Source organism: Crassostrea angulata, chromosome 8 (assembly GCF_025612915.1).
Source record: "Crassostrea angulata isolate pt1a10 chromosome 8, ASM2561291v2, whole genome shotgun sequence".
In the NCBI taxonomy this organism is placed as follows: domain Eukaryota; kingdom Metazoa; phylum Mollusca; class Bivalvia; order Ostreida; family Ostreidae; genus Magallana; species Magallana angulata.
In genome coordinates, this window is record NC_069118.1 from 51,011,463 (window position 1) to 51,083,551 (window position 72,089).

Below are 72,089 nucleotides of genomic sequence, written 5' to 3' on the forward strand. Positions count from 1 at the left end.
GAATAACGTGAAGGTAATGATTTCATGTAAATTAAAACAAATATGTCAATATTTTCTTTTTGATACTGAGTTTATGTTAGGGTTAAATACCTTCTTGCGCTGGATAAACATAGTTTACTCTGCCATCATTGTAGGTTTTCAGCCTATGGAAAGGAAGCTGCAGTATCCCTAATGCATAATGAACAAGATATTCCTGCCACTTCTGCTGAATCCATGTTCTCTCTTCTTTCAATGAAAATGAGCGGAAGTGATGCAGCTGCGGTCCCTCTGGTCTGTCATTGTCATTGCCTGGACCATCATTTAAAGTCAAACCTTCAGCATCCACCGACCACCAGACATTTCTACCAGGAAGAAGGAAATCTGGAATTCGTTCCAAGTGTCTTTGAACCAACAAAGGAAATTTCTTCAGCAATGTTGAATTCAGCAATGTCCGCTTTTGAGGAGGAAGTAGTTTAGCCTGCTTGCTAATTTTTGAATTCTGTTTGGCAATTGTTTGTGTATGGTCGCTACGAGAGGCTTGAACTTGAATTCTAAGCATAGCCTTGTCCACAACATATTTTGGTTGCCTGTTTGTAGTGTTTTCAGACAATCTTCTCAGAGTTCCAAAAGTGCGTTCTTCCTGCTCTGGCACTGTAGACTTTAAACTGAAAAGTCTGGCAGTTTCAGGGACATGGACAGTAATACTGTGGAAATGGTTTCCATAAAATTTTCGTGCTATCAATTTTTGTGGAATCCCCATTACTGTTTTGCAAAGAAGGCCAAATAAAAAGCATTGGTTGTATAATCGAAGAAGTTGTTTCTGAGAACGAGTGGAAAAATCAGAGAAGCAGATAGTGATAATTTCAACAAGAAAATTTGCAAGATTTGGAGTGGTTTCTTCAACCTTGCCCTCTTCAAATTTCTGAAGTGTGAATTTTGCGAGCTTGACGGCATAAAGCCTAGCATCGGACCCTTTAAGCTGATTTTTGTTGCCTATTGTTGTGTCGCTGAAAGAAAGGAACTCCTGTTTATTGTTGTCTCCAACATGATGAGGTTGCTCTTGAATCAGATTCTGGATAACATTTGTAAGGTCATGTAAGGGCTCACATGCTAGAACTTCATAGCTGTCAATGTTAAGGTTACATGTAGAGGTTGTCTTCGTTGGATCAAGACAGCACAATGCTGGTGGTCGAGCTATTCCATGAAGCACTTTAATTAGTTATTCTTGAACAGCGCATTTTCTTTCATCACTTGACCATATACCTCTGGTTTCCAGTTCTAACAAAATGTCATCCTTCTTTAAACACTGGAATGGATTAACAACTCCCGTACTCATCTTCCGCCATGCCTCTCCAGCTACAACAAGCCTTCTTCTTTCTTCCAACGTTGGTGGTTCAGTGGTGTAGCAGGTGATGAAGTTGTTATGTTCACTTGTTGGAACACCACATACAATGCTAAACTTTCCTCCCCTTTGCTGTCCGCTTTCAAATTGCTTTGCTGGAGTGTCACCAGTAAACACTCTGAGGATCGGGTTGATGTTTTTAACCTCCTTAACATTCTCTAGATCTCGTAACCTTGTCTCTGTGTAAGTCAACTGTTCTTTGTCGCTACTTCCTGCAAAATATTTATCATACGTTAAGCTTACAATAATATTTTTTTGGTTTTTGGCCTCAAACAGATAAAAAAACTGTAATCGTATACTGTAGAAGCACATAATTTTATTGGGTTAAAATTTTGTTGTTTTTAACCAAATACAATTTTTTTACCATTTTGTCTTATTGTAGTCTCTAAAATGTATCGCCAATCGAAAATGAATTTATTAATGCTTGGGTTGAAAAATCGCCATGGTTTTAATTTCATTGATTACACTACCAACAAAAATAACGAAATTAAATTGTCAACAAATATTTTTGCTTCTACAGTATATAGATTTTAAGCAAGGTTATTTTTGCTATGTGTTTTTTTTTTCTATATCTTAGGTGGATTCTCTGTCTATCTCTGGTTTGTTTCTTTCTCATTATGACATAATGGATACATGCAGCTTCATGATTGAGTGCAAGAATAGCTAATACTAGATATTGTCATGAATTTCGTATTTGCCTTAGAACGTATGTGTTGTAAAAAAAATGTTATAAAATATTTAACATTTTTAATGTCATGAAAGACAACGATTTTCTCATGTTTGTTTCATGTTTTTAGTTACGACATTTTTATAACACTGTACAAATGTATATGCATGTGTTTATAAAAGTTTATTGTTTATATAAAGGAGAAGTTACTCCTCGTTTTAGTGAAGATATACCAGGTACAGTGTAGTCCTTAAAATCATGTATAGACTGCACATTAACTGGATTATTTTTCTGGATGCTGTTCCCTGAATTCTCGATCTGTCAAGAAGTTTATTAGGTCATACAAGAAACATGTCATGAAGCTAACGTAGGAGTGGTTTAAGTTGTCAGAGTGATCGTACCACATCTTCAGTTTCCATATTTTCTGCAGCTTTTAAAGTCTCTCTCTCAGATCCTTTGAAGCAGTGATATGACTTGATGCTTCATGTATTCTGTTACAAAAGTCATGAACATTTGTATCCCTGAAAACCCCTGCTTTCTGGGGTCTGGCTGTTTCACTTGAAATGATTTTTGTAAGGGATATTTTTCTGCCATGTATTTGTGTAATTTTCTATTCGAGTTCCCCATCATAGCTAATGAAGTTTGTTTTGTAAGGTTTCGGGGTTATTTCCTCTCCTATGTCAAATTTTTTACTCGGAATGTTCTGTTTTACAATTGATTTGAAAATTTTAGCCGATCGCTGTGTTGGGATTGAGATTTTATAGTTTTTTTTTTCTCATTATGTCTTCTTATTCTCCGCAAGTAATCTTTTCCTGGAATTGTTATGATTTTGTTTGATGTTGCATACTGTTTTAATACTTTACCTGCATTTGCAGGGGTCTTTCCACGGATGCTCAAATTAATTTTTTTGGCGAGTCTCGTCCAGTTTATTGGCCTGGATTGGGACATTCTTGAGTTGATCATGGTCTTTTTCATATGAATGAAAAGGACCATGATGGAGTTTGGGCTTAACCTTTTTTTCTTTCTCCTTCAAAACTCGCATTTTGACCACATCTTCACAGTCTTCATATCACAGGAACCCTGCTGCAAACCTATCTCTATCATGTTGGTTAAATGATTTACCAGAAGCAAGAAAATATTTAAGATCTATATCGCGTTCCTTCTGTGTCATTTTTGTCTTTTCATGAAAATTTTTCAGTTTTTCTGAACTTGTTTTTCGTTTTTCTTCATAGGACAATTTTGGAGGAATTGTAATTTGGAATGATTTGAACATTTTATTTTTTTCCCACCATGCAAGTACAATCGAGTCTCTTGTTGATCTGGAGAGGATGACTTTGGCAAATTTGCAGAATTTTTTTTTTGGTTTTAGAGGAATTGGAATTTTCAAATAACTTACTACATGATATTTGTGAAATGACTGACGTGTCTTTTTTGATGTCCTTGAAATCAGCCATTAGAAGTCCTGGGCAAAATATTTGTAGTTTTGTAAGAACTAATATTTACCAATTTTGAAAAAAAAATATTTTATTAATTTGATTGAATGATTGATTTTTTTAAAGCAAATTAAACGTTTACGCTAAGAATTGTAACATTGTCAACATTTCAAAAATGTATTTTTTTTAAATGATTAAAATTGTGTGTAAAGAGAATTATTTTTTTGTATTTTCTTTCATTGTGTACTATAAATAGCAGAGGAATATAAACAAAGCAAAACTTGCAACAGATTAATATATCATACTTTGATTTTGGTAAAAATAAAATCATATTGCATCTGATCTTGATTATAATATTTCATAAGTTAGTTAAATGAATTTGTAAAGGCTGAAGTAAAATATAAACGTTAAAGCTGCTTGGTCGGATTTTACAATAAGCGACTGGCGTGGGTGATTGCTGGGGTTGTTTTAACTAAACAATACGATAAACGGTAAGCAATTTTGATAAGGAACATAGATCCTGCTGCGGAAAACTCGCTTCTTCAACATTTCTCTTAAAATTTACAATATTGGGAATATACCCCGATTTAACGCTGCATGTTTCCATTTTTTTTGGAAAACATAATATAAATACCACTTCTCGTTTTTTCCCAAGCAAGATTTAAAACAAAATCCAGAATCTGTTTAGAACACGGTTTTGATAGCATCCTTCACCTGAGCCGAGGCGATGTATGTGTCGATTTTTGTATTTTCTAAATAAAGCGTCACGTGACCTGTTGATAATGTGACTGGGTATAAAGCCATGGAGTTGACTCCGTTGATGTTGATTTTTTGTTAGAACAGTTAACCCCATGAATAAACGAAAGTTTATAAGTAATAACTTGAGATCATATTAACATACATATTTTTGCATTAAACTGTGTCGGGAAGCCTTAACTTTGCTGCGTTTTCCAGTTTACACCCTTAAGCTGTTTCTTATCTACTCATGAGTTAGCTTGTAGATACTTGTGATAAGAAAAAGGCATAATTTTTTTTGTTTTTGTTTTTTTTCTCTGCTTCTGACGAAATAATCACAGTCTTGATTTTTTCAAAACAACATTATTATTATACATCCCGCAATCGAAGTTTGAGGGTATATAGGAATCAACTTGTGTGTCGGTCCGTCTGTCTGTGCGAAATTTGTGTCCGGTCCATATCTTTCTTATGGAGAAACATTGGAAGTTCTTACTTCACACAAAGATTGCTTGGGTTTGTCATGACCTTGAGCTAAGGTCATTCGGGCAAGGTCAAGGTCACTGGCAGAAAAAGTGGAAAATTTGTGTCCGTTCCATATCTTTCCTAGAGAGAAACACTGGAAATAAGTACTTCACACAACGATAGCTTCTGACCTAAGAGTGTGTCATCGTCACTGGCAGAAAAAGTGCAAAATTAGTGTCCGGTCCATATCTTTTTTATGGAGAACCATTAATTGTTCTTACTTCGCACAAAGATTGCTTCTGACCTAAGGATGTGTCATAACCTTGACCCAAGGTCATTCGGTCAAGGGCAAAAAAGTGCAAACTTCATGTCTGGTCCATATCTTTCTTATGGATGAATTTTGGAAGTTCCTAATTCACATTAGGATTGCTTATAACCTGAAGGTGTGTCATGAGTTTGACCCAAGATCAATTGAGGAAGTTCAAGGTCCTTGTTCAAAAATGCTCAAATTTTGTCTGTGTTATGTTTTGTATTAATAATACAAGAAATAATTAAAAGCTAAAATGGCTTGCCCCGATGTATTTTTTTTAAATGTGTGGGAAAAAAAATCGGAAAAAATCGGCTCAGTGTACCAATAATTAAAAATGGTTATATTGATTTGCTGCTTGACATGAGGATTTTCGTTTGATTCAAGTCATGTTTGTTAACTTAAGGATGCAAAAGTCCGCATGGTTAAACAGTTAACCTGATATAAAATAAAATTTAAAGAATAGAAATTGGTTTGTGTACTCATATTAGCACACACATTTTTAAGAAAGAGAGTAGTTGTTATTTATAGAAAATGGACGGTGTAATAGATTCATCCAATATTTTTTTATTAGAAAAAATATATGAGTTATGATTTTTTCTTAGCCGGGGGGGGGGGGTATCAATTGTGAACTTGCTCACAGTACATCTAGTTATTTTTCATCTTGAACTTTTTGTAAAGATAAAAGAATGTTTAAGTTATAAAAGGAAGTAAAATATAGATGAACAGTTACAGTTCGATTCTGTCTATAGAGTGTTTTAAGTAAAATCGTTGTAATATAAAAACGCTTCCACCTAAATCGATGTATAAAAGTTTCATTTTACCACGTAAATATATTATAAGGACAAAAAAAGAATACAATTATTTTTATTGGGAACGCTTATGACTTGGGCCGGTGACAAACAATATGTAAATATAGGGATGATGTAATGTCAAACATAGTACGTATTGAGACTAAACAAATACTGTGAAATCATTATATTTCATGGTGTCTAAATTTTTGTAGAATTCATGGGTACCTCATATCTACCAATTAACATCTCCCATGAATTAATTTATTAGGGTTTCAAAGTTATATTTCCTTATGTGGGTATAAGTAAATACACGAAATTACGTCCCCCAAAACCTGTAAAATTTAAGTGATCAACAAAAAATGGCCCCATGAATTTAAATGATTAAACAATATCATAGAGAATATGGGCAATACATGTTTAGAAATCCAAAGGATTGATATACCTTCGTGTTTAAGACAACGTTGGTGCTAGCTTACATATTTATCATTGACAAATTAAAACATAAAACTTCTTTAAATATTTAATATCGATTTTTCTTATTATTTAAGATAAAGTTTTGATATTATTTGCTGTTTAGAAAGTTATCAGGCAATATCCAGTTTATTCTATTTTGTTTATAGCTACACCAAACTAAAATATTTAGTGAATATGTCCTACTATGTTGGTAACATCCTACTACAGTTTTACACTATATGGATTACGAGGTCGTACGTTTTTAAATGATTGGCTTAGCCTAGTAAAGCGACAATACTAGTATGACCTGACCGAATAATTTTATGAAAATAAGTAAATCTACAGAAAATGTCAGGAAATAAGGTTATTAAGTAAAAAACTGGCGCAATGCTAAGTGCGCCATTAATTGCAAGGCATAAGTGTTATTTTTATTAGCTTTAATTGGATCAGATTGTTTTTGATTTCTTTGATGTAGCTTCGATCGTTCTAAATTTGCGTTGATTGACATTTCAGTAATGAAAGTTTAGTAATTGAAATATTATAATTATCGAAAAGTATTGTTATCAAACCATTTCGAGAATTTCAATCGTACATTTCATTTTCTTGTCAGAACTATTCATCATCAATTGTCAGTAAAAATTTTCTATTTTGGGTGTTTATGCATAATAAATGTGAGACGTTTACTATGTTCCAAAAGTAAACGTATCCAATTTGTATTCATTCAGCAGTCAACATTGCTCGTCAGTTTCTTTCTAGCTTTATTCAGTATATCACGAAGAACTGTAAGCTTTTGGGGAAAAAAGTAAAAGAAAATCCCCCATAAACAAAACTACCCCCTAATGTTACAATACAAGTGACTCTGTATTCCTTACTGCTATCAGATCAGATATGAGAGGACGCATCGTATTATAACCTGATAAGGTTTGGATTGTGTAATTTGTCGGAAATTGATTTTGTTTGTGTAATAACCGAATTGGTAAAAAATTTATAGCTTTTTAATTTTTTTTTCTAATATAAAACGAACATCGATAAAACACATTTAATTTTTAATATTTCGTGGAAATTTACGATAAGATAAATTGATCACGATAATTTTGAAAAAAAGTAGAGCTTAAGTAGTTGTGAAGCAACGAGTATGTTTTCAGCTGCAGATGAGAGTCGAAAAAACAAGTTGTAATGAATAATTAACATATGTGTTTTTTACTTTTACAATAAATAAACCAAGCTTATATTAAATAGCAATATGCAACAGCGCACACTATTTAATTGACGTTTAATCTCTAACAATTGCAGAAGATGTAAAAAAGAAATGGGGACATAATTATCAAAGTAATTTCTAAAAAGATAATAAAAGGTAAATATAATGGTTAATTTGTTGCACACCAGTCCTCCTTAATTTGTCTTTTGATGAATTATAATAAGGCTTTGTACGATCTGTCTATGCTTTGCTTCCATGTGCGCTGTTACGATATGTTTCCACATTACAAAATCATAAATAACTGAGGACTTCAAAGAGTAGTTGTTTAAAAAATTCAGCTGCTTTTTTGCATTCACATGTAATGCTTTCATGAAATTCAAATATCAGGTTTTACTCAACTTTGACGAGGTCAAGTGTGATGCATGTACGTAATGATATATATATATATATATATATATATATATATATATATATATATATATATATATATATATATATATATATTCCCCTCTTGTCCAGTTTCCTGAGTTGTGATATAGCAAGTGCCGCACACAAGTCAGTTGACCTCATTAAAATAACTTGAAATCAGGGAGCTGATGTTTAATACCTTAACATATAGCTTCTTTGTTAAACTTCTTATAACAAATATGATGTTACATCACTAAGTATTACATATAATGAAGTAATATGTGAAAATAACTACAAAATATTCGATTATAGGTTATTTATTGTCCTTCAAGAGCCTTTCCTTTACACAAGCAAGGCTATATTGATTAAAATTATTGAAAATGTATCTCTTCCATTTTTGATAACATAATTTGCTTATCAAATATTCATTTTAATAATCCAATGGATATTGATTTCCCATTAAAAAATAAATTCAGAGTGTGAATTACAAGATCCGGTAAAAAACATACTAATACGGTTCAAATTATTATTTATGAGTGCACAATTCAAGGTAAAAAAAAAAAGGGTTTTGGTGAAATTTTCTTCTATAGAACAATATAATGATTCTTAATAAATATTAACATATTAAAAAATAATAAAAATACGATTTATATATTAGTCAACGTTTTAAAATATATGACTTATGTAAATATGGATACATGTAAGATTGATAAAAGACGTGAAAAATTATCTTTAATTTTTGACGTGTGGATTAAACGTACATCAAGTCTGATCACTTATGATATTAATATTCAAACTTTCGGTCTTTTCTTTTAAAGAAACACCAGTTACACAATCCTGACTGATAGAAAGCTAAATTGCACAAAACACACATTTTTTAAAAATTACTTTAAGAAAAAAAAAGAAAATTTACTGTACCTCGATTTTATTTATTATGCCGATATTTTGTGTATTTAAAAAAAATCCACAATTTAATAATAACAAAATATTTCGTACCTTATAATAATCACACCGTCACAATAAAATTATATATAACATATATATGATAAGGGCGAAATATAGCGTGTAAAGAGAGAGAGAGAGAGAGAGAGAGAGAGAGAGAGAGAGAGAGAGAGAGAAAATTAAATGTCATATGAACTGCAGTATATTTTATGAGGCAATTAATAGTTCTTCAAGATTTTATGTTTAACCTTAGCAATGGTAGATAGACTAGAACTGATCGACGCGACGAAATTGCATTCTTTCCAAAATTCTTGATTACGGATTAATTATTCATTTTAACATTTAAATGCTTATTGATTGCACATTAGTCAATAAATCGAAACTTTAAAATACAAACTCTATACAAAATACAAACTAAAACGGTATCAGAATTTATTACTCTGAAGTGCGCATTCGCAATGCTCAATGTAGAAATAAACTGTATCTTTCTACAGTACAATGTTGCTATTCCAAATCTTCCGATGTCCGTGGTTTTTAATTAGCGTCCTTGTACCGTGTTATGGCAGCTTACAACCGGGGTTCTCTAAACTTCAGCGCGGCCACAGACTGGACCGGAAACTGATCCAGTCATTCACAGAAGTCAGTTTCCTGGACTGTGTGATAGAATGTCTGGTTACACCACGGTGTAAATCTGTCAACTATTACAAAGGGGCTAATTTCTGTGAAATCAATTACGAAAATAAGACGACAGCAGAGACTAGGTACATGGAGAGTGCTGGATGGGTGTACAGTGAAAAGGAGCACTGGCCTCAGGTAAATGTGTTAGAATCTATATTAACTACAATCTATACTCTATCCCAAGACGATATATATATATAAATCACAATACTCACTTTATTTTTTTTAATTTAAAAATCAGGATAGTACTTTTAATTGTTTTTTCTTAAATCTGCAAAAAGTGTAAGTGTTTTAAAACAGTTATTCACTTTAAATGGTTGACAAACATGCTAAGATATATTTTTGCAAATCATATGATAAATATCAATCCCCTTTTTATTATCTTTCTTCTCAAAGAAGAATCAGTTTTTTGTTAGATTCAAGTGTTTTTGTAGTCCAAAAAAAACGTAGTAAGATTCCACAAGATGATAATATCTGCTATAATAAAAGGAGTTCGTTAATAAAAATTCTATGCTTTTGTAAATGCGTTTAAGGTTAAGCATTCTCAAATTTTATATAGTGAAAAACAACAGTGGTGTAAACATTTCAATTAACCTTAAGTATTTATAATATTTTTTAAAAACCTAACGGAATATTGATAAATGAATACATTGCTCTTTATTCATATCTTTTATAAACGACACAAGGCTAGGCAAGTGTTACGTTCTGAGTCTGTAATCACCATATTATATGTAAACTATATGTTGCTATTGTTTTCTATTGTTCTAGTTTTGTTTGTAAATTTTAATTCTTTGGACAAGTTTGGCGAGATCAATATAACTAAGGACTGCGAACGATAGCATTGTCTAGCCGCCTAACTAAAAGTCATTTTTTGAAAATTGTCTAATTAAAGTTTTTTTTAAATAATGTACACATTTTTGTATATTTTGGACATTTTTCCTGACTGTGATGTAAAGGAATGTAATTAAATGTTTATTGAACGTCCTCACTGCAACAAAGAAATAGAGGACCAAACAATTCAAATATTACGTTTTTATACCCCCCGTAAACAAAGTTTGGGGGGGGGGGGTATTTAGGAATCACATTGTCCGTCCGTCTGTCCGTCTGTCTGTGCAATCGTGTCCGGTCCATATCTTCCTTATGGAGAAACATTGGAAGTTCTTACTTCAAACAAATATTGCTTATGACCGAAGGGTGTGTCAAAATTGAGTTGGCAGCCATTTATTCAGCCACGAAGGTCGAAGCAGCTGGCAGAAAATTAGTCAAATCATCAAAGACTGAGAGCAGTCGATAAGAAAAAAGAACACTTTTGTAGTCTCTATAATTTTAACCGGGTTTTCCAACGGAAAAATCCGGTTATTAAAATGGTGAAAATGGCGGGCGGGCGGGCAGCTGCCAAAATGGTACTCTCATTGTACGGATAACTCCTCCTACAGTTTTCATGATGGGAAGTTGTTCTTTTGCAGATCAATTGTACATATATCAGAGGAATGCATATTGCTAGGATATTGATTTCCGATAATTTATCACAAAAATACCAGCTTTTGAACTTAGTCATTTTTTGGCAAATTATTGCATATAGGGTACCCTCATTGTACGGATAACTCCTCCTTCAGTTTTAAAGATAGGAAGTTGTTCTTTTGCAGATCAATTGTACTTATATTAGAGGTGTGCATATTGCTAGGATTTTGATTTCTAATTATTTATCGAAAAAATCCCAGCATTTGAACTTGGTCCTTTTTTGGCAAAATATTGCATATAGGGTACCCTCATTGTACGGATAATTTTTCCTACAGTTTTCAAGATAGGAAGTTGTTCTTTTGCAGATCACTTGTACTTATATTAGAGGTGTGCATATTGCTAGAAATTTGATTTCCGATAATTTATCAAAAAAATACAAGCTTTGGAACTTACTCATTTTTTGGCAAAATGTTGCATATAGGGTACTCAATTTCACTGGATGACATGGATTATGGATACAGTTCCCATAAAAGAAAACCCGGTTTACTAAGATGATAGATGCATAAATTAATTCGATGATTAAAAACTTTTGACGCAGTGAAGCATGTTTATCTAAAGCCAATATATATTATTGACCAGTTTAAGAAAAGTCAATAAATAAAGTCGACCAGTTTAAGAAAAGTCAATAAATTTTATCGACCAGTTTAACATAAGTCAATAAATTTTGTGGATTGGCTACGTGATATGAAACGTAAAACGTCTTTTATGCAAGGCAGTTTGCTTACATCGAAAATCAACACCAACCAGAAAATCAAGCCAGATTTGTTCATTTCCTGTGGCATCTAAAATCAACCATTTGATAGCCAAAAAAAGGGATTTTTTTAATGGTAGTCTCAACCAACTTGACCATGAAATAGGATATGTGAATTGGCTATTAAAATATTCTGTGAAAATGTAATAAAAATGGCATGTAATAAAACAATATTGTATATGTGTTCATAAAAAAAGCATCCCTCCATGTTATAAATACAAAGACTTATTAAATTGAATACGTGTCACCGATTATGTTATCTGTCACACACTGCGGAGATTCAGACTGAACAACATATCTTTTCGATTTTGGCAGAAATTGTCATCTGAGTGATCCAATTTGAAACCTTCAAAACTCTGTTGCATACAATTTTGAAATATTCACGCAATTATACATAAAAACAGTAAATTTAAATAAACATTTAACATTTGAGACTAGGTTAAATAAGTTAGATTTACGGTGAACTCTCGTGTTCATCAATGTTTTATTTGGTAGGAGCTGGCTGGAGCTTGTTCGAACTCAACCTGTGGAATCAACCAGACATGTAAACACAAGAGATATTCCCAGGATAAATTCTTTGAATGTGTTTTGTCAGGTAAAATCATCTGGTACATTGATTTAATGCAAATAGATACCATTAAAAATATGCATGTGTTACATGTAAATAATTGGTTTTCCTTATGCATATTGACAAAAACTCAAGTGTCAAAAAGAGCTATTTTTTTTAATAAAAATAACTCATCTAAACAAAATTTATAAAAGCCCGTTTGTCGACAAGTATTATGTTTAAATTTAACACAATATACTATAATACTTCCAGGAATTAAAATTGTTGGATATAAATATTTATTAAACTAACTGTCAGTTGAAGAAAATATCACAATAAACTAGAAAAATTGACAACTTTGTCATACATTTTTGTAAAAGTAAAATGTTGCCTCTTATCCTAGGTATTATGTGTAAGATTTCATTGTTTATTATGTGTCTTTATTCATAAGACTGTGGAATACCCGATCTAAAAGGAATAGATCTGAACACAACACGACGTGAGGACGCCATTGGTATACACAGGAGGATACACGCCTCGTGTGCTGACGGATACTCCCAGTCTGGTTCAGGGCGACTGAACTGTCAGTCAAACGGAGAGTGGAAATCCGACATTGTTTGTGAAGGTGAATATGCTAATTTGATATGTGAGAAAGTAATTTATTCATGATTTAGTTTTGAATGATAAATGGTATTTTAAATGCATGTTAATGAAACCAAGAACAATTTTTTTGTTTGGTTTCAATAACACAACATGTTAAATGAAACGGGTTTATCATTTTTTTTGTCGATACCACGAGTACTGAGCCACATTCACGGCACCAACAATGCCAACAGTTAAGAACAACGCAGTGAAAGTGTTATTTTGCATAATGATTGCAAATAGTTATATTTAGCAAATATAACGATTGGCAATTAAAATGTTCCCATAAACATGAAATAAAACACGTATTGCTAAGCAAACAAAAAAACGCGATTAAGCTTATGCAACGTTTTTAAAGGGCTAATCTCTTGAAATAATGATGGCGGAAACTATTGAAAAACCAAAAACTTCATATCTATTAAATATTTCGACATTTTTTTCTGTACTTTTTCCGATTTAATCTTTTCTTTTTTTCCCCTGATGTTCAGTTCTGCATTTAAACACTATCAGGTACAACCTTCTCCAATCTGCACTTATCTTGAAAACTTTATTAGAAAAAAAACCTAGCACACGTAAATCCATTCTAAACATTAAATCTCTGATTGTCGTCGGTGCTTAACAATTCATATTGTCGAGAGTACCTTATATTTTCTGTTAAAAACGGAAGATATATAGCCACTTCTGAAATTTGCTTATTACGGGCCGCCGGAAGGCGGTCCGTTATTTGATACACATTTAAATATTGTTACTGCGTTTCTGCGGGACAGTTCTTTTTTAATAGAATTAATACTATGCTTATTTTTATGAATTTAAAGTAAATTTGCAAGCATATGTTTTATGCCTTTTAGAAAATATCACATATTTTTTGTTTTACTCATAAATGAAAAGTAGGTCATACTTAACAGATTGTCGTATTTGGTGCGTTTTTATCGAGACTATAATCTATTCGGAAAATTTCGGAGTTTTTCATTCTTTTCAAAACAATGCATCAGGATCGGTATGCGTTACATACTAAAGACCTGAAATACTCAAGACCTGAATGTCATTAAATTTTATATAAATGATATATTTGAATTTCTATGTGCCGTGTCAAATAAAATGACTTTGCGTGTGTATTTTTTATATTTCCATGTAAAATGTGGTAGAAAATATCGTGAAATGACATTTATTTTTATATGAATTATTTACGCAAGAATATGACAGAAATGAAAATTTGAATTGACTGGAAAATTTGAACTTATCCAACTGGTGTAGTAGCTTGTTCTAGTGTTCTGTACATATCCTAAATGACCATAATTTGACTTATTTTAGATTTGTCAAACCAGCTGCGGAACGTTACCGTCACTGTTGGGCTGACAGAATCAGAAGTCAACAATGTCTGTGGTTTATTTGCTGGTCCCGGTACTACGTCACAGCTGGTCGTTATCATCTGTCCGACGTCACCACAGGGGAGATTCGTGAAGATCTCCCAGAGAACTGAGCCTCTCACTCTCTGTGAAGTTGACGTGTTTGGTGTTCCCGTCATATTATAAATTAGTTGGTGTCATAGATGAAAAGTTACCGTATAAAAATACATGCATTTGTTTAATTATTCCGGATAATTTATTATGTATCCCCTTTTTTCTAATTCAGCTGAACAAGTCTGACTTTTGCCTTCAGTCAGTTCAAGCATACATGAATCTTTTACGACATACACCATTGCATTCAATGTGACATAGCACTGAAATCTTGAAGCAGGCAGCTATTTTTTATTAGAACCTTTTTGTACATGTATTACTGTATTGAGCTATTGCCCTTGATTTATTGATTCATGATGATTTTGATTAATGTTTCCAATAATAACCAATTAGTGTGATGATTATTTGTTGTACAATAATAAATATTCTTTGTAAATAAGTTGTTTGGCATAAGTAGTTTTAGATTAAGTTGGATTAGTTTGTTTATTTTTGATTTTCCGTTTTAAGATACCACGAATTATTCTAGGCCGGCACATATATAGGAACAGTGTCAATTACTGTTTGGGGTTAAACTTGAACAGGTACGGCTAGATTGAGTGTGCGGACATCCCTGCTCTTTCTAATCTTCGTGTGATTTAACCTACGATACAAAGTGTGCGGTTATCCCTGCTTTGTATCGCATTAATACAAGTGTGCGGTCATCCCTGCTTGTATTGGTGGTGGTTGCGGCGGAGCACTTGTGTGTGGTCATCCCTGCTAGGTTCTGGCCTTTCTAGCGCAAGTGTGCGGCACTCCCTGCTTGCGTTAGGTTGCGTTGTTGGCGCAAGTGTGCGGTCATCCCTGCTTGCGTTAACGTTGGTACCTGTTCAGTTGCGTAGGTGTGCGGTCATCCCTGCCTGCGTAACGTCGAGTCCCTATATATGTGCAGGAGCGGTGATTAAAGTCTGCACTTGTAAATATTGGCAGCAATCAGGGCTATCCGATTCTATCTCGGGTACGGGCCCGCGGGGATCACAGGCAGTGACCCCCTTGCACGTTACAATCTTATACCACTGCTTTGGAATCCGATACCATAACATATAATCTCATGATTGCAATTCATCATATCATAACATAGCATACAACCTGAATTAACCCTCTTTTATATGATTTAATTTAAAAAAAGTTAATATTACAGATCAATGGTACATTTAAGCTTCTTATCATTTTAGTTGAAATGTTTTGAACACTTCTGTGCACTGCGGGTTTTTATACAGATGTCATTGCATACCATAACATATCGTATCATTAAGCCTTTCATTTTTAAATATTCATAGCACAGCATACAAATTTCATAGCATGTTATTTAAAAAGTATAACATATCATAAAAATGATAACCATAGCATAGCATAATTATAAAAGACATGCATGAAATGATTATGAACATGTATTTGTTAAAGTCTGTCCTAAGATATTTATTTGGGCGATTTTTTATAAAAATACACATACCTGTGAAATAAGTGCAGTTAAAATAGTTGAAAGAAATTTCCAAGATAATTTCATTGACACATTATCATCTTTCACTTGGAAAAAATTACAGGAACAAAAACAGATTCCTGACGGAAATTTAAAATGGGGAATGTGTACATCTTTTCTCCATTCGGAATACTCTCGGAATACATCGCGCAATTTTTCAACATTATCATCAGGGCTCGCTGCAATACAAAATCCCCGTAGACATCACATTTTTAAGCATTGTATTGGAACCTGATAAGCTAACAGGGCATTTTGAATGAGAACTTTTGAAAAAAAAATGTTACTTTTGAATGAACATCGTTTGAACCCTGAGGTATTTATAAATATCAAGCAATTAAGAAAAATATGTATTCAGGATATCTTTGGAAAGAATATAGTTATGTTGCGTAATTACTTTATCTTATTATCTCATTCATACCACATACACTGTATGTATTGACTGTGAATCTATCATGTACCTTTATATGTATCAACATTTACAAAATTCATTCGAATCAATTCTTGTTTGTTTTTGTTATGTGTTAGCAATGTTGTGTCAATAAAAACAACTGCGGTTTTTTTTTTCGTTTTTTTTTTAAATAGGACAGTGGAGACGACATGGGTATCATTCGCCCAGAAAAGAAATTCTATATAAATTTTTTGGATGGTGTCTTTAGATTAAAATTCTATAATATTCAGCCAAATGTATATCATTCATAAACGTGTCATTTCTTGATCACTTACTGTTTTTAAGATCTCGAGATCTTAAGATTTTCGTTGCTCTTGTAATAAAACGGACGGCGGGTGTAAAGAACAATAATGACCTACGTAGGAAACTGACCAGGGGTCATTTTTCGACGTCAATTAATGACCCCCCCCCCCTCCCCCTTGCTTTAGCATAATTGGATTTTTCTGAAGAAAAAAGAGCCACCGGTTATTTTTCTTCATGTTAAACATGAAGAGAAATAACCCCCGTAGAAAAAGGACCCCCGCTGTAAAAAAGAATAGAAATGGGTTACCCCGTACATGTATCCAAGATATCTGACTTTGAAATTGAATTTTCAATGTTTCGCTGATTTTCAAGTTATAAATACCGAACGTGTAAAGAAATCGCGGTATACAGTTCTTTCATATCCGTAGCAACACACACAAAAACACACTTTCATTGCCACAAATTGATTGATAACAGATACTTTCTTTCTCTCGTCGACATATGGAGGGAAATGACGTTGCTCTTGTGTAGAAATCTTATTTTATATAGATTTATCATGTAAAAACGATCATGAATAGACTTTACTCTTTAAGCAATAGTCCATTTTCGAGTTACCCTATTCCGGCAAGATTCTAACATTTACGTCGCACAAAAGTCACGTGATTTTTATTAAAATGCGGGGCGCATCACTTCCGGTAAAATTGTTAACATTAGAAACGACATCGTCTGCTACGACATGCCGCGGTATTACTGTGTCGCCGAAGGCTGTTCTTCCGATTCAAGGAAAAAGGGGATGTATGGGTTTATGGCAGACGTAGAATTCTTCCCTTTTCCCTCGTCAAAGCATCCCAAAGTACGCAGGAAGTGGCTTGAGTTGCTAAGACGCCGTGACTTCGAGCCTTCTCGATATGACAGGATATGCTCCATGCACTTTGTTGACGGTCAACCAACACAGGACCACCCATACCCCGAGCTTTTCCGATACAATAACTTTAAGTGCTCGTTGGGAAATCGAGGTACATCTTCCATTGAAAAGAGGTCCCTTCAACAAGCCGCAAATAATAACAAAGTTACGTCTGATCAGGAGAATGAGCATCGACCTACTCAGGCTACTGCAACGGATATTCATTTAGTGGTATGTACTCTGTTCGAATCACAGTATATCTTCTTTTTGAACAATGATTTATAATTGATTCTAAATAAATGACAAACCAATGCATACGTTTTCATTCTAAATTTGTATATAGGTCATACAAAAAAGAATGTACGTTGCACTATAATTATGTATTTGTAGGATGAAGATGATCCATATAGAGAACAGCTCTTTCCATACCCTGTCAATAAGGAAATCACCGTGCAATCCATACCAGCAGTAGAATCAACAGCAAGTATGTTGATTTGTTTTATTAAAGGTGAACCTAACATATTGAAGGAAAAGAGGAATGAGTATACAAATACAATGGACCGGGAATCGAGCCAATGACACATGCAACTCTAATCAGGAGCTCTACCACTGAGCTACCCAGGGCGATATCCACGGTCCATATATATAACCCCAAATACTAAACTATTACATGTAATGCCAAAAAAAAACCAACAACTTAATCATATTAAAAAATAGCAATAATGCAAAACTAATGCTAGTAAATAATAATTACATATGGTATATTTTCTTTTTAAATTTTAGCTCCCAGTGATCATGATTATTGTTCATATGGGAATGAAAAGGCCCATCCCCAGACTTGTAATGCAGAATGCCAGACGAACTTGACACTACAGGACATGGAAAAGTCTGAAGCTGAACTGCTGCAACTGAGGGAGACCTTTAGTGACAAGGATGATCTGAAGCGATACTTGCTTGTGGACAAGATGACAGACAGTGATAGTTCTGTCAAGAGATACTTCGGATTGCCATCGGTCGTTACTCTATTTGGAATCTTTGGTATGAATAATGCTTAATACACAATATAAGTACATGTAAAAAAATAAAATTTTGACTATATCTATATTTACAAACCAATAATGATGTGTATGAGACATAGTGCCTCAAATTATAATAAGAAAAATTTTATGGAGAAATTGGTGCTACAAGCTTAAGTATGATTAATATTTTTAACTTAGTTTTTTATTACTTTTGCAGCCATCCATGACAATCTTACACCAACGCTGGCATACTGGAAAGGTGGGTCAGGAGTATACAATGCAACACCAGAGAATCCCTCCAAGAAGACTGGACCAAACAGGAAGCTGACACGTTTTCACGAATTCCTTATAACACTGTTAAGACTTAGATTAACTTTACCAACTTTTGTCATAGCAAATATTTTTGGGATTTCATGCACTTTTTGTTACCTGGATTAATTATATGAATGTTGTGTCTTCACCTCTTTCGAAAAGACCATCTGCTAAATGTATGAAAAACTTTTTGCCAAAATGTTTTAAATCAGTTTTTCCCAAAACAACTTGCATAATTGATTGTACTGAATTTTTTATTGAACGACCTTCCACCCCAACAGCACAATCTAGAACATACAGTTCTTATAAGCAGAAAAATACCTTTAAAGCTTTAGTTGCTGTTACTTCTTCGGGAGCTTTCATGTTCATTTCAAGTCTTTGGGGTGGAAATGTATCAGACAGGTACATAACTGAACACTGTGGATTTTTAGATATTGTAAAACCTGGTGATGAAGTGATGGCAGATAGGGGCTTATTGATAAGAGATTTACTTTTAGAAAGAAGGGCTACATTGAATATACCACCGTTTACCAAAAGTGTTCATGGGGGAAAGGTAAACATCTCACTGCACATGATGTTTTGAAAACAAAAAAAAATGCTAAGCTTCGTATCCACGTGGAACGAGCAATAGGTAGATTAAAGAACTATAAAATTTTATCTCACACTATTCCACTGAAAATAAAACCTCTGTGTAACCAAACTGTAAAAGTGTGTGCTTTTTTAAGCAACTGTCAGGAACCTTTAGTGAAATGAAAAGTGAGAAAATGATTGTATCAGTTGAAACTATTGCTCAATGTGATTTTTAAAGCAATTATCAGGAACTTTTAGTGACATAACATGTAACAAGATACCGATAGTTCATTGTATACTTGATGAGTGCAAGTTGTATGCATCTTAAATGAAAATTTACTCATGTTACAGAATGTTACACATTGTTTTTATTTTTTCTAACGAAATCTCATTGGCCAGAAATTGATTGTATAGACAAATGAAAACAGCCAAACACCATAAAAATTTGCTTAAAAGAACAATAAATATATCATATTTGCAATAAACATGACCTTAGTGTTTTTATGGAAATTGGTACATTAAACATTATGAATTGAATTTGATGAGAGTTGATCAAAGGATTGACTACAATCAGGAAGTTACATTTAATGCAACAGTGAGTTTACAACGCATTTATCAAAAAATTTGTTGCATTTCTGAACAATGTCAAAAAACTTATCACCATCAAAATTTATTCTGTCAATAATAATTCCCCTTCTTGTAAAGAAATCAAAATCACACCATAAGGATTTGCAAATTCCCATTTGCCCCTGAATTTGAACATGCCATGGTGAAGTATGCTTTAACCGAACATCATTGTTTTCATCAATGTACAGATGGTAATGATCATCTTTACAGGCTCTAAGGGTTCCACATTTTGAGATGTAAAACTACATTTAACCTCAAGGAGCCCCACTCCACAACATTTGCAAGAAACTCTTCCATCTGGTGATGCTCCCATAAAAGGATATTGTTCACTAACAAACAAACCACATTGATCTACTTTTAAATTCTTGTGTGATTTTTTGTGTTTTTCAAAGTACTGTTGTCTGGCTACAGGTTCATACTTTTTACCAAATGCAAGGGAAGGTACAAGAGAATGAGAACTATCTACAGAAGAGCTAAGTATTTTCTTCAAGATATAATTTTCAGGATTGTCGGTAAATTGAAAATGCATGACAGAAGGAAAAAGTGATGCTGTAATCCTGCCATATCTATATTCGAACCAGGCAGTGTTGTCGGACTGACCTCTAGTAATCTTTTATATTTCTAGTACAACATCTGATGTGTAAATCATTTTTAAATGTTCTAAAATGGAACATTAAAGTGACAGTGTTTGTAAAGCAGTTTTTAGTGTAGGAACATCCATATCATCAGAAGAGCTGTCATCACTTGGAGGATCTAAAACTTGTAAAAGTAAAGAGTTGCTTGATTTAAACAGAGTAAATACATTTTTCTCAACCTCCCTTAAATTGATCTCACCACAAGGGGAGTAATTTTTGGGAGTTGGCATAACTTTTTTGTCAGTGGTTGTATTTTTCTGCAAATCAATGTTGTCTATCTCCATTGGCTCAGATGTCTTCTTCGGCTAGTCCCACATACACACAGTGTCGGTACATGCCTCCGAATAGCGATCCTTGTGCCTATCACTAAAACTCACCAGGGAGAACAATAGGGCAACACAGTGTTTACATGTCCCATTACCTCTGAAAAGGAAAATGCAAAATATTATCAAGTAAATCATTTATATTGTTCTTATCAAACAAATTCAAATGGATTGGATGACCGAATGATATGATAAAATGAAGATGATAAACCATACCAGATTCATACCAGATGAATGGCTGGTTACATTAAAATGGTTACCGCCAAGTTGCCAGCACTGGGGTAGATGATAGGTGATGTATGAATGTGAAGTCAACGATTAAAGTACAAAAATGACCCATTTAAATTAAGAGCCTCTTAAGTACTTCTCTCAGTTGCAACACAAAAATGAGAAATCTTTTTTCTGAAAATGCTATTAATGAAAGAAAATAAATGCACAATCTATAAATCTTACATGATTATCATAATATCGTGCACAAAATACAGATAAACAAAACTTGCTTACACAATACAAGAACAACCACCACCAAATATCTGTCCGTTAGTTCCCAAGAGTACCCAAGTGACATATGGGGCCTCAGTCTGCCTTGTTTCTGGTACACAGCATGCCTTCACATAAACGTATGGTGAAGAATCTGATACCTCCGCAATAGTTACATTATGATGTGGTTGTCTCTGTGTAACTTGTAACCACAAGAAAGCATATATTGACGCAAGCTTCGAATGGGCCGCAGAAAATAATTAATTATATGAATCATCATTGATTGTTTACATAAAAACACACCAAAGAAAAGAAAATAACGAGTTGGTTTACTAATTTTTATGGTAAATTTTAATATATTTTCAGCAACACGATTTGAAGTTTAACATTTTACTATGTTTATTAAGAATCGAGTTCGTTAGCATTTCTAACGGTAATTGTATATATATAACCATTGCCATAGTATGAAGTATATGAGAATACATTGATTTGTATGTATTCTTATACAAAGTTCAACTCATCATTATTCTCTTAGATTTTATGTATTTCAAATCATTTCTATTTTTTGTTGCATTGTATTGAATTAAAACTTAATGCAATAGTTTATATGATTTCATAATAAAATAGAAATGGATTATTTTAAAGGTACGTGTAAGATCATATGCTCATCCGGTAGAAACTGCACAATTTTAAGGGTAAAAATCAAGCCGGATAATTTTTTTTCCTAAATGGAATTATAAATCTTATCTACACTTCAGTTTATGAAGATAATCATGCGTAATTAATTGCATGAGGTTCTCAAAAGTATTTTAAAAATAAGGTCAGCTCAAATTTTCAGGTCTTTCATATTTTTGCGTAAATAATTGATATTTCATGAATCAAATATATCATTTATATAAAATTTCATGTCATTCAGGTATTCAGTATTTCAGGTCTTTAAGTATGTCTCGTATACCGATCCCGATACATTGTTTTGATAAGAATGAAAAAATCCGAAATTTTCCGAATAGATTATAGTCTCGATAAAAACGCACCTAACACGACAGAGTATGACCTACTATACATTTACAAGTAAAACAAAAAATGTGTAATATTTTTTAAAGGAATAAAACATAATTCTACATGCAAATTTACTTTAAATTCATTAAAAAATAAGCATCATATTAATTCTATAAAAAAAAAACTATCCCGCAGAAACGCAGTCACAATATCTAAATGTATATCAAATAACGGACCGCCTTCTGGCGCCCCGTAATTATCCTTTCTGTAGGATGTTAATCGTGAAGCTTCCCATCCGCAATCATTCAAGAGATACACCATGACGTCACATGACTCAACTGATGGTAATGTTGCCAAATTTACTGACCACTTTGTAACATCTCCTATTGGCAAAATATCCTTCTCAGTACTTCCACTTTGCAACTCGTCTAGGGATTTAAAGATAATCAAAATCCTGTCTAATGATAATGTTTGTGATAGCTTAGGTTTATTATGGCTCTTAAGAAAGGATTTATAAATAAGAAATAAACACTGAATTCAAAAACATACTAGTACTGTTTCAAATTCAAATTTCATTCACGTAACGCACAGGGGCTCGTCACAAAGTTTTTCAACCTTTTATATCTACCACCTCTATTCAATAAAATACATTGTATTTTATTGTATAGAGGTGGTAGATATAAATGGTTGAAAAACTTTGTGATGGGCCCTTGTGCGTAACGTGCATAAATTGGCTAGATATTGAACTTTTAATCATCAATAAATATGATGTAATGAAGTTCATTATAGACCTAACCATTTTACATTTGAAAGGTTTAAGGTTTATGTATTGTATTTAGTGTGACGATTTCAACATGTTCAAAGTAACTGCATTTTTAAAATTCCAATAATTACCTAATTCGTCGTTTAAAACTTCCAATTTTAATTCCTCAGCAAGTTTGCACATCCTTAAAAGGTGATCTCTTCTGTAAAAGTAACATGTAACTCCGCGATTCTGTAAAAAACACTTTAATTGTGGCACTTTGAAATTTTCGAAAGTCATTTTGGCGAAACCGGATGTTGATATGCCCGCATCGAGTACAAACTAAATGTAAGAATCTTGCCGGAATACGGTAACTCGAAAATGGACTATTGTGAGCCCTGTATCTTGCTTATCACTCTACGAATGACTCTCACATTTAATTTGATCATTAGAAATGCATTTCTAAAGCATTGTAAATAATAAAAACATAAAAATAAAATTTGACCAAAATCGTGACCATGCCCCTTTAACAAGAATTTTTGTTATTAACAATGAATTGATGTTATTACAAAAGCACTTTGTTCTTGCTTGTCGAAATATTACCATATATCGCAAAATTTTAAATTAAATTTACAAAACTGTCTGTGTAACTTTAAGGAAATGAAAATGATTTAAAACTCAGTGAAGTTTTGCTTGAAAAGTAGGGGTAATTTGAGTAAGATATACAAAAGTACTTTAATAATGATTTAATAATATTTTTTTCTGGTTGCAACACCTATTTGATCAACGTATTTTATTTGCCTATGTCACGATGTGACACTTGTATCAATGCAAGCAATTATTAATCCGCTTGAAGTTGTAAATTTTAAACAACCATCACATCTTCCATAAAAAATTCAGTTGTAAAATTATGAGGAATGAACTGAAAATCTACCTATGTTATAAACAAGTATCCATTAACATAACTTCATTTTAAATATAAATCTACTACCCAAATTGGCCCAAGTGTGTTACTGCTCCTATAAAATTTAAGAAATAATTAAATTTATTAACTCAATTTAATTTATTCTTTTGATAAAATGTAAATTTTGTACAATGTTTAGTTAAACTAAGAACACAACCCATTCTTTTCGAAAATGCTGCATGATCATGAATGTGTATAGTACACACAAACAATTTCTGCAAATCCATAAATAATTATGCCCCCCCCCCCTTTCACTTTGTTTCTTTAATAGATATATAAATTTGCCTATGTTTTAAGCAATTTGTGTATATTTTATTCAAAAAGAGTGAAACACCAAGCAATTATTTCAAAATATTAAAATTCATTCAACAATCACTGACGATAGAACCAAAAATTCTGTCAAAAGAAGACGATAGCAACGTAAGTTCTGTCAATAACAGAACAATCGCAACTAATTTCCTGTCAAATAATGATTTTCGCAACATGCCTTCTGAAAAATTTGGCGTACACCAGTAAAACCACGAAGTGAACACTGTCAATGTGCTTTTTACATCATTTCGTTACGCCAGAATTAAAATCATCACTGAATATACACTGTTAATGCTTTTTTTAACCGTCATTGTTTCTATCGTCAATCGCTGCTAACGTCAGACATTTTGACAGATGATACTACAAAGTTTGTTTAAATTCCTGAGCGTCTTACCGCCATCCTGTTCCGATGCCATGTTGTTTATCTGACGTTCTGTGGAGCCCCTAGCGGCAAACAGCAAAAATACCGGAAGACTGAATAATGAACGACAACCTTTGTAGTGCGATCGTTGCCGATTACAGTAAACACCTGCTGACAGAAATGACGATCGCACTCAGTTTTTAAATGTCAGGAGATTTTTTTACAAATATTACAATGGGATTATCATCTTAAAACGCAGTTTGCAGTCCCTCCTTTTCCGTCTAATTTGCTGATGTTAACCTAAATAGCAACGTTTTCACATGTGATGCTATTGTCAGCCGATATGACAGACCGATGATTCAAACCGAAGAATTTTTTACTTCTTAAATTTTCAAGACTAATTCTTCAATTTTGTTATGCACGTATTTATTATTCAAAATTCGATATAAAATATGTTTATTTCATGCAAGAAAACGTCAGGGATAATAAGAATTGATTAAAAAATTGATTGTAAATTATGATCACTTATCGATGCATTCAGTGAAGTATCATCGCTGAATGATGATATTCAGTGTTTTTGTTTATAGTTTTTACATTTTTGGAAAAAAATATTGACATAGCAAATAAATCTATTTACTCTTTTTATTTTACAAAAAAAAAAAATTAAAAAAATGACGGACTCTATCCACTATTCTATGGAAGATGTCTCTATCTATTTGGAGGTTCGTGTCGCTCTGCTTTAAATTTGTGCTTCGTTTAATGGATTTTTTTAGATGGTTCACGGTTTGTTATCTTCAAATTTGGAAATGCCCCAAAGAACACTATATTTAAAAACAGATATATTATAAGCTTTTTCTAACTTTTTAAAAAAATTAGGAAGCTTTACTGTTCATTTCGGATATCAACCCAATGCCTTTTGTCTCTAGATCAAGGGATACAAAGTCTGGACATGCGAATAGTGATACGATGCATCTTTTTTCTTCGATTGATAAAAATCGCTAGAAAATGTACTGGAATTGATATATCAGCCTTAAATTGAGAGTGAGAGAACGGGCACCTTAAACGTGGTTTAAATGCCTATTAAAAGCATGTGTCATGTTAATAATAAATTAGATAGAAGACATGCGCTCTGAAGGAAACTTACGCCAGTGGCTATATCATTAAGCTACTTTCATGACTTCTTGAAGAGACCTCGATAAACAGATCGCACAATAAATAGTCTAATTTACTACTTTATCGATTACAAAAATATAGTTACTTTATAAAAACTATCGTGGCGAATTTATATAGAGTACTAAATTACAAAATCTACCAGAACGCCAAAGATCTAGTTATGACGTCGCTAGCGTGCGGCGACTATCGTTACCTCATTATCTTCAAATAATTATCACAATGCATTAAAATGTTCAGGTCTGAATTGAAACTCCAGGTTGTGTATGTTTGTGGCCCTATATGGATCCCATATTACACTAGCAAACTCCATTTGAGGTCGAATCAGGCTTTTTAAGCACGGCTTCTGGGTCTCCTTAGGACACTGGTAGATGATTCTTTGGATGAAGACTCTGGTATTGTTAGCTTTCTTTGTAACCTGGTTTTTGTTTTGTAACCGGGTTTATGTGACGATTCCAGTTGAGCTTTTTGTGAATGTTGACCCCGAAGTACTTTGCTGATTTAACTATCTCCCAGGATGTGTCCATGGATGGTATAGGAATGTTGTATCAGCAGCTGTCTCTTGAAGGACTTGGCATTTCTGGGGGGACACCATGAGCAAGTCATTTTCCCACTTTTGGATGGCCTCGTCAGTAAAGAGTCGCACTGAAGAGTCGCACTTAAGAACCGTTCTTTTGTACTCGGGAAGATCATTAATATATAGAAGGAAGACTTTAAAGTGTCGGACTACTCCCTTGAGGGGCTCCAGATAGAACTGGAGCTGAGTCAGATTAAGTAAATTATGTAAACAAACAGGTAAACGATACACGTTTTGTTTTTATTATGCTTATAATGATAACTTTCATTTATTGCTAAAACAAACATTTTAATTTAGTCAACTTCCTGAAAAAATAATATGCACGGAGATTATCGGTAATCGCCGATAAATGTAATCACGATTTGGGAAAGCATTACGTTATGAGAAAAATAAAATATCCCATTTGTTTATATATGATTTGAATTTATTGATAAGATATAAATTCTTCCGCATTTATATTTAATTTTCTTAAACATTTCTTAAGTTGATCTGTTCAGTGTATTATCGAGCCTTATACGTCCCTGTGATCGGACATCGAAGAAATTAGATGGAACGTGATTAAGATAATTGTCTACTTATATGTCGAATTGTTCGTAGACTAAATGCTTCTATTTTTATACTGTTGAAATCTTTAAATAAAGCAATAAAACATAATTTATGTAGTAAATTTAGGCTGTATTGTACGGCCTAATATTTAAAGCAACTCTTATAATTACGCTGTTTACAAATTGACAAAAATGTAGCGTGCATCAATTTTCTATACTGCTTTATAATATGTAACACAGGGTATCTGCCCGCGATGCATGATCAACTCGTCTTACACTTTCCGTTAATTAGTCTATCCGCGTTCTTTGTTACCCCGTTCTAGAACGATATCAAAACTAAAATCGCCAACTAAAGAAACGAATTGAATCATTTTATTTATTCAACATTTATCAAATTTTAACTTCTATGTATTCTCTAAATAGGCTCTCAGTAAATATATTGACTCTGCGCGTAATCATTCAATATTTTTTTCATTGCAAGTATATATTTTGATGCAAACTATCCCTGATTTGGATCCGCCAAAGCGTGTCCACCACCATACCAACATTTTTGCTATTTCGGCCTTGTTTATCGAACATGAAAGTAGGTTTTTGATTAATTTCACAATATTAACAAATCAGTTAAAATTCAAATATATCTTACGGATATCATCACGCATGTGTTGAAATACCAAAATTGAGGGCAAGTACTCTGAAGCGGGCATTTTGTAGTTATTTGCAAAATGCCTTAAATTATAAGTATATATTAACATTATTTTTTCAATTTTTAAAAATTTGAATTACAAATAAAACTGTTGTTGTAAATGTATCTCTAAATTAGTTTTCGGTTCGCAAATCCACTCTGAAATTTATACTTGAATCTGATTGGCAACAGGATGCAGAATAGAATAGGATTCTATCCTATCTTTGTCATTTTTCAGGATAGCAGCACTGAATTTAATGTATGATATTAGAGATAGTTTGAGATATTGAAATTCGCCCAGTCTTTACCGCTGACAACGAGAGTTAAAGAGGAGAATATTAAACACGGATAAATATTTTTCATTATATATGTCTATCTGCTGGCATGAAAGTTTGTCTATAAAAATAATATAAGTACGGTGTACTCTGCAGCGATTTATGATATTCATCTATTCATAAACAGCAAAACTTAACATACGTTTCCTTTTTTTCAATGTATATGTCCTCGTGATACACGTATCAGCTCTTAAAACTAGAACAAAGAAAAGAATAAAAACCGTGACTTGTGAGGAATTTGTCGAATGAGATAGGTATAAAAAATTGTTTTAATTAACATATATTGTTTATTTAATTTTTTGAGAGAGATAAACAATAATTACAAGGAGCATAATAATTAATACACCTCTCAATGAAATTATTATTGAGAATGTTTATTGACAAGACCATCAAGCACTGTCATTGTTAAAATGACAGAGAAACAAATAATTTTTTAAAGACATTTAAATCATGTAACAAGCCACATCATGAAATTAATCATACTAAACGCAGTTACCTCTGGTATTTACAATCCTTGTCCTATAAGGGGATTGACTAATGTTGACCAAGATTTATGTAAATAAGTTTTATTATGCTAACACCTGTTTCTCAATTTCACATAAAAAGATTAACACAACTAATCAATGGTCTGACATTGGATATACACACAACGAAAAATGAAGTCTGCTGTGTTGATTGTTTGTGTTCTGATATATGTTTCCATCATCTCTGAAGCTTGTAAATGTTTCGTCCGTCATCCGCAAAACGATTTTTGCCAAGCAGATTATGGTATGTCTATATAGTCCTATTTTTTATTTCTTATATAACGTGTTCTTAAACAAATAAATTAGTAAGCTTTAAAAAATGTATTTAATGTTGATTTTTTGCGTTTAAAAAGTGATCAAGGCAGAAGTACTCGGTGAGGAAAACGTCACTTCGTTTGAAAAAAGATACAAAGTAAAAGTGCTGGAAAATTACAAGGTTAGTAAACTTTGTTAACTAGTGTCTAACTAATGACCCCCTTATTTCATCATACACAACAATTATATACGAAGCTTAAAAAAAGTAAAGTGATTTACTTGTCAAAAAAATTCAATTAAAAGACAAGAAGGGACTTTTTAAAATTAATATAGCTGTCAATATTTTAAGTTACTAATTTAGATTTAAAAAGCAATGCCTAACTTAATGAGCGAAAATTGAGGTCAAGCCTATGCATGTACATGCAAATATACCTTTTTTCTTCACAATACATGCGAAGAAAATATCGACAGAAAAAATGTTTGAAAATGTAAACACCCAAATTATTAAATATCTTTTGCATCAGTGCATAAGTACCATAATTTCTTATACTTTCATACTTCAATTTTCACAGAGTGGGTACACAAGTCCATTCAAATATTCCCAAGTATGGATATACACTACAACTTCATCGGCCGCATGTGGAGTACAGCTAGACATAGGAAAAACATATGTTATCACAGGTACGTTGTAACAGTACAAAATTATAGTAATGGCATGTTGATTTAATTTACACATTCTGTGATGTAATATCCTACTCTTTCCTATCATACCTGCTTTAATGTTTTAATTATTAACACGTGTATATTTTATGCAAAAAATGTGAAAAAAATTGTAATCATAGGGACAAAATGGCGTTGTTAATCAAGGATATCTTTTGGGATTTTTCAAAAACAGTTTTGTACGTTAAACAACAAAACAACTCCATTAACAAGTGGTTTAAACATTAGAAAGGCGTGTCTATTAATGTACATACACAGACAATGATCATAATGGCCTATGTATAAGACGAAAACTTTAATCGAAATTGAGCTTTAGAAACAAACATATTCATTATTCCATTTACACGAAAAAATGGCCTTTACTTTTTATCAAAAAAGTTAGGGAAAGTTTATTATTATAAATGCATAGGTTAAAAACTTAAGATTTAAACAAATTCTTGAATCGTATTTTAACCTGCTTTAGGATTTCATTTTGTTTCCAAACATTTTGTACATGTAACCAGTTTTGTATTGTAAGGTCCTAAAAGAGGTACTAAACTTACGGCTAACACCTGTTCCTGGAATGTCGAAGTATCTGCCTTGACAAGTTTCCAAAGAAACGCCCTTAGAAAAGGCTATTACAGAAAGAATTGCGAATGCAAGGTATGTAATTGTTTCGTTCAGCAATTAGCTCGTGCAACATATTTCAATGTTCTAATCTACTAATGTTTTCAATTGAGTTTTTTTTAATTTTTGCATCAGGAAAATTTAAATGACGTAGATGGATCTACATTTTTTTTGGTTCTAGTTAGGTCTAAATATACATGTGTTTTTTTGGTTCTAGTTAGGTCTAAATATACATGTGTTATTACATAAACATGTATTTTATATTAGCAATACTAGTTACCTTTCCAAATATGAATACTTTCATGAAATTATTGTTCTCGGCAGATTGCATCAAAAGATGTTCAAATTACTGATATTCAACCCTTTATTATCCAAAATTTAAACAAAGTATAGACATTCTTACTGTTAAAATAAAAGATCTAAAAAATGGTTTTATTAAACTTTTATATTATTTTGTTTACTGCATTTAGATTCGGGAATGTCCACATAATCGATGTGAACAAGGAGATGGCTGTCTAGCTCCATACGACAACTCTTTTTGTTTCCACCAGAACGCGGCTTGTAAACAATCAGCATATCCAACGTCATGTGAATGGACCCCCAATACTTGTTAATATTTTATATATGGATAAAATTTCATGAATAAACATTTACAAAAAAATTGGTATGCTTACTCCTTTTTGCTAGAGAACATTCTATTTCTTGATTCTATTTATGAAGATTAGATATTTATGTTTGTGTAATGAACTTTATATGAGGTCATCATAACCATTCATAGGCATAACCTTTTAATTCAACAAACTTATAAACCTAATATTTAAAAAAAAAACGTGATTTTTTTATAACCTCGAAAACCCAGGTATTTAATTTCTGACGGAAATCGTGGTAAACTCGAATCAAATGTAGATCAGGCTTGATAAGAAAGCGCTGAGAAGGATTATTTTATTTCAATTAATTAAAACAAATTTTATCGCTTCATTGGATTGCAACAAAATTTATAAATACATGTATAGTGTAAAATATTTTCCTACGCATCAATTTGAAGCGCGAGGGGAACATATTCATATCTTGTACGCTTGACGTTTTATTTTAATTATATACAGATTTATTCCTTTCATATCACATATTTTTTTTAAACGTATTAATTGAAAATTATATTATAGAAAACATTTTCAATTTCTTTGTTAAAGTTTCTTTTTTTGTTTCTTTTCTAAAAAAAACACGTGCCAGTGTTTGTCGAATAAACAGTTGTATTGAAAATTGTAATACCTATTAGGCAATCAGTATATTTATTTACGAAACATGACATTCAATTACAAATTATTTGTGAGCTTTTTATTACGCTTATAACTCGTTGCCAGACACTCAGATTTTGATGACCTTTGAAAATACTTTTGTAAAGTGTTTAAAAAGTTCAAATCGTTACTCTGCCATTTGTTGATTGTAAACAAGGTAAAATCACTTAAAACCTCAAAGTGTATAATACACTACAAATGCTAAATGTGCGGGACAAGGGTAATTAATGCGTGTATACTTGCTAACATGACCGCTCCCAGAGTAATAAATCATTGAAGAAACATGCGCGGTGTCAAAATCATCTGTTCCAAACAACAACATTTAAATGACAAAATATAAACACTGTCATTTGTCATATCACCACAATGTGTTGCACACTAGATAATTACGCAGTGATGTTTAACTTAGTTGTAGTTGCAATTTACGACACAGAAAAAAGCTTAGTTCTGGGCTGAGTAACCTTATTTTCAAACAAAACATGAGCAAAAACTTGTACCATTTAATTCTGGATTTGTAGATACATTTAACACTTCTATTTATTTACATTTTTTTTTTTGGGGGGGGGGGGGTTACAAAACGTACGTTTTAAAAAAATGCTTTTCTTACTACTGTAAAAAATAAACTACCTAAATACACATTTTTAAGATCTAAATCAATTTGCAATTTATTATATTTGATATGAATGTACTTTTTAATTATCATCATTTTGATGATCAACGAGAAAAATTAATGTGAATTTCCTGAAATGCAACGTGGTTTGTGAAAAGTTGCCGTTAAGCTTATCTATTTCAAAACTAAAAAAATTGTATTTTATCAGAATATCAATATATTTACCAATTCAATCGATAAGACATCTGCATATTTTAGTTTTACATGCAGGAAAGGGAAGCAACTATGTAAAGTATTCATGAAAGCACAAAGCAGCTTTTAAAAATTGGTATTTGATTTAATTTGAATAAGTTGGGACTTTTCTTTGGAAAAAAATGTAAGATAAATTTTATCAAACTTACAAATCGATATTTAATGATAGTAACAATTTATATGGTTTTTTTTTTATATCAAACTATCTTAAAATCAAAGAAATAAGCTTAGATGTAACTATTTATATGGTTATTTTCTGTATCTGTGAAAGTTTTTATTACCCTCATGATAAAAAAAAATAAACATATTTACATTCTTTTATATAAAATGATTAAATGGCAATCTATAATGTCCGCCTCCGTCTGTATATTTCTCTCTGTGTGCAGTGTTTTAGTGGATATTATTAAAAAAACATAAAGATTCCTTTCATCTTCTTTTCTAAACATATCTATGACATTACTTTTATGACTGCAGAATTTTCTACAAATATTGAAAATGCCTTAAAAAAATGGTATTAATGCTTCCTTTTTTTTGCTTTCATATTACAAATGTTAATACTTTGAACTTTGTACATGTATCATCGATTTAACACACTAAAACGATCTTACTTAAATACTCATTTCGTTATACAAATGTATATATTATTTTTTGAATTTTTTTTATCATTTTTGTTTTCTGTTAATTAAAAATACAATTCTGAATTAAATAGGTACAAATTGTGCTATTTAATTTATGTTTTCCTTGTTAAGGGCTTGTTGGTATATCGATGAGAAAAGAGAAACATGGCGGACAAAGCGTTGTTGTTATCTTTTTTGTTGTATTTATATTTTAAATGCATAATTTCAAACTAAAGAAAACCTTGGTCAGGTTGAACAACTTTACGTGTTTTTCTATAAATATCTAGAGGTCACTAGCTTGAAAAGTAGGCCATTGACCTAATTATTTGAAAGTCAAAAAATGTCGTGTTAAGCTTTGAGTATTTAAAATATAACAAGTTGACAGCAGCATGAAAATTACCAGCTTCAATCGTGATCAAGTTATTGAGTGTCCCCTCCCCCTCCCCCCGCAGATATTTTTAATTTTAGAATGATTATTACCCGGGGAAATCACGGAAAATTAACATCTATCATGCAACACCTCAAACATACGCATATATTTAATGGAGGAAATCGATGGGAACTGTCATAGATTGTTTACAAAGGCAAAATGAAGGTCGTCCTGATACTGTCAGTGTTATGGGTATGTGTGGAAAACGTTTACACCTGTACATGTGTCGATATTCCGACAAATGGATGCAATTCGGATTATTGTAAGATTTGTGTCATTACATTAATTTTTTTTACATGTGTTTGACCTTTAAATTTTTTATAGTTTTTTAGTTTATGAAAATTTCTCTTAAAGATCAGATTTTTTTTTATCTTTAATAATGTTCATGTAAAATAAAATGGCAGTTAGTAAATTCCCTTTATTTATTGCATATTATTGAATTTCGTTTGATAAAGACTCAGTTTTTTTATTTGGTTCTTAGACGGCACCTTACTCTGTCTTATCAAATCAACAAGATAAGCAACAGTATTTAATCGGATTCATAACACACTTCGAAAAAAATCATATTAAAAAACAAATCCAAACGTGAAAAAAGTTTAAATATTGACCATGATCTCTAGCTCTTCCTAGCAAATCCAGAACACTGTAAAGACTAAGCTTTATAATTATCTATTTCCAACTTTGCTTTGCTTTGCTGTATGATGTTTAAAAAAAGTTTTAATTTTGCCGTGTTGTTCTTTAGCAATTCTAGGTACTGTCATAGGAGTGATTCCACTTGGAACACCACCGAATGATGCCAGAATTTACAATGTCTTAGTGAACAGGATCTATAAGGTTCCCCCCTTTTAATCGTTTTAAAAACGATAGAATGTAATTCATTCGATGAATTGAATATATATATTTGTTTGACAGATAATTTTATACACCTTTGCAGATTCAACAAAAAAAAAAAACAATCCTTAGCACCAGACTGCACATTTTTAAGATTGAAATAATATTTAAAATATACATGTTTTTATTTCTTAGTACTCTGAAGATATGAAATGATGTGCTTAAATTTTTATATTTCTAACTATTTGATATTGAAAAGCCATTCATAATTGACGATAAAAAGGCCCTTATCAGTATTTTTTCAAATTAATTTACAGGCAAATCGACCGCTCCTTCCATTAGTGCGAATTCGTGCTTATGTTGGAGGATCGTTATGTGGTCTACTGTTGGATCGAGGAAGACAATATGTGATATCCGGTAGGAGTTGACTGTTGGTGTTATTTTAATCTACAACATATGAAATGAAAAAAAAAAAAAACATGATCGAAATTTTTCATAATTTAATTTGCGAAACTTCATACTGATTGAATTATTTAATAAGGTCAAAATATACTTAGATATCTCAAATGTCATTCTCCACATCATGCTACTCAATTGTTTTTACGTTGCAATCTATTTGAAGGATCTTTTGATAACGATAACGGTACTATGAGGACAAACCATTGTTTATACACCCGACTTTTGACCGAAATTCCTTTTCGTGAGAGGTGGAATCTATACTGCTACAATCAACGCAGGTAAAGTCCTTTGGATTTTGTTGTTTTGAATTAAAAATTTCAGAGGGAATTGAGATAAAAGAAAATCGTCCATTGAGATTGGCAAAGTGCTCTTCTAAATCAATTACTAATAATGCATTCCTTTTTCTCGTTTTGCAGAGAAAGTTATCCTCAAAGAAAAATCCAAGCGAGATAAAATGTCTCTATTTTCCAGAATATAAACATTCATCATTAAATCTTGCTTTATGAAACTGTTGATTTTTGTCCCCCCCCCCCCCCACTTTCGTTTCCATGCGATATCTCGAACATCTTTTGCAATAAACTACTATATATACACACCGTTTGACCTAAAGAAGAACCCTAATAATTCTGAGGTCAAAAGGCCGCATATAAGTATCTATACTTATAAATTAAGGCATTTTGCAAATAAGCTACGAAATGCAGGCACCAGAGTAACTGCTTACACCTCTGGTATTTCAACACGAGTGAGATGATGTCCGTAGGCTATAATAGAATTTTAAATGAGAAGTAATTATTGTGAAATTAATTAAAAACCTACTTTCATTTTCGATAAACAAGCCCAAAATAGCAAAAATGAGAGTAAGGTGGTGGACACGCTTTGGCGGATCTAAGTCACTCGGAGTTTTTAACAAAATAGATACTTGCAATGATATAATAATAAATAATCGTGTGAAGAGTGAATACATTTAACGAAAATTTATTTTGAGCAAATATAAAAATAAGGATTCGACAAATGTTGAAAAAATAAAATGCGCCGATTCGTTTCTTGAATCCGCAATTTTAGTTTTTATGGAAAGAACGTTCCAGACGATGGTCAAAACGAGATTATAAAATGGCGGAACACCACAATGACCATGTGCGTCGAGCATCTCAGTCATCTGCTGCATTATCTGCATCTGCTGCTGAAACCCAACAAGTGTGTGTAAGTATTCAAATATATAGTTTTAATATTTGTAAGAATATTATTGTATTTATAAATAACGCCTGTTTATCGTATTATGTATAAAATTATCGCGAAAATATGCCTCGGACCCCCCCTGGCAAACACAATTATTCTTCGGACCCCCCTGGAAAAATTTTCTGGATCCACGCATGCAATGCATGTAGAGATAACAAAGTTTAAAAGGTTTAGGGCAATTCTGTTCATGACCACACAGTTACTTATGAAAGGAGGCAAATAATGGTAAACAAGAAATGTATAGCATAATTGATTGGTAATTATAATTGCCTTTTTAACAATCCCTGTTGCAAATATGAGTGTTTTGCCAATTTTTAAAAATTATTCTCATGAATTTTTTTGTAAAAGATGCATTAATATACAAACCTTTATTTATAAGTATTCTGTACTGGTGTGTGACCAGTTCTTGCCAAGTACCATTTCTTCCCAGTGCATTGTTACATCATTTTTTGTAAACAATTTTATATGTTCTTAAAATGACATAAAAAAGAACTGGCAAGAAATTGTCCTTGGTGAGAATATCGATCATTTGCCAGTATACCTTAATAAAGTAAAATAACTTATTCAAGAGCTAATATAAATTTTAATGCAGAGATCGCACTGAACCTGTACAATGCTACAATGACTGTAACTGATAGTACCTATACATAATGACATTGACTTGAATTGTCAAGATGACATATATACACACCGCCATTTACAGTGATGCATTACATGCATACATTTTACAACTGTATGCTATACAATGGTATGCAATTCATTGATATACGCTATGAGATTTTAATGCAATGATATGAGATTTAAATGCTATGCTATGAGAAAATGAAATAAAAGGCCAAATGATATACATTGTACTATGAATTCCTAATTAAACGTGAGGAATTAATATCTGCGTAAATTCGTGAGAAACCTGTCTCGCGAATTTTAAAATCTCACTTTTAATTTTCAAACATGTAAAGTACATGAAACTATGATAATATTTCAGCATTTGCGATTTTATGTTCTCGCAATTTGATTGAAAACCGTTGAATCACAGAATTAAGTACTCCCGTAAAAAAAGGAATCTACAGTAGTACGTATGCTATGCTTTGCTATGACATAATTAAACAAACCCACTTCCACAATCCACACGTACAGGAGAGTTGCAAACATATGAAATATTAAAAAACCAAAGTTGACCAACAATCTGAATTTAAACATTTTGTTCTTAAAATATCAGTAAAAAAACCCGAGATGAAATGTTGTATGCTATGTTATGGTAATAATGGTGTGCTATGAGCCTCTGACGAATGAGAATCTAATGATATATATGCTGTAAGATTCCGATCCTATGGTATCATATTTCAATGCTTTCGTACGAGACTTAAATTCTATGCTTAGCAATGCTGTATATTGTCAAAAATATGGTTGAACTGACTGTACATGTATAGTTGTCATTTTTATTGTTATGCCTATATCGCTACCAGTGATTTATCTACAGCCAATTTATAGGTCTGAATTTTGTCCCTTGAAGTTTCGCCTTGCAAGATATCACTTTATTATTTTTTCCCAAATTAACCTAAACTTCTTATAATTTTTTGGTCTACTTCCCCCAGAATTGCCTGTTTATTATTTTGAAAGGTAAAAGAAAAGAACACTAAGATACAATTTGCATTTGTAACAAATCATTTAATTTACTTCACATTTTAATTTCTGATTCAATTTCCCATTTGACCGGCACTTCGATTATTTTTTTTTCCAATTTGAAATTAAGCCATGTTCCTCTATTAGAAAATCACTGGCTACACATCAAGAAACACTATTTATTCTTCATTGCATTGAGATATTCTATTTCACCTGAACACGTTAAACTGGATGGAAGATTTGTAGTCAAGCGTATGTGTTAAAGAAAATATGACAACCACGGCACTGGTACGGAATATCTAATAAAATGCTAAATAAAACAGTCTGAAATCCAAGCACAAATGTTTCAAAAATCAATGATCATTGTAGAAAGTTTCTCTGTGTCCTACTGTTATATATATTACTGCACATGCGCAAACCATACATATACCCAGGAGTTGATCATGTGGTGATAGCTCTGTTAAGAAAACAGACTGTTTATTTGTAGAATTGAAAGTGATTAAAATGACAACACATGGTTAACTTTCTTGCAATACTTGCTTATTTACTTCTGGATGTAATGTTGGAGGCTACAACTTGATGCATACCTTAATTCATGCACTCAATACGAGTTGAATTTATATTTTAAGGTTACTTACTTACCAACTACCAAGGATTCAACATCTCAGAAAAATTTTCTTTGTTTGATAAAATATTATGTATGTTTTTACTGGCTATGAGGCATTCAGAGTTTAAAAACAAGGGAAATCGAATGCCGCTGATGAATAATCTCGATGACTATACACCATGGGCAGATAGCATGGAAACCATTTCATGGTTAGATAGAATAGCATGTTAATTCACTGCAATTTTGCATAGAAAATATTCACAGAGATATATATATATATAGAATATCAATTATGCAAACCCAGCTTCCTTCCCCAACTATTAGTCTTTTGAATTTATTGGACTGTACATTACAAAATCGATTTTTAGCGTTATCGCAAACAAAGACACTGAAAAATTTGATGACGCAGTACGCAAAAAAGTAAATCTGGAAGCATGTAATTCCGATACTGGCTGATTTAAACTGAAGCGAATTGTATGGGGACCGCTCTTTTGAAAAATTTGTTAAATGAATAGATTTAATTTGATAATTGGAAAATTCATTATTTACATGTAAGGTGGCATGGGACATCTTCATGTTGTGTCATATTATTTATCGAAATAAATAATAAAATCAAGTATAATTTCAGAAATAGTTTCTTTCCCATAACTGTCATCTTACAGCGTAGCAGAGTGGGTTAGAGGGTTCACTATGGACCTGTACCAAATAAATATTAGATTTTTTTGTGTTTATTTGCAATGATTTTTATTCAATTTTTTTATGTCACATTTATTAAAATACATTTTCTTATAACATCAAGCAGCTTTTTCAGATGATTTGTCGACAGAGTAATAATGAAGAAGATATGAAAAATTATGTTTTGGGGAAATACTAAAAAAGAGGTATAGCACCTTTTCGCATTATTTCGCCCACACCTGTGTTTGGACGGAAAGTACCTATTACTAAAAATAGCTTCAGGTACATGTACCTATGGAAATATGATTTTCGAATCTTAGATACTGATTTAATAATGGGGTCTGTAACTAGGCTTCAGTATCGCCAGCTACCTCACGATACGATACGTATCAAGATATATTAATGTGATACATCATGTATCACGATATAGTTGTCAACTATAGATAAACTGGTATCTATGGTTGCCTACCTCTATAAGAAATATAGTATTGCATGAAGAAAATATGTCAACTATTTACAAAAAATCAACAAATGACAAGAGATATAAAATTCAATTGATTAAAACAAAAAGAACAAATTTTTCTCACTTTAATTGAAATTTCTTAATGTCTTCATGTTATGTAAACTATGTAACTATTTTGCAAGTCAATAACAATTAACTCATACAGTGTATCACGATACACATGTGACGATACGATATGCGTATCGTGGGCCCTCGCAATCAATACGATCGATATATCACCGTATCGTTACACCTCTATCTGTAACAATCGATTTGTCATAAATTAGGAAAACTCTGTGTACATATATAATGTCAGTCGATATTCTGAACCTAATAAGTTCAAGGAAAACACAATGAATCTAAGTGTAAATAGAGTACATGTATAGTGTTACTAAAGAGATCTGTTTATACTGAGTGTGCTCATACTGAGATTGAATTAATCAATATAATTTGAAAAAAAATCCAGAAGATTAGGCCATCATTACAAAATTTTCTGTTTGATGTACTCCGACCCACATTTTCAAAAGTTGGTCGGTAGGTTGGTTGTTTTTTTTAATCTGACATATTATTTTCTATTCCGTGATTTAATTGCCGAATATAAAACACAGTTGTGTATACACACCTCCCACTTTGGGCCTGAAAATTCGAGAGAGAGAAAAACATAGTTCGGGTGTATAATAGGCACCAAGACTTTTGACTAAAATGTCATGGTTATTCAGGGAAAAGTGTACGAGGAAATGTTTTGTACTGGAAATTTTACATTCACGGTGTAATGTTTCTGCCGCAGATTTTTTAAAAGTCTTGACTTCCTGCATAGCGGTAATCTTCAAAGAACTTGAAGGGGTGACTGATCACAGACAACAGGGTATTCACTAAAGATGATACATTTCTTTGCCCCGTGGGTACATTCCATGTCCAAGATAATTAGCATGAATTAGTGGCAAGCGCACGTTTGTACAACAATGGCTTCAATAGGACCGCAGAGGTATTAATAATAAAGGTGAAATGAATCTTCAAGATGAGTTGTTTTAATTTAAATAATAGTAATTATATAATCAGGTCCTTAAGATTGCGTCTTAATTTAAAAAACAAAAACAAGGGTAGACTTACTCAATCAGGCCCGCAATCGGGATCTATTGCACAGATCTATTAATAACATCTTTAATGGCGGCGTACACAGAGATGGCAAATGTACAGCTCAGGTTGCTAAATAAACAGTTTATAGTAATTTTAAACGGCCATTTTAATACAATCTTTTTGTCAATGGACTATGAGCAATACATTTTCTACTAAATTCACCCAAACACTTTTTTTTTTATTGTTTTAAAAAAGCGGTAAACAAACAGAAAACAGGCTATATACTGACTTAACGATAGCCAATGTTCTACCCGTTTAAAAAAACATAAAAATTCCATTAAGGTGTATAGTACGCAACCCTTTCTCACAAAGAAAATTTCTAGAAAAAAGTGCATATTAAATTCTGCGAACTATGGTAAACTAGGGACGTATATACTAAGTTAGAATATATACATGCATCCCTGGGGAAAAAACATGCGTCAGAAAAACAAATTTCAAGATGATTTACAAACAAAGCTTAGAATTGAGTATGCTTTAATGATCTTATTCTTAAAATGCTATTTAATATCTAAAATGTCAGACAGCCAGTTTTCTACAAATATCCAGTACACGGCACGCGGTTGAAACTGTATTGTCAATGAGCAAAGCATGGCTTCATCCATGATCTTTTTTCATCGATGTTATATAGATGTTTGCAAGTTACAAGCGATATTTTTATGGATTAAAGCATCTTCGGGATATAACATACGAAACCTAAACGATCGATATATTTTTTTTTCCAAAAAAAAATATTGAACTTCGATTAGTGATTAAAAAACGATTGAGTCGGGCCAATTTTAATGGGTCGGTCAGAGTACATCAAACAAATCAATTTTTAATTTAGGCCTTAGATACATGTAATTTAGACTCTCTATCCTTTTTATACTTCCATAAGTGAAAAAATATTTACTACTTGGTAGAATCAATCCAGTGACGTCAAAATCAAAAGACCTCTGCGTCACCACTAGGCCACGCATCTAATACTTTCATAGGATGTCTTCAATATATATATGGTTATATACATGATTGTATAAGAAAAGTCACTAATTGAAATATTTGTATAATTTCAGTATGAAGACCACGTTAAACCAAAATGAATTCAATGTAAACGTGTACAATACCTGTAAAACATAATTTTAATCAGATTTCTTTGGTCAAGTATTAGAGTCGTTCAAATAGTCAAATATCCAAATTTTTTATCACTAACAAAACCTGAATATTTTAATGATGTCGTGTAAGATAACTAAGACTCTTTTAGTATGGTAATTGTGTAATTTACGTTTCTTTGAATATATTTTGACTAAATATTGTACAATACTGAAAATGTCCGATGTTTGCAAAAGTGCCATATTTAGGCGAAATCGTCTATTAAGTGATCTTTCCAATAATAAATGCGAACTTCGTTTTTGTAAAATAAATTTTGGAATAAAATAAAAACCGCAAACCTTACCTTAAAGAGAAAATGTGTAAATATGCATAATGCAGGATTTACTGAGAGTTCTCTCCTTCTAAATTTGAATTATTTAATTTGTATACAATGTCATGCATGTATTCAATGCATATACACTGCCATTCATCATGTCTTTGCTAACACTGTCAAGAAATGTGGGGGCATGTGGCTTATGAGAGCTTGCTCAATTTTTTCTTTCATCTAATTATTCATTAAATTTAATTTAGTCAAATTGAAACTGGCACTGTGTTTCTATATCAGAGAATTGTGCAAATATGGAGTTACCCTAATCTTGCCACACAATTATTTCTTACCATTAATCCAATGAAGATTGCAAATCAATTGTGATACATGTACTGAAACATGAGTGAAATCTCACTGTTATCATTAGCCTAAAGATAAAGAAACCTACCTATCTACCTAACATTAATTTTTCTAAGAATTTTAAAGGAAACATCCCAGATTTTTGGGTTTTTTGGCTTAATCTATTTATTTGGTACATCTTTTGTTTTAAAAACATAAATATCAATATGATATTTACATAAGATACAGCAAAATAATGTTGTATTTATTTAAAGTTTGCTTTCTTTTTTCTTTTTTCAGATTATTCCAAATCACTGCCTAATCCAAAAGGTGATTTTAAAACTTCAGAAACTTCAACATGATCTTATTAAAAGTACTATGGGAATCCAGTTCTGGATAGAGCACTCTTCATTTTCGGATGTGGTTACTGAAGTTAAAGAAATACAAAATAGAATTGAAGTTGAATTCAAACAACATTTGAGTGAACTGGAAAAGATCAAAAGAGATGTTGGTACAAATGAAAGTGAATTAAAGAAACTCAGAAGTGATTACCAGAAACTTCTTCAAGATCGCAATGAAAAGGAGAAGAGAATAACAGATTTGTCATTTGGTTACCTGGATTTTCCTGATGAAAAAATGGAAAAAGGAGAAGAGAACCAATAAGATACAACTCATGTGGTTAAAGTTCCTCTCTAAAGAGACATTCTAATTTTCCAATGTTTCACAGCAAGGACTGCTCATTATACTTTCATTTTTTAAGGTATAAATAATGCCAAAAAGAAAAACAGGTTGTGGATTCAATAGAAATAAACATGTCGAAACCCCGAAAAATTTAACTTTTAAAGCCATTGGTTCCCTTGACAATTATGTATCATTACAAACTTTACCTACAAAACATGATTTGGGACAAATGAATAATCCATGTTTCAATTGTGGCTCTTTCATGTGGAAAGAAGAAAATCATATTGGTACGCTTGGACATTCTGCAGTTTTCTCAACATGTTGCTCAGAAGGAAAAATTTTGTTACCAACAATCAGTGACCCACCTTTAATACTGCAAAATTTGTTAACAAATGAAAATGATGAGGGAAAAGAATTTCGTCATAACATAAGAGCTTACAATTTAAGTTTAGCTTTCGCATCCCTAGGAGTTAATGAAGATGTTTTGCCATCAAAAGGTCCATATACGTTTCCAATCCATGGCTCAGTTTACCATAGAATATGACATGTTTTTCCAGAAATAGGAGAACAACCAAAATTTTCACTAATATACATATATGATACAGAAAATGAAACAAACAACAGAATACGCTGGAACTCTGATTTAAACAGAAATATTCTTGAACTGTTACAGAATATGTTGCATCACAACAATCCATTTGCAAAATGTTTCAAACATACAACTGAACTATTTTTAAACCAGAATAGAACTGTGAATATGAAGCTCATTTTGAAGGCAGACACTTCTAAAGACCCAAGACGTTACAATTTGCCTACTGTATCGGAACTATCGGTCTGATAAGTTCCGATGCTTTGTATGAGACAAAACTCATCAGCAAGAAAGGATTTCCAGTCCCGCTACTGAAATATTACGTCATTGATAACGGCTTTGTTACCGATGAATGACTTCTCCACCATCCTCGCCAAATCAGAGAGAGAATCATTATCGAAGTGTGTAAATTGAATCGCCTTTTTTTGCCGAAGACAATGACAATCCTCTTTTCTTGTGAAGATGGTCCTTCTACCATTTTACCTGGTCCTCAGTCAGTTTCCCATCATCTTGTTAATTCTTAAGGTCTCCTTCTAAGGCTTCAAAACGGTTTTTTCCTAATTTTGCCACACACTTGATTTGCTTTGTATCAATTTGGTATGCAGCAGCATGGCTAGTGACGGCAACGACCTGATAATTTGTAGACTGAAGAGGCCATTTCTTGTAAGGCATTACAATTTATCCCCTTCTTTGACAAATTTTAGCTGGTTGGGCTGCTGTGTCAAACAAGCTGAACCTCTGGCTAAATCCCCATCTTTCTGTAATACCAGATATTTTCAAGGTGTTGTACATTTGGCATGGGGTTGTCTGCCTCTATTGCTAAATCGTAAATGGAAATCGTAGGGACAGTTTTTTTTGGCGATATACAATTACACCCTTGGAAACATCTGGTTAACATCCTCATGGGTGTGGCCAACCATTATTTGTCCAGTGAATGAACTCGCCCGAGACTTTCCACTATGATATTTATTATTCAACCCGCGCTCATGGTTATCATGTTTTTGAAAGTTGTTTCACCAAAATTTGTATCGCGCATGCATGATATGAATTAACTCAACTAGTTTATTTAAAATTGTATCAAATTTTAATGTCTATGCATACGCTTTAAACATTCCAGGTAATAAATTCACTCATTGCATAATTATTCAATAATAAAATTCAACCTTACAAACTTACTTTTATCCTCAAAAGCGTGTTCACTATCTTACCTCAATTTTGCTATATAGACTGATGTAATAAAAATAAAAGTATGTTTTTTTGCGAAATTGCACAATTATCACTTTTTGGTAAATTCCTTTAATATTATAATTTACAAACACCATCTCACACGTGTTGAAAAACCAAAGATGTAAGCTGTAACTCTGGTGCAGGCAATTCTTGGTTTTTTACCACAATGTTTCCATGTGCATTTTTGTATTACTAATATTAATAATCTGTACTGTTTAGGTGATCGTGAAAGTTAATAAGCAATCTAAAAATGAATTCATGTATTTTTTAATAGTTTCTTTGTGATCCCAAATAACGACTATTAACAAGTATTGGAGGTCCATTCACAAGTTTTTGAATATGGAGACTGCTTACACACAGCCTTTTGGTGATAACAAAATCGTTTATCGTATGGAGCAAAACAACCTTCTCCTTGGTTACAGTCATTTTGTGGACACTCTTTTATCTAAAACAAAACAATAAACTAAATCATAATATATATGCATACATATTTGATATTCTATTCTATGCATGCAAACATGTATTAATTATTCCTAACAGCAACAGCCATGCATATTTTTTGTAAAATTGTTTGTAAAATGTTAAACTATGTCCATCTAGTTTTTAGCGATAAAAATCATGAATGTGTATTTTGTTATCATATCCATCGAGTTTTCAGATAAAAATCAACAAAAAAATTTAATTAAAGATGGAAGATAAATACGTTTCTTGTTGTCATAGTATCATCAGGGGTTTCCTGTATATAAGAATGTAATTTCTTTGGACTGAATGTGATATATCACTTTGCCTCTTATGAATTAATCTAAATTAAACAAGTGTAAGCATTCCTTTTTAAACTAGGTTGTGCTGCCTTCTGTATTATTTATCCCTCTACTAGTTGCATTGATAAAAGACTAATATTTATTGATAATTCTCATCCCCGCCCATCTGAACAACTAGCAAGATTTCAATGTTGTTGCAATGTTTTATGAGGTACATATATAAATCATACGTACCTTGCAATTGCAATTCTTTTTGTAGACACCATGTCTAAGGGCATTGGATTGGAAAGTCGTTAAATCAGATGTTTTGACATTCCAAGAACAGCTGCTAGCCGTGAAATTATCATCTCTTATAGCACCTTTTAACAAAAACCCAATGTTAATAATTTTTTACCACCGCAAATATGAAAATAAGATTTTTATCGGTTTCAATTATAAAGCCCCGGTCCCGCTGTCACGATTTTAAGTTACAATAGTGTACGAATTCAATAAACGCAATTTCGGGGTTCATCGTAGAAATAGTCGATGGCTTTCTTCCTTCTTACCAAATCGCCAACCGCAGCGATTGTTTTGAACATGTTCTTTAAATCAATTTCATTGAATTACATTTATAGTAATACATTACTGCCCAGCATACACCGTACATTCCTGTAAAGTGCGTAACGAAATCAAACCAAACCAATCGAAACGAAACGGTTATATCATTTTGACTTTTGAAATAAATTCATTAAAATAAATTTTTAAGCCGATTATCCGAAATTTTGAAAAAAATACATAAATAATAATTATGTTAATAACTGATGTACATTCCTATACCTTTTAATGTTTCTAATTTGTTTCATTAAATGATATTCAGATGTTGAGAGTGAGAGAGGAGAGAGAGATGCCTTAAAACTTATCAGCGACATAACATAGCAATGTATACACGCAAGTGTGGGAAAAAGAGAAAAAGAAAGAGAGTTAGAGATATGATGATACTGAAGGAGACATGCGAACAACAATTTGATTTAAAATATTGTAACAAGTGAAAAGCTGTCAATGTAACAGCAAACCGGGTATTCTTTTATGTGAACTGTATCAATAATCCATGTCAACCCGTATCCAGTCAAATGGATAAGGTGAAAGGGTACCCTATATACAATTTTTTGCCAAAAAATGACTAAGTTCAAAAGCTGGCATTTTTAAAAAATAAATTATCAGAAATCAAAATCCGAGCAATATGCACACATCTGATATATGTACAATTGATCGGCAAAAGAACAAATTTCTATCTTGATAACTGTAGGAGGACTTTTCCGTACAATGAGGGTACCCTATATGCAATATTTTGCCCAAAAATGACTAAGTTCAAAAGCATGTATTTTTTTCATAAATTATCAGAAAACAAAATCCTAGCAATATGCACACCTCTGATATATGTCCTATCTTGAAAACTGTAGGAGGAGTTATCCGTACACTGAGGGTACCCTTTTGGCAGCCGCCCGCCCACCCGCCCGCCATTTTCACCATTTTAATAACCGGATTTTTCCGTTGGAAAACCCGGTTAAAAATAAAACGATCGAATACAATGTGATTTAAAGCATACTGGTTGGTTATCAGTTTCTAATATGTTATAATAATTTTTTTAATATGTATAGCATGAATTTGGACGTCGTAATTTGACAAAATTAACTTGCATTATAAAGAGTTTTTACCTGTGTATTACATTAAACCAAACATAATCCCCTCTTTGTCTCATTTTCACACGCACGCACATTGTATTTCATTCATTTTTACACTATTTTATATCAATATAAAAAACATGTGGTTGGAATGTCTCCGTAAATACTGTAAATGTACTCTATTTAGGGTGTACGATATTTGGCTGAATAGAATAATTATTCAACAAGTTAGCATGGATTTGATTTAGCGCATTTCTGAATTTACCTTTTTATCTACTTGTGTATTTTACATTTGGCAATGTACTTAATTTTGCGGACGCCGTTTTCCGCCAAAAAACGCAAAATAGAATACCCAGCCAAAGGACTAAAGAGAGTCTTTTAATACGTTTACAGCATAATCATCCTCCCTCTCTCTTTCTCTCTCTCCAAACGAGTGCGTACAAAAAGATTTCGATATTATAATGAAAATCAGTTTTTTATTTATTTATTTTTTTTTAACAAATTCTGGGAAATCGGCTTAAGAATTTACAACGGCAACCTGACACCTATAGGTTGTTATACACTGTATATGTATTTATGGTTAAAAATTTTATTTTAAACATTTTTTTATGTTGTCATAATTGGTTTTAAATTTTGTTTAATTCCGTTTCGTTTCGATTTTTGGTTTGGTTTCGTTTTGATAGCTTTTGTTTCGTTTCGTTCGGTTTAGTTTCATTTCGTTTCGCACTTTACAGGCGCCCCGTTTTTTCGACTGATGAAAATTTTGCAAAAATGAATAAAATCTGTAAAATTTCTAGTTAGTCTATGTCATTCACAGGATGACACTCTACCATTCAGTCAACTGTTTGTTAATTAAAAGCTCCGAAACAGAACTGAATTGCAGAGCTTTGTCATGGAGTTACCTTTTATTACCTTTCAGTCATATTTTAGTTGACTGAAGGGCAGAGATTTATCTTATGGTGTTTCTCGCAGGACAAGAATATATATATGCATATTGCATTGCATCAGAATGTTTATATCAACATGTCTAAAATAGAGAAAGATAAATCCTTGTCAAAATAATCAAGCCAAACAGTATTATATGCTTGCAATCTCTATGCTAATGTCGTAAAATTTCTGATGTCAATGTTTTTTACATAAATAATGAATGATGTCAAATGTATCAATTTAATGACAGGTAAACTGAATAAACCATGAAAATAAATTACCAAATTTGCACCAAGTATAAAAGCAAAACCAAAAACTTTTATGATTAATCAGAAAACGAGTTAATTATACCTAGTTAGATCATAATTCAGTTATCCAATGGCTATATGAAAGAAAAATCTTCTTTCGTAAGAAATAATGCATGGAAAAAATAGTCAGGGGTCATATATGCTAAAAAATAAATGTTTTACTACCTGTGATAACATATGTACTTCTTGTGTCCAAAGATACTCTGCAAGTTTCTGGTGAATATATCCAAACCTCGGAAAATTCAAATGGCTTTGCATACCCACTCTATGATAAAAAAAAAAAAATTGAAAAGAGGTCTTAGCATTATACCAATCTAAATGAAATCTTTTCATTTTGGTAATCGCAAATTTGAATCAAAATTTTTCTTCTAGTATTTTGCATTGTGAATGTTAATTCTTTTATAATTCATTATAGAAGGCCAATTTTAAGTTTAATTAACTCTATGTACCACTTCTTTGTTTCTTGCATTAAGTAAAGTGTTTACAAACTTATTATGGAATAGATTTTGCCAATAACGGTTGGCTATCATAATCTTATATGAAATAAATGCTGGTTAATGTACTTACCTTGTAGTTTTTCAGTACTTTAACTCTGTATCTCCTCCCTCCGAATTGACCGATTACGTCCTCCATTAGAATATCTGCCTTAATCGCTGTTTAGACAGAAATGTTTTAAAGATCTATTGACGTACTGGTTGATTAGAATTATAATTATTTAATCAATATTTCTCTCAATCCAAATGATTACAACGATAAAAATTGTTCAACACAAGTAACAATTAAATAAGAGTTTGCTTTACCATAATCTGCTTCTCAGAAGTTGATCTGGGGGTGCCGTGTGAAGCATCTGCAGGCTTTAGAAATGGCACATAGCGATATCATACCACAGAAACACAACAAAATATACTTTAACATGTTCCGTTCTTGTAGCACGCGCAGTGTTATTGACTTATTTAATGGCGTTAAAATCCCATTTATGTAAATGCGAAATACAGGTGAAAGACGGATTTATCTGATTTGCATGTATCTTGTAAACAACAGGGAATCTCCATTTGAACATAATAGAGGTCTGTAAGTTAAATTTTTAATAAATGAACGCCTGTCCCGAATTTGTTTTTTAATTAAATCGACACATCACATGATTCTTAATTAATTCCTTAAAATTAAATATGTTTTAAAAATATGCGTGTCGTGAAAGTTGGCATTTCTTAAACTACATATTAACCCTTATGTATTTAAGTACACATTTATTTAAACAATTTTTTTTAACATTTCATGAACATTGTGAAGAAAATAGAAGCATGTATAATAACTTGTATTACTAAATTTTAGATTTAGAAAGTACAGCAACATAAGGAGAAAATTCTTACATCAATGAAGATGATTGGATCTGACCGTATTGCTCTCAAATACATCGACGAATGGCTGAGGAACCCAGGAGTAGAGCCCCCCTAAAAAACAGTTCAGAATCATTGTTAAAAAAATGATGTCTCCCATGGTTAATTATACCCCCCGCAAACAAAGTTTGGGGCGGGGGGGGGGGTATATAGCAATTACTTTGTCCATCTGTCCTTGTCCATCGTGTCCGGTCCATATCTATGGGGAAACTTTGGAAGTTCTTACTTCTCAAAAAGATTGCTTATGACCTAAGGGTGTGTCTTGACCTTGACCCAAGGTCATTCGGGTAAGGTCAAGGTCACTGGCAGAAAAAATGCAAAATTCGTGTCCGGTCCATATCTTTTTTATGGAGAAACATTGGAGGTTTCTTACTTCCCACAAAGATTGCTTATGACTTAAGGGTGTGTCATGACCATGACCTAAGGTCATTCGGGCAAGGTCAATGTCACTGGCAGAAAAAATGCAACATTCGTGTCCGGTCCATATCTTTCTTATGGAGAAATGTTGGAAGTTCTTATCACACAAAGATTGCTTTTGACGTAAGGGTGTGTCATGACCTTTACCCAAGGTCAATTGAGGAAGTTCAAGGTCATTGTTTCGAAAATGCTAAATTTTGTCTGTGTCATTTCTTGTCTTAATGGAAATATAAGAAGCTAAAAGAACTATATATGATATTAGTCAAATTTGGCCCCCATAATTCGCTATTTTTAAAATGATTCAGGTACAATAATTTGTTGTGATATTTCATAAAAGAGTTGACATAAAATATGTTTTTCATCTATTTATTTGATTTATATGCACTCACTGGCAGTATATGACGTCAGAAGTTACGCTATTTTTACAATTCATTCAAAATCAGTCAAATATTGACATTTTTCTTATCTTTTTTCGAATGGGAAAGATAGAGCGACTCTTTGAACAAGAACGAACTTTTTGTCACTTATAAGTATAGGATAGATACATCTTTGGTGAAAATATTTTGTTTGTTCATGCAGTCGCTTAATGTTTTCTTAAGAAAAAACTGCTTCAAAACAAGCCGTTTTATGCTAAAAATGAGAAAATGGCGGGAAAAGGTAAACTTTATGATGTCATATATTTAAATTGTGGGCACTAAAATCAAAATGAAAATTATGAAAAAACTTCAAATGTATATTTGTATATATAAAACAAAGAATTGCAGTAAAATGACAATGTTCATTTAAAGGGGCCATTTTAGGCTCAAACTATATATAGTCCTTTGACACAAAGCTTGCTCTTCTCAGGCCACATAACATTATTTTTAGATTTTCATCCCCGTCTCCCTGAAAATGGCCTGCCCCAATGGAATTTTTATTTGGAAAAAAACATGTGTGGTAAAAAAATTTCGGAAAAAATCGTGCTCAGTTTACCAATCATTCAAAATGTTTGAATATTAAATGGCTGCTTGACATGTGAATTTCATTTGATTCGAGTTTGATTTGAGTCATGGTTGTTAAAGGAAGGATGCAAATGTCCTCATGCATTAACAGTTAACTTAAAATGAAATGGAATTAAAGGAAAGAAATTGGTTTGTTTACTCCTATTAGCATTAAAAGTTTAAAAAAATAGAGCAGTTGTTATTTATAGAAAATGGTCAGTGAAATAGATTCATCCAACAGTTTCTATAATATCACAAATACACGCGTTTTGATTTCTTTCTTAGCGGGGGGGGGGGGGGGGGTATCAATTCTTAGCTTGCTCACAGTACTTCTAGTTTAAATATAAGCTTCAAATCAAGGAAAACTAATAAATCGTCGAAAACTGACTTGTTTGCAATGCAAGGACATTTACAAATTGTATTTCTGTAGAAAAAGGAGTGAAAGTTTTTATAAAAATTCAGACATTTCATTTCCTTTAGCATTAGATTATAACCAAATGTATTACTTCATGAAAGAAATTATCCAACTGATATGACCTTTTGGACTAGCCAGACTGGTGTATCGATGCATCGATTTATTGGTTTATAGATATTGCAATTGTTGTTGATCACTTTACCTAAAAGTCCGTCAATATTCTTCAATATTCTCAAGTTCATCTGTTGCTACATATTAAGAAGGAGGGAGGTCATCTCTCACCCCTCCTTACCTTATTCGCTCCAGAGTGTGGGCATTTTTTGCTCTCAGAATACGTGTAAAAGTATTATAATAAAGTACAGTAATAAAATCTGATGTAAATGCCGAGTTCATTTACATGCATCATATTTTCGCTATTCAGTTCTTAGATAAATTATAACATATAGCAATTTCCATCAAAACGATTGTCAACTCCCGTGTTAATTAAACCAGCGGTTGATCAAACACTTAAGGAGATAACGTACAGGTATTCAATATCATATTTTCATAAGACGATATTTGCAGTGAACTTTTGCTGTTACAACTGTAATTATGTTTGTAATGAATATTACAATTTTCACCATTTTGTATCGCATATACATGTATTGTGCGCCCATAAGGTAGCTAAAGTGTACTATATTGTCCTTCTTAAAAGCTTGATTATTTCAACAAAATTGGAGAGTATGGACATTAACAGTAATAAAAAATTATGCATAATGTCAAACTGATTTGAATCCATTTCTTGTTATCCCTTAAAAAACAAACTAACATAGACTGAAGATTAACAGAGATACAAAATGTATAGGTGGGTAGCTTTCCTTATATTTAAATACTAACCATCATATGCCAACACTTTAGATCATTTAGGACCATGAAATTAAATAGGTAATTTTAAATTATTTTATATAAAATAACTATACGATTATCTTGCAATCTAGGGACTGTCTATAGAACACACCATCTGAGTAAATTACGGATAACAACAAAGTCGGTATCAAATAAATGCGACCAATAAATAGACACCCTCGTATTGTAAAACTATGTATATCTGAGAACAAATTTACTCTACTTTAAACAAACAAAGCCTTAGGTTTTTTTCTGTAATCCACTTCCAAAACCGGATGTAAAAATAGGCATACCGATCACGATGATAAACACTATATCCGGTATTGATCTGAGGAAGATATTTCTTCTTATGGTATTAAACAGAAGTACAACATTTGAAAAAGAAGATGACAACTATTTTATAAGTTATTGTATCGCAAAAAAGTGTCGAGAAACAGACATATATAATGTATGAGGGGTCCTGATGATACTAGAGGAAAGTGTTGATCTTTCGGACGGGTTTGATATTTCGGACAGTCAGTAAAAATCCGTATAACGTACAATTTTGTTGTCGTTTGTTCTAAATTTAAACTATATTTTAAGTTAATGTATTTACTAAATGGAAAACACTGAATTTAGTGCGCAAGCCCAGCTTCACTATGATAGGTTGTCATTTATTTAAAACTTTCACTACCTGTGTCCGATTTTAGAACACAACTTTGAAGAAGGTCTGAATTCGTATTTAAATACCTCATTTTCAGTGTAAATAAAAATTCAGTGAATGACAGATTCTTTTTTGATTTTATAAAAAAAAAAAAATTGAAATCGTATTTCAAGTTTGTTCTGTATATTTTATATATTTTAAATTCTAAAAGCAGGATTTTTTTTCAACTCACTGGCAAGGGAGGGTGGTCAAATAACAAGGAAGAGAGACACAAATCATATAAGGGGAAAAATAATGTTTCTAAATAAAATTACTTTCTTATTTTATTTAGAAAGAGTGGCAAAAAAGAGGAAGAACATTTATCAAAACTACAACGCACAACACATAGAAAAAGCTGTCTCTGCAGCGATGGCTTAAATGTATGTTTAGAAAAGCATCCATGCAGTATTCAGTTCCAGAAGCAACCATTCATGGTCATGTTTCTGGGAAGATTGCGCCTGTGGCGGCTTAACCATGAAAGCCGCCTGCCATTCCCGTTAAAATCGAATCCAAGGTTCTTAAGTCAGGCCGCCGATATGGAATTTGGCATAAGTAGAGGAATGCTTAATTTAATCAAAGACAGGACAACTGATTAACTGTTTAAAACTTCTTACCCCTTTAATGATGGTCTTCCTTGGAATATGTAGACGAGAAGCTTAAAGTCGAGGCATCCGGAACTGGTAATCAAAAAGCCGGAAAAGCTATCCACAGCTAGTTCCAGGATGCTGAACCGGAGGTTGTGTCAATGTATTTCAGGGTTCTTGACCAGTTTGCGACAGTCTTCCTCTACATGACAAACCAGAGTGTATTTAGAACTGTGATGAGAAATTTTCCAGTTTGAACCTTCCCCTGTGTTTGTCTGTACCAGAAAAGGATTTTGTTCCCTTCCTAGCCGCATCTTTATTTCGCGGGAGGGCTTTTCTGTTCTCGCTTCTATTAATGAACTTGATGCACGGATGCATCCCATGGTTGTTGCAAAAGGAAAGACGAGACAAAGTCTGGAGTCCTTTCAACAGCTGATGGTCCTCCGGATATTGTCTGTACATTCTTGAAAAAAGGCGTAGATGACTAATGCTGTTGCAATTAGGAAGCAGTGATTTAGGGAGTTTTTTGCTCAGTCAATAAGCTAAAGTCCAAACTGTAAGGAAGCTTAATTTACCAATCATCAATGACCTTGAAAATGCTGTTGCATCTGGCAGAAACAAGGGCATTAGGGCCAACAATGGAACCCAAGCAAACTCCATCCTCAAGGCCAAGAAGACATATAAAAAGCTTTATTTCATCCACTTGCTATGTGACGTGTGTACGTCTCTAGCTTCCTTGACGAGAACCTTTGAGAGAGAAGAGGTTGATTTGTCCATCATATAACCCAGGGTGTCAGACACCATTACTGCTCTGAGGAAGATGAAAGATGTCCCTTTGACAAGCCGTGCTGCATCTGTAACTGAGAGGGCATAGAAAAGAAGGGAAACAACCCAAAGGAAAAGATAAAATCTACGAAAGAAACTGTATTGTGTTTAGTGTGTATGCGAGAGAATGATAGTGATATGAAAGGTGAGGCATGGGTGTATTTAAAATGTATCCCCAAAAGCATTGTTTTTATGAAAAAACAATGTAATTCCTTCTGTCCAATTAGCCCACTCGTGGTTATCAGATTAAACTTATTAAAAAATAATTGATGGATTTGTATATATTTGACACTAATTATAATCATTAAAACATGCTTTTGACTGGATCTAGAGGCCTTAGTGTGCTTATTCGTGTATTATCGAACATGTTTCGTGGTGTTTAAATGTGCGTGGGGGTCACGAAAAGTCCCTATGATACATTAAAACTATTCCGGAATGTTCGTTGAAAGGATTGCTATATAACATTACTACCTGCACATGGTAAATGGTGAGCATTTCCGAAAAACACACAGTAGTTCTTTCCCCTACATGTAAAAGCGAAGTAATATATTTATTGTGTCAACATAATTCGAGTATCATAATTCAAAATATTTTGCATAATTTGAAATTATATTATTCAATATGATTAATTTAGAATTAAGCAATTGATTTCCACTTTTTGTTTAAAAGAACATACATCAACTTTGAACGAAGAGTTGACGAAAACGAAATTTACTTCGTCCCTGTACATGTTTATTTTTAATCTTCCGTAACCATAGAAATGTTCTTTTTCTGTTATTTTCTGCATGTTATCTGGAAAATGAAGAAAAAAAAATAATCAATAAAAAAAAGAATATTAAGATAAGTAAATCACTCAGCTACACAAATACAACTTACATAATTACATGACGTATATAAATTTTACATACTGTTTCTTAATACATCATGTTTTATTAGGTACTAAAACATGCAGTCCAGGTCCATTCTTTCTATGGGGGGAATATCGTCCCAAGGCCGAGTGTATTGACAGGAATTTGTGCTCATAATAGCGCCATTATAAAATCCTATAAGAGTATTGTATTATCATTTTCAATTAAAACTTTCTCTATAAAATTATATTGATCACTACGATTATATTTGTTACAAATGGTATTAGAGGTGCATTTACAATTAACACTACTATTATATTTGGTTTTATTCTTGAGATTGTTTTATTTCATAACATTGTATGCAATTTAATAATCAACAATTACGTTATTGTTTACAGTGCTGCTATTCTGAAAGTTGGAAAGGATAGGATAGGATAGGATGCAGGACAAACGATACATGATAGAAATATAAAAGTTAAGTTCTATCCTATCCTATCCTGCATCCTGTAGCCAATCAGATTCGAGTATAAATTTCAGCGTTATTTTGCGAAACGAAAATTGGCTGAACAATGTATTTTCTTTGTCATTATAATACGTTTTACAAGTTAAACCATTTAAGAATAATTATCATATCAAGAACGCGGTGCATAACATTGATGCGCGCTAAAACGTCGGCGCTATATCTTTGTCAATTCGTACGCAAGTACGGAGTTACTGCGAGAATTCGATGCAACATTTGACAACGTCAGAAACAGATTTCTGTATTTACTTCATTTAAAGTCTACAAAGTAATAAAAGCTTGAATTTATAAACGACCAATTAGGCATTTTAAAAGATAAACATGTATACAAGAAACAGAAATTGCTTCACGTTTCATATAATTTCTTCGATGCCTAATAACAGGTACGCATATTTCTGTCCGATATTAACCTGAACATACCGAATTATTAAATGTTAGCTAGCTATAAATGCTTAAGAGTTTATACTTTAAAAAGAACTCCGAGCGGTTTAACTATAAACGATGTAAACTTCCTAAAGGAATTATTTATTTCCAGATCGTGTTTTCATTTATCGCCGAACTAATCGCTCGAATAATGATAATTACGCTCAGTTATACGCGATAAGAAAATAATTTGATAAAAATATGTAACTAAACAGTTCCTCAATAAGTGCATCGAAGTTACTTATCTGTTTTTATGCATAAATATAATAAAATCAAAAACAGAATTGTGCTAACTTGTTTGTAGTACTAGCAAGAGTTATTGCTCTTTGCTTCGTATCATTTTTGTGAGTTATCATCCCTTGGCGGAAGTTCATTTTTTGCCTTTCCTTTTCCCAGAAAAACACTTCATAAACGGAGTTTTTTTTGTGTATTTCTGCACGACTTTAGAACAATTTACCATATGCTCCATGCTTGTCACCTCACCATTTATTTACCAAATGATCATAGACATTCTCTACCCAACATATGAAATAAAACAGTATAATTTGTGAAGTCTTGGTTTGCTTGGTATACGTGGCACTAAAAGAATCGCTTACCTGTTTGTTTACGTTATTGTGTCCATCCCGCGTACGATTTAATTTTACCGTAGCACAGGTAAGTAAGTTATCCCGCTCGAAGAAAATTCGGTTTAAAGATGTAATTATTCATTTTGATTACTACATTAATTGATAAAACCATTTTATTCTTTAATTTCGTTTCATTTAACTTGCTTTCCTATATTTTGAAGGTATAGGATAGGATAAATCTAAATTTGCAGGATAGGATATAGGATAGGATAGTTTTGTCAACTTTTACGATAGCAGCACTGTAACTACAATCATTACCGGAAATGACGTATAGTCTTTGGTTCAAACGTATTCCACAGAGGTGGCCACCTATGTAGGCCCGTACTTGAACAAAGGAAAACCGTTGTATAGGTCGATTTGCCTGTTTGTAAATTTGCGAAATTAGAAGCTACAAATATGTATTGTTTTGTATGTTGAACCTTGAATTAATTGAAGTCATCAGCGTAAATAAAAACTGCTCTATTGTTTTGGGGTTGTTTTTGTTGACAAGATGATAACCTGCGTAAGTGCAAGAGAAAAGTTTGCTGAAAAAAATTGAAAGACAACGACCGCATTTAATTATTCAAGAATTGTCAAATCCTACAGACCGTGAAGTGTGCTACTGTAAAGGAAACATACCGTGTCGTGCAAAAAACGAACCGTACAGTTCCGAATTGAACCGTACCGTGAAAGAAACGAACAGTACCGTTCTCAAATCGAACCGTACCCTTCAAAAAAACGAAACGTGCAGTTCAAAAGACGAACATGACCGTGCAAAAAGAGTGAAATGAAAATTCATGCCAGGCCCGATCTAACACGACAAAAAACGCGCACATGTACAGTACCGAGCAATAAGCGTGCAACTTCCATCTACTGCTTGATTTACTACTGTTACTCGATGAAGATAGGCCTTTTTGCTGACAGATAATTTTAATATTATGCTTGGTTTTTGATAATGAATTAAAGTATGTATTCCTTAATTTTGCGGTGTTTTACATGTTAAATATAAACAACATTAATCAATTAGGCTTGATATTGGAATTTTAGGACCAGACTCTCTAAGCCATACCTGATCGTTGCAACCTAAAAATATTTAACAAGATACTTGTATTATAATGTTTCGTATTTTGGCGGTACAGTAAGCCTCATTAGGGTTCAAAATTACGTGTTTCTATTGTAAGCGAGATTTTATCAAAAAATCTCCTGTATGTTTGTTTCTGATATATGCAATGACAGGTTCCGGGTCATATAGCATTTTGCAAGTTGAGTCGGTTTTCAAGATGAGCCACTTCTTCAATATACGTTTTTTTTATCCTTTGGACGCTGGGGTTGAATTTTGTATCTTTTCAATTTTATTATGATGCAACCATAAGGTGTGATTAAAAGGTTCTAATCTTTCAATATCAAGTATGGTTGATTGTCGTTGTTCAATTTTATCATCCGTGTCCTGTATACAATCTCTAGGTGAGTAATTTAGTAAACGAAATGTAGTATGCATATCAAAACAATTACTATAGAATGATGTTCCATAAATAAATGTCAACTTACACCCCGCCAATCGGACATATAGAATGACCGTCACTATACAAGAACATAATTCAATCAATTACCAGTAAGTGGTACATGATTCTAACATGAACATATGTTGCTGTTTTACATTTAAAACTTCTGCAAAATCACATGCACACAACGAAGAGCTGACACGTGTCCATCAAAGGATAAATATTTCTTGGTCATTTAAAGCTATGGATTGATTGTTATACCCCCGATCCGAAGGAGAGGGGGTATACTGTTTTACCCTTGTGTGTGTGTCTGTCTGTCCGTTCGTAACAAAACTTTCTGTCGCATTTATCTCAGCAGCTATTTATTGCAGATGCTTGAAATTTTTACACAGTGTTTGTTAAGGCATGCCATACCGTGGGATATATTTTTGTACCAATCGGACGTCAACTTCCTGTTAAATGACGACTTTTTTTTTTATTTTTTAACCAAAATTTTCAAACAAATTTTTGTCAAAGATTTCTCAGCAACTGTTTATCGCAGATGCTTGAAATTTTTACACAGTATTTGTATAGGCATGCCATATCGTGGGATGTATTTTTGTATTAATCGGACGTCAACTTCCTGTTAAATGATGACTGTTTATTTTTAACCAAAATTTTCAAACAAATTTTTGTCAAAGATTTCTCAGCAACTGTTTATTGCAGATGCTTGAAATTTTTACACAGTATTTGTATAGGCATGCTTTATCGTGGGATGTATTTTTGTACCAATCAGACGTCAACTTCCTGTTAAATGAGTACTTCGTTTATTTTTAGCCAAAATTTTCAAAACAAATTTCCATCAAAGATTTCTCAGCAACTGTTTATCGCAGATGCTTGAAATTTTTACGCAGTGTTTGTTAAGGCATGCCATATCGTGGGATATATTTTTGAACTATTTGGACGTCAACTTCCTGTTAAATGAGTACCAGTACTTTGTTTATTTTAGCCAAAATTTTCAAAAATATTTTCGCCAAAGATTTCTCAGCAGCTATTTATCGCAGATGCTTGAAATTTTAACACACTCTTTGTTTAGGCATGCCATATTGTGGGATGTATTTCTGTACCAATTGGATGCCAGCTTTTTGTTAAATGTCGACTTTGCTTATTTTGCATATTCACATCAGAGCGGGGGTATCACTAGTGAGCATTGGCTCACAGATATCTTGTTTAAATCTACATTGTATAATATCTTTAAAGAAATTTGTTGTATGTACATGTATAATTATATGTATTAACGCAATTAACAAAACCTGATCGTCATATTTTGACTATTCTCCCGATGTAATATCAGGTTAGAGAAGCGATGACGGGTAAGGTGTGACCTGTTTATACGAATAAGTGCAGGAATACAGAATCAATTATTGAATTTAATAAAAATCCGCCTGTCGAGTAATTTTACTACGGTTAATTATTGTTGAAATTTCAGGAGTGAAATACAATTTTTCTTTCTTATCTAATTAATTTTCCGTGGTTTTTTTTTATTGTTTATTCGTTAGCAGAATTTCGACCAAATAAATAAAGAACTTTTTTTTACGTTACAAATAAAAGATTAGGTAGATGGTGTTAATAACAAACTGTCATAATATGAATGAAGAAACAGAGAGATGCTTTTCAAATTATAACTGGCCAAAACTCATCGGATAAAAGACAGAGCGATATTTTAGCATTTTAAATGAAATAGAAATATTTGCAGAACGCGAATACTAGTATGGAAGTAGAAAGATGTGGAAAATGATCAACAGGCCGAAATTTAAAAAAAAATCACACTAAATTAAACTAAAAAGAAATATCGAAGTAAAGTAAAACCCGTTCTCCTAAGTAATTATTTTAATAAGTACATTATTTTAAGTCAAAACAAATAATACTATTCAAACTGTCAACCGTCTCAAAAAGCCATAAAGCTTAACACAATTCAAAACAGAGCAAACATGGACCTCTAAATAGATAAGGGGTAGGATCTGGGGCTCGTAACATGTAGCCCGCTAAGATTTTGACTAAGTAGGGTCAGAAGTAGGACTTAGGCGGAATCTTAGGACCTACATAAGTGATATTAAGTATGTATTCTACTGTAACATAAAGCATTGTCCTGGTTATGTTTAAAAGTAAAAACGAATTATCCATTATTTTTATAGAATTTGAATGTATTGGTAATAATTCGTTTTCTTAGGTTGATATATTTATTTAAAGATACAAATGCTTGGTATTGTTTGTTATCAGATGGAGTAGAAGATAATGTACAGACACCCAAATATAAGGTGGCATGAGTGTAAATATATTTACCTACAACTTTCGTCGTTTTTAAACGTCCTATTTAAAATTTAACAGGTTTTGGGAATTTACATATGATATACAATATTATGATTACGTATATTGTAAACTGACTTACGTGTTTACAACCTATTCAGCACCTAACTTGCATACTATATGGAAAATGTTACAGCTCATTACAAACAATGCTTATGTTTATTTCAATTAAATCAAAACATTGATATAGGTGAATTTCAAGATAATACTTTTGTTTAAATTATGTTATAAATACACTGTATTTACATGCTGAATTGAAATAATTAACAAATAAACTTCTACATTTGTTTAAAACAAACTTAATCCACCTCTTTCGGCAGTCTAAGTTTAGGGAAAATTGTCCTAGCTAAGCAGTCTTCTAGTTACGGAATTAGGTATAAGAATGTACTTAAGTCCTACTTAAGCACTGTCTTAGACTTAAGTTCTCTTTATATTAGGAGTCCCATGTGCCTAGGAGTAGTAAGCATCACCTGCCGTGTGTTCATGTCGTGATCATAAAAGACGGAAGAAACCGTTCGAGATATAAATAATGGTCTAACAAGTATGAATAACGTCAGTCAACTTGTGTCTTAATGAAACATTGTACTTGCTGACAAGGTCATTGTATCGACCTTAAGAACTTGCGTACAATGATTTTGTTCCAATAATTTGTTTTTAGAAGCCTCACTCGTTTCAGAATTCGTTCGTATGTAAATTGAGCTCTTGCATAACGAAATAAGAGGGGATGATCATAGTATATTGCTACATAAGTAAGGGAAGATGACTATTGAAAAATTTAAAATCATCACGTTTATCATAGCCTATAGTTTTATCGCTTGGTAACCTTAACGACTAAAAATGGGTGAACGGATAAAAATTCTAATTTTATATATATAGAATGAAATTATACCTTATATAGATACAGAAAAAAATGCTTCTCAAAATCACCATCTTGCTCAAGTCTATAGGACAAATTTAAGAAAGCGTTCAGGCCACACCCACCTCATTAATAGAGCACGCAAAACGTTCAGAAAACGTGCAGCTATTTTTTCAGCTAATTATAAGCGTACCGTGCAAGAAGCGAAAAGTACCGTTCACAAAACGAACCATACCGTTTACATATTGAAATGTAACGTGCGAAAAGTACCTTCCATAAAGCGTACCGAACCGAACCGTGCAACTGATGTGGTAGCCCGTTTCAGGGTTTGTACATTTCTGTGTGCTGTTTGGATCATTATCGAATAAATATATTCATTAACTGTATATGTACGTACTCACCATTAGAATTAATTTCATATCATTCCAAAGTGTCATTGTGATATAAATACCGAGTGATTTACATCATCCAAAGTCTGTGTACCAGCTAACATTTAGTTTTGCTTTCTTTGGGTAATTTATTGAAGAGGATTTCACAGTAATTCCATTTTAAGAAAAAATGCATTATCATCTCATGTGTTGAAATCTCAAAGTTGTAAGCAGTTTTGTTGCAGAGCTTTCGTAGTTAAGCAGCGAAATGCATTTATTCATATTTCATTTCCGAAAAGTTTTGACCTACCTTATACACCTGGTCAACAAAGACAGTATATATTCTTTCATCGTTTGGAGGGGTTCCGCGTGGCTGCATCCCGAGCACATAACCTCGGAAAGCTTAAAAATTTGACAAGTCATCAGACACTGAAGTTGAAAGGACAGCTCACTTGGAATATCTAATTGAATAAACACGTGTAACAGCCCTTCACATACCAAATACATTTTATTTTAGGAAGACCCATTGTTTTGGAAACCTGTGTCAAACCAAACTTTTTTTTTAAATTTGAACAATTAAGGTCAGATGACATGGTCCTCAGTTTTATATAATTTTTTCCAGGAATTTGTTGATGGTTTACTACTATTTAAACAAGCTTTCTTGCAAAAAATTATGGTACCTTACCAGGCATTTCTGTAAAATACTAGATTATGCAATTCCCTATATAATTTTCTTGAAAATACACTTGAATTGCTGATATAAAAACAAATACATATACAGCAGAGCAACATTCACTATATTGGAACTCTATCTCGGCCGGGGTGGGGCATTGAACTCACGACTTCAAGAACCGTTACGCTTCTGGCAGTGAGCGACCACGGTTCTATCCACTCGGCCATCTAGACAGACAACCTCAAACAATTAAATTTTAATCATTTTTAATTTAATTGTAAAATTAATATTTTTTTATTGGAACTCTTTATTATGAGGAGATACAAAAAAGATTTTCGAGGAACGTGTCGTCTGACCTTAAAACAACCTATAAACAAACTAAGGAGGTCAAATTTTTTATTTCTTTGCGTGTTTGTTTTCTTACAGTAGATCCAAGGTCCAAAAATTCAACAGCAAAAGTTTAAAACAATAGATACTGATCTCGTAATTTATTAAATAATGCAGACAAACACATTCAATAAGATTATGATTTTAGAAAATCTGATAATAGTCGTTAAATTAATCTCATTGATTTTCTACAGAACGTTTCAAAAAACATTACATAAAATTTTTTTCTTCACACAACTTAACAAAAAATTTGAAAAAATAAGCCAATTTACCAAAAGCGGTTCAAACATATTTATTACTTAATGCTTTTTTGTCAGAAAGAAAGGACCAAACACATTCCATCTTGAAATTAAAGGCATAGTTAGTTTCATTACCATAATTCTTTAAATAATTATTAACTTTTAATTGAAAAGTTTATCATTAACAACCAATTATGGCGTAAAATTTATTTATCAATTATGGAAGAAAATCAATCTTACAAAAATCCGAATTGCATCCGTTGGTTGGGATCATATCACATCTGCAACAATGAGCGTATCCCACACAAAGGGTTAAAACGGAAAACAAGATAACAACAGCCTTCATTCTTACGTACAGATGCCAGAACGATCTCAATAGATTCATATGTTATTGTTTTAAATACAGTCGACATCCATATAATTGGCTTTTTCTTAGAAAAATAGTTTAAAGCTTGTATGTTTCAGGTTTGATTGATAATTTTAGAAAATTTAAAGATTTTACAATGATTTATTACCATTTTGAAACAGATAAATCATTGTCATCATATTAGAAGTTTGAAGGAAAACTGAAAAGTAAAAGGAATGACGAAAATATTTTGACAAGCATTATGTTTCAAACTTAATTACTTGTATTTTGATGATGTGTACACAACATTCTGTCAAACAAACATCGTCTCTTGATTGGAAATACATAATATTCTTTAAGGTGCCTCACTTAACCTTGAAATAGTTTCTCAACTCGGCAGAGTATTACTTGATTTTGATAGAAAGCATGATGGATAAGAATTTTTCAAAAATGTCATTCAGTAAACATGAACAAAAGCTCCAGGTGGAGTCAAACTAATGATCTGCAGTTCACAAGCATAATACTTTAACAACTGAGCTATGACGATACACATCTGAATCGATTGATACAAACAGTTTAACAAAACATTTAAATCGCCATTTTGTGACGTAGTGTCTTAAAAAGTATACAGCTCTGTGTAGTAAAGTACCTTAACCTCGTGCAAGTCAAAGGCAACATAATACGGCGCGACAACTAGGTGCCGACGTCAATATAATCAAAATCCTCTTTAGTTGTTTTTTTTTATTTATATTTTAATACACAAGTATTTTGTAAAGCACTTTGCTTCGGATAATCCATATTTCAAAACACTTTAAAAGTTAACTTTATTACCAACATCTAAATTTATGAAGGTAATAATTAAATTATCATTCATAAAACTCTGGATCGTACATGTAAATAATTAAATCTTTTAAACAATCTTCAATAGTTAAAGCTAACAAGTTTGAAAAATTTAGTAATTTCTTTCGACAAATACATTGTGAGTAGCTGGCCGTCAATTAATTTGCTCAGTTGCATTATGGCGTGAGAGACCACCACCAACCTTTTTACCTTGCACAACTTGTATATCAGAAATTAGAAATTCATTTAATTTAGTGCGATTACCATTTGGTTTCTTCGGCTGTTGATTATGAATTTCTTACATGAAAGGATTGACCCGATATATGGCTTCGAATTTGGTCCTTCGCTTAAAGATACAGTACCTAACAACATAACACAACAGCAGACCCCAACTAATCCCCGGGTGTACTTCCGGGGTTTACTATGGGTCTGCTCTTTGAAATTTGCGTTCACTCAGGGTTTCCTTTAGTCCACACGGGGTTTGCTTTTTGGGGTCCACTTGATGCATTTAGGTAGTAATCAGACCAGTCTTTTATTTAACCGCCTTACTGCCTGTAATTCCTGCCCCTGTATATTCCAAATACACATCTAGCGTCTGCTAGCGTATGCCTCTGATCGTAGTTTCTTTCTGTGTCTACTATTTGTTATGCCCCCTTCGAAGAAGGATGGGCATATTACTTTGTTGCTGTCTGTCGGTCGGTCGGTCCACCAACAGTTTCCATTCATTGTCGTCGCAGAGGCTGAACATTCAGGTTTAATTTATTGCCTGACGTGTTTTGATCTTAACACAAATCGTAACCGCTGACAAGACTTCCTGACAAGTTCCTGAAAATAATCGATAAATTCGATTTAATGTTTTTTGAAGTATTGTTTTTCAAGGACACTTATTCAATATAGTTCAATAAAGTCTCGTTCAACTAGAAGCCCGGCTGTCTCCGTAAAACCCCTGTCACACCAGTGCTGCGTCCTCACGGCGATCGCGCTGTGTCCTTTAATAATGTAAAACGCCAAGGTAAACGCAGTAGGGTCTCCTACAGCGCCGTTCCAACGTAACGGTATCTTCGTTCGTCGCGGTTGGATAACCTAGAACATTTTAGAACGTCATGCGAAGGCGCGCACTTTAAACATGCACAAAGTTCGCGCCGTGGCTCTGCGTTCTGATAAACATGCCGTAGAAGCGTAGTAAGGTGCAGTGACAACGCCATAAGGTCTCCAACAGCACCACGACAGCTCCATTCGCGTGCACAAGGAACGCAGCTAATCACAGTGTAGACGCAGTGATAAGTCAATTGCGCTTGCATGGAGACCTCTCGGAGTCCTTTGGGATCTCACTGCGTCTCTATAGCGCTCTCAGTGCGCTTCCACGGCGTTTTAACAAGGTGTTTTTTATTTGGTTGCGTTCACACAGCGACCCCAAAGAGCTGTTGCTGCGTTCATCGCGCTCTCTTCACGTTTCTTTTGCGTTAATTGGCGTTTGAACCGCTCCTTCACGGCGTCTCTAGTGCGTTGTCATAACGACCACGAAAACTCGAACAATGGCTGGTGTACATTAGCAAGCGATGTAGTAATTATCAAACTGGATGTGGATGACTATGTAAAAAGTAGCATTTGCTAATATTCCAGGGCCTATCAAAGGACAAAGATAAAATTCATGTCATTTGGTTCCGATGTCTTCACATCTTTTCTATGTTTTCTAACAACTAATAACGGATCTTTTTTTGTAGACCTGACTACTGAGTGTTTTGTCCTAGTCCTTCACAAATTATTTAGAAGTAGTTACGTTTTAATGTTATTGGTTGCAAAATATATATAAAGGCGCGTTTTATGATGAATTGTTTTGTATCAACAGAATGGTTATCATGTCAGGAAACAGATTTGGGTCACAGACTATTTCTTAATTAAAAAGCTTATAAAACAATATCTGTAAAACACAATGCCACAAACATATTGACAGGACATACACAACTAAGCTCCTGTTTTTGAGGCATAAAAAATCTATTTTTTAGGCATTTATAGATGTTTTATTCTACATATGTATATCTCATCTAATCTTGCAATAAGATATTTTGTTGTCAAATTAACTAATAATATCCTTTATTTCCGGAACGCTTTCCTTTCCTCCCGCCATTCTTCCAAAATCGTTCGCGGCGTCTGCCGTAACCTTTTCCGCGACGTCTGCCGTAACCTTTGTTGCGACGTCTGCCGTAACCTTTACCGTATCGTTTGCCTTGGCGTCTCCCATATCTTTTTTGATTACGTTTTCGGCCAAATATGTATTGCTTTTTTCCATAGACTTGCGCTGAAATGAAGGTAAATGTGAAGATAAAAATCTTCAATCTATTTAAGTGTGAACTAACTTTTTAAAATTAGCAGTTATGATAATCGATCTTGAAAACACTGTAACTAAGTATTTATGACTCTTTCAAAAATGTTTCTCGGTTTCAACTTATTTCATCTTTTTTGAGGTCATTCAGATAGGTGGACTATTACAAAGAGCACAAGATCAGAGACAGCATTACAATAAGCAATCTGTGTAATACCTGGTATTTCCATAAAAAGATACTGAATGTTATTAATTTATCCGGTATTTGAAAAATGTCGAAACTAAAACAAGTACGTCATTTTACATCTCAAAAATAATTTTAATTCCTAATTGGAATCACAGAACTCGCTTTGCAAACGTTGGTGTTAACACAATACTCACGTTTCTTGCAGTAAAGGGATTTTCTCTTTTTCAATGGAATGGATTTCCATAATCTAACAAACTGGCAAGAGTTGGTTCTTAAAATGTTTCCACGTGAACTTCCTGTACAGAAAATGAATGATTATCGTATGATAAAGCTCTTGACTGCATTGTGGAGTTTGTATTCTTTTCTAAGCTTCATTAGTTTTAAAATAATTTTACCAAAAAGAATGAAATAATTTATTTACCGGAAATGACATAGGTTGCTTTGGGTTTCAGGGAAACTCCACAAGCGGCGCTGGACACTGCTGATTTAATCGTGACGACTCGTCCCCGTTTCAACTTGGAATACTTCGCGCCCTGTCGTTTAATCAATTGTAGAAACAGATAATTATTTTCATTTTATAAAAGTCTTCATAGCATATATATAACACTGTGCCGGATAATTATGCCAGTGTCAAGGTGGCATTTTTGCACCCGCTTAAGGTGCAGTTCCGGAAAAATGCATGCATACCAAATGATAGACCATTGTCTAGAGAGTATATAACCACTTTTGTTTTCAGTGTGTTTCACCTGACAGGTGAGATATTTACCTTTACAAATTAATATCCCATGATAATGATAATTGCCATAGGAGAATTGATTCTCCTACAGGAAATATTGACAATCCTATAGGATTTTCAAAAAGTCCTATAGGAATTATATTTCCAATAGGAGAACGGTATTTCCTGTAGGAATTTAATTCAGACATGTAGTTTTCCTATAGGATATTAAGTTTTCCGATCGGATTTTATCAAATCCTATCAGAATTGAAATTCCTATAGGAAGTTCTTGTATTCCGATAGGAAATTTCAAATTACCTATAGGAATATTGTTTTTCCTGTGGGAAAAAATATTTTCCTATAGGAATTTACTTTTGAAAGGTAAATATCTAAACTGGCAGATGAGATACAATGATAACAAAGGTGGTTGTAAACGTCTATCATATGGCATATTTGAATTTTTTCGATATATGCACCTTAAGCGGGTGCAAAAATGCCACCTTGGCACTAGCATAATTATCCGGCACAGTGTTACATATATTTCCTGATTTGATCAATCAAAGTTACGTTACTTTCTTCGGTTAAGTCAGATTTGAGTAAAAAAATGTAGAAAATGTAAAACGATAGTTCCATTTCGAAAGAAATTCAAATCTTTATTCACTTAAGTGTGGATAAATAAGTATAACATTTTGCTAAGATACATGACAATTAAATTTATAGTTTTACTTACTTTAAAAAGTCGTCTAACAGCTACTGTGTAGATAAATTGGGCTGCTTGAGTCTTACCTACTTTCTTGACTTTGAGTACACACCCAACAATCGCTATCAAAATCATAAAATATACATCCTGTTTAGCAATACATCACGTTAAGCCATACTTTTGCTAGACTGAAATTTTCACTAAATACAAGCACTTTTTACGACATACAGTAATCTGATTTGCATCCGTTAGGAGGCAGTGGTAGACAGGTGCAGGCTTCAGAAATATACAGACTGACTGAAACCACACAAAGCAGTAACAGGCACCTCATGATTCCTGTCGTTACGCTGTTCAGTAGTCAGCAGGTATAATTAGTGAAAGAATGCATTTTCTTCTTATTTATAGGGAATATATAATCAAGGATAAATAACTTGCACACCTTTTCCTTGTAGCGTTATACCTACAACCTCTCAGTGGAATGTTAACAATTACTTTACATATTAACCAACTTAGCTTTCGGTAAATATCTTTAAAAGAATGCTTTGATTATATTGCTTAATCGATCTGCAACATAAGGATTTACAACTGTCTAAAGAACAACCACAAGTTACTTTATATTGTTACCACATGATGTAAAAATTGTCGCGATATTTGTCGGAATTTTTTTTTTGTAAGAAAAGAAGATGGGTAAATAAGGCATGAAAACAAATAAGATACTGTAAAATTAAAATATCCACTTATGTGATTTGCTTTTCTTTTTAAACCATTCAAAACAATGTATATTTAAAAAACATCGATCTGTAGACCTTAATTACTTGGAATGTGATAATTTAAATCAGTGTATGCGTATCAAAACTCCAAAATAATGTCATTTTTAGATCTTTATGCAATGTCTTTCTTTTACAGAGCGACTCTGGGCTTCATATTATTTTTATAATCTAAGTAAGGTCTAATGGAAATCAAACCGATTTCAATAAAAAGAAAACTTGGAAGTGATAGCCCTGTAGCAACCTCTAATGATACAACGTCCACTAATGATATAATGTTTCATTAGTGGTCAGGATGTTGACCACTAATGATATGATTTTATCATTAACGAACAACCTAACCGTCCGCTAATGATATAATTTCAGATTTGTATCATTAGCGGTCAAAAACCGTGACCTCTAATGATATGGAAAAAAACTGAGAAATAAGTACTACCTTGACCACTAATGATATACATTTGCACACATTTTCAATTGCATTAGTGGATGGATTTGAAACCTTTAATGATATAACATCATAAAAGATTATATATATATATATATATATATATATATATATATATATATATATATATATATATATATATATATATATATATGTTTGTTAATTATAGATTAGAACAACAAGGAATATCAATTAAAGTTGGTTGAATTAAAACTACTTAAACAATAGGGATCATGTCGTTGTAACAAAGAATATTAGCCCAAGTTCAAAATTGGCCCGCGTTTCATTTTTCAACATTGATTATTGATTCGGGGAGGGGGTGGGGGTGGGGGGCTTTTTTAAGTTGAAAACTGAGACCAAAAGTCGTGAAATGTATACCCGGATTTCATTTTTCAACATTGATTATTGATTTGGGATATTGGGGGGCCGGGGGGGGGGGGAGGAGGGGCGGGGGCTTTTCTAACGTTAAAACTGCGACCAAACGTCATTTTTCAACAGCTCAAAAAAGTTTTTTTTTCTAATCTCTGATGACCTCACACGTTGAAAATTGACCAACTACAGGTTTTTGAACTGTCTCTGAAATGGAATTTGCTCTACCTAATTATTTTGTATCTTATAAAAAATTTCAGCTCCATGTATTATTTCTTATATTGTCCGATATTCATGCCGATATGGATTTTTGTTTTTGTTTGGGGTTTTTTTCCCGATAGCAACAGTTTGTTATTAAGACTAAGAACTCTGTCTCTTGTTGTTAAACTGTGTAGATAGAGCTAAAAGGAATATATGTCAAACAACATCGTCTCAAGCCATGGTCCGGTGTCCGTTTATATATATATATATCTCCACCATGATCGTTCATGTTGACCGTGGTTTGCTAAGATTGTCAAACCAATACCGGCCGTTTATGTTATATTTCCGGTAAATCGCTTCAACTTTAATTTATTTTGAGAAGTCATGATAATTAACTGACAGCACAATAATGAGCAGTTTTCATATTTTTATCAGACAAGTCGCGATCAGTGATTATTTAATTAATTCAACTTAACAATAACTTTTCTTAAACTTGCAAGATTAACAAAATTATGATTAATAAGCTACTTATCTTGATTTGACAGAAAAAAATATTGTGTTCAATACAGATACAAACACTACACAGAAACTTTTTCGTGGGTGTGTTTAGGGAGTATTTGACATTTATGACGCATTCGCCGGCGTAACGAGGAATCTTGACCCGGGTTGAAATTTGACTCGGATATCATTTTTCAACGTTGCAAAATTGATACCAAAAGTCGTGAAATTATACCTTGGGTCAGTTTTCAACAGCTTGAAAAATATTTTTCAAACTTTTAAGGACATCGACACGTTGAAAACTGACCCTGTTGAAAATTGACTCCGACTTCAGAGTTTTGAACTGTCTTTGAACAGAAGTGTAACTTGCTCTTCACAGTTTAATTGTACATGTGTGTACTTAAAAGTTTCGGTTTCAAAACTTTAACTGTTTCATACTATACGCTATATTTGCCGTCTTGGGTAATTTGACATTTCAAAGGTTGATTTTTCTGACTTCAATCATTTAATATTTCATTTGACTGAAAACGTGGTATGTAGCAACCTCTTTTATTATACTTTCATGTTAAATACTGAAATCTGATTGGTTTAGACGCAGTTGATAATTTGTTCTATTACCCTCAGCGTTAGCAACACACTTGGCAACGGGTAACACAACGAATTGTTACATGCGCGTAATTTATGCGCGTACAGTTCGCCGTAGAATTCACGTCATTTCTATACAAAAGCAGAAAAATTTCTTTAAAATTAAGACATTCAGTATAATAAAATAAATAGTGCCTATTTGGGAGGATAACAGTTGAAATTGACACCCCTCAAAAACCATTGTCAACCTCCGCTTCGCGTCGGTTGACAATGGTTCTCTCGGGGTGTCAATTTCAACTGTTACCCTCCCAAACAGGCACTATTTATATAATGATACACTGTCCTTTAACGATATAATGTTGCATTAGTGGACAGAATGTTGACCACTAATTATATAATTTTATCAAACCCGGGTCAATTTTCAACCCGGGTTAACATTTTTTGTTACACCGACATAATCACCATTGTTGAAGTAGTTTTAATTCAACCAACATTATTTCATATTCTTTGTTGTTCTAAGGTTTAATTAACAAACCCACATATTCAACTTAACAATAAATTAGTGATTCAATTGTGCTACACACCATAATAGCAAATAGTCTTGTGTTGTCTATGGTTTAATTTTAAAATTCTTCAGAAATATTTTTTTTACAAGCTAACCACTTTGAGTTTAATATACCCGGTAATCATTTTTGGTACAAGTTAACTATATCTGGTCAATCACTCACTTCCTGTCAGCCTTACTGACCAGTCCGGTCT

The 72,089-nt window shown here is 32.7% G+C and overlaps 6 protein-coding genes across 6 annotated transcripts; 4 read left to right on the forward strand and 2 right to left on the reverse strand.

Moving 5' to 3' along the window:
- Window positions 1-9,200: 9,200 nt before the first annotated feature.
- On the forward strand, window positions 9,201-16,444 carry LOC128160396 (uncharacterized). Its single transcript, XM_052823707.1, has 4 exons — window positions 9,201-9,593; window positions 12,226-12,325; window positions 12,729-12,902; window positions 14,231-16,444. The coding sequence occupies exons 1-4, from the start codon at window positions 9,279-9,281 to the stop codon at window positions 14,449-14,451; spliced, it is 810 nt and encodes a 269-aa protein (XP_052679667.1). The 5' UTR covers window positions 9,201-9,278; the 3' UTR covers window positions 14,452-16,444.
- An 875-nt stretch (window positions 16,445-17,319) lies between these two features.
- On the forward strand, window positions 17,320-18,834 carry LOC128161074 (THAP domain-containing protein 1-like). Its single transcript, XM_052824322.1, has 4 exons — window positions 17,320-17,718; window positions 17,878-17,971; window positions 18,271-18,500; window positions 18,724-18,834. Exons 1-4 carry the CDS (start codon window positions 17,320-17,322, stop codon window positions 18,832-18,834), a joined length of 834 nt encoding a protein of 277 aa, XP_052680282.1.
- A 9,888-nt stretch (window positions 18,835-28,722) lies between these two features.
- LOC128160388 (metalloproteinase inhibitor 3-like) lies at window positions 28,723-30,902 on the forward strand. The gene is made up of 5 exons (XM_052823701.1): window positions 28,723-28,905; window positions 29,015-29,097; window positions 29,489-29,597; window positions 30,154-30,278; window positions 30,713-30,902. Exons 1-5 carry the CDS (start codon window positions 28,794-28,796, stop codon window positions 30,854-30,856), a joined length of 573 nt encoding a protein of 190 aa, XP_052679661.1. The 5' UTR covers window positions 28,723-28,793; the 3' UTR covers window positions 30,857-30,902.
- A 2,658-nt stretch (window positions 30,903-33,560) lies between these two features.
- Window positions 33,561-35,310, forward strand: LOC128161248 (uncharacterized). The gene is made up of 5 exons (XM_052824490.1): window positions 33,561-33,708; window positions 34,189-34,280; window positions 34,595-34,694; window positions 34,900-35,014; window positions 35,153-35,310. Exons 1-5 carry the CDS (start codon window positions 33,606-33,608, stop codon window positions 35,187-35,189), a joined length of 447 nt encoding a protein of 148 aa, XP_052680450.1. The 5' UTR covers window positions 33,561-33,605; the 3' UTR covers window positions 35,190-35,310.
- An 8,910-nt stretch (window positions 35,311-44,220) lies between these two features.
- LOC128160250 (metalloproteinase inhibitor 4-like) lies at window positions 44,221-49,479 on the reverse strand. Its single transcript, XM_052823548.1, has 5 exons — window positions 49,203-49,479; window positions 48,970-49,055; window positions 48,568-48,667; window positions 45,741-45,865; window positions 44,221-45,190 (listed from the first exon to the last, which is right to left on the reverse strand). The coding sequence occupies exons 2-5, from the start codon at window positions 49,033-49,035 to the stop codon at window positions 45,047-45,049; spliced, it is 435 nt and encodes a 144-aa protein (XP_052679508.1). The 5' UTR covers window positions 49,036-49,055; window positions 49,203-49,479; the 3' UTR covers window positions 44,221-45,046.
- Window positions 49,480-66,538: 17,059 nt separating this feature from the next.
- On the reverse strand, window positions 66,539-68,853 carry LOC128161557 (metalloproteinase inhibitor 3-like). Its single transcript, XM_052824867.1, has 5 exons — window positions 68,694-68,853; window positions 68,496-68,587; window positions 67,472-67,583; window positions 67,245-67,346; window positions 66,539-66,839 (listed from the first exon to the last, which is right to left on the reverse strand). Exons 1-5 carry the CDS (start codon window positions 68,794-68,796, stop codon window positions 66,622-66,624), a joined length of 627 nt encoding a protein of 208 aa, XP_052680827.1. The 5' UTR covers window positions 68,797-68,853; the 3' UTR covers window positions 66,539-66,621.
- Between the last annotated feature and the right edge of the window lie 3,236 nt (window positions 68,854-72,089).

Bases quoted from the DNA above. Each gene is read 5' to 3' on its own strand.
- LOC128160388 (XM_052823701.1), top strand. From the start codon at position 28,794: ATGAAGTCTGCTGTGTTGATTGTTTGTGTTCTGATATATGTTTCCATC. The intron at 29,598-30,153 runs GTACGTTGTAAC...TTGTATTGTAAG, and splicing joins AAAAACATATGTTATCACAG to GTCCTAAAAGAGGTACTAAA. The intron at 30,279-30,712 runs GTATGTAATTGT...TACTGCATTTAG, and splicing joins GAAAGAATTGCGAATGCAAG to ATTCGGGAATGTCCACATAA.
- LOC128161074 (XM_052824322.1), top strand. From the start codon at position 17,320: ATGCCGCGGTATTACTGTGTCGCCGAAGGCTGTTCTTCCGATTCAAGG. The intron at 17,719-17,877 runs GTATGTACTCTG...ATGTATTTGTAG, and splicing joins CAACGGATATTCATTTAGTG to GATGAAGATGATCCATATAG. The intron at 18,501-18,723 runs GTCGTTACTCTA...TTACTTTTGCAG, and splicing joins GATACTTCGGATTGCCATCG to CCATCCATGACAATCTTACA.
- LOC128161557 (XM_052824867.1), bottom strand. From the start codon at position 68,796: ATGAGGTGCCTGTTACTGCTTTGTGTGGTTTCAGTCAGTCTGTATATT. The intron at 68,588-68,693 runs GTATGTCGTAAA...TGATTTTGATAG, and splicing joins CGGATGCAAATCAGATTACT to CGATTGTTGGGTGTGTACTC. The intron at 67,347-67,471 runs GTAAATAAATTA...TTTTCTGTACAG, and splicing joins AGCAACCTATGTCATTTCCG to GAAGTTCACGTGGAAACATT.
- LOC128160396 (XM_052823707.1), top strand. From the start codon at position 9,279: ATGTTGCTATTCCAAATCTTCCGATGTCCGTGGTTTTTAATTAGCGTC. The intron at 12,326-12,728 runs GTAAAATCATCT...TTTATTCATAAG, and splicing joins CTTTGAATGTGTTTTGTCAG to ACTGTGGAATACCCGATCTA. The intron at 12,903-14,230 runs GTGAATATGCTA...GACTTATTTTAG, and splicing joins ATCCGACATTGTTTGTGAAG to ATTTGTCAAACCAGCTGCGG.
- LOC128160250 (XM_052823548.1), bottom strand. From the start codon at position 49,035: ATGGAGGACGTAATCGGTCAATTCGGAGGGAGGAGATACAGAGTTAAA. The intron at 48,668-48,969 runs GTAAGTACATTA...TTTTTATCATAG, and splicing joins AAGTACTGAAAAACTACAAG to AGTGGGTATGCAAAGCCATT. The intron at 45,866-48,567 runs GTAGTAAAACAT...TTTTGTTAAAAG, and splicing joins AAGTACATATGTTATCACAG to GTGCTATAAGAGATGATAAT.
- LOC128161248 (XM_052824490.1), top strand. From the start codon at position 33,606: ATGAAGGTCGTCCTGATACTGTCAGTGTTATGGGTATGTGTGGAAAAC. The intron at 33,709-34,188 runs GTAAGATTTGTG...GTTGTTCTTTAG, and splicing joins TGGATGCAATTCGGATTATT to CAATTCTAGGTACTGTCATA. The intron at 34,695-34,899 runs GTAGGAGTTGAC...ATCTATTTGAAG, and splicing joins AAGACAATATGTGATATCCG to GATCTTTTGATAACGATAAC.